We start from the raw sequence: 72,089 nt of genomic DNA, 5'->3' as shown, positions 1-72,089 counted from the left end.
TGGTATTTTTTTTCTTACCTTTCGGTGCTATAAAACCGAATTTCATTATTAGAAGTAAATCGAAATCAAATTTAAAAAATACCTGCATTCGCTTTTTCCAGCTAGCGAACTCTCCCGAACTTTGGCAGGTATATTCTTGGTTCGGCCATCATCTTTGCTTTGATCGGCAGTTAGTCCTCCTGAAGCGTCCTGGCTCTGATACCACTTATTGGGGGCCATTGGTGGCCGGCTGTCAGAGGGGTTGAATAGCCCTACACAAATATAAAAGAGATACCCTTCTCGGACTTTTAAAATAACACTTGCATAAATAATTAAAGACTGAACTTAAAAGAAAAGAGACATCGGAGTTTACTTGGTTACAACCGGGGAGGTTGTTAATCTAAGGAAGATGATCGCACTAAATTCTCCTTCAGGTGGAGAAGCCTCTTTTACAGCAGTGTAAGCACAGAAAGAAGGAAACTAAATAAAATAGGAAAGCGCACAAGTGTTGTTACAATTGCTTGTTCAATTGAAAAGCTTCTGGACCAAGCTTGTATTTATAGCCTTGGTCGGGGCGCTTGGAGGGTTCCAGGCGCCTGCAAGGGGGATAAAGTTTTATCCCCTTCACAACAGATCGTGGTCAAACGTGATCCGGTCAAAATCAAGTTCCGGGCGTCCGGAATCGCTCCGGGCACCCGGACTAGTCCGGGCCCTCTACTCTGGTGCTGCTCGCCTCAGTCCAGGTCTTCCATTCTAGCTCTGCTCGCTTAGGTGATTTCGGCCAACCGAAATAAGGCTCACCCGAACTGAACTTCGGTCTTCTTGAGCAACCTTCCGCTCCGGCTTCTAGTCCCTCGGAAACGCCGCGCGCTTCCTTCTCATCCGCCCGTGTACTCTTCCGCAGCACCTCGTCCCTTGGACGCACCGAGCCCGTCGGCTCTCTCCCATGTCGTCCTTCTCGCTAGCGGCATCTTTTAGTCGACTTCTTGTGTTCCTAAACTCTTGGACACTTAGACACAAGATTAAAATACCACAGGACCTAACCTAACTTGGTTGATCACATCAAGACAACCTTGGGATTCCAACAGACACCTCCAAAATAATAGGTTACCAAACAGGGTAATTAGGATTAGATCTCAAAGGGACAAAAGTTTAACTTGACAAATAGTACCGGAGAAGTTTTGGATGATAGTAGGTTAGGGAAGTTCTATCTATGCATGTCTAGGAAGATATGGCTTTGACCTGGTGCATTTGGCTTAGTGGAATTAATTGAAGCTACCCCTTACTAATACTTGCTGGTTAGACCAAGATTTTGTTATTAAGTTCAGTGGATAGGACTATTTGGAAAACCTCAAATGAGTGGTTACTCTAATGATGTCCAGGTGACTCACCACAGCTTAGAAATTTATCCAAAGAATTCTTGTTTGTTGAACCCAAAGCTAAACTCAAATCTAACACAAGTTAAATCAAACCCTAAAATTTAATTTAACTCATCTCACAAAACCATAGGATCTCTTTGTCTTAACACTTAGACTTAGACTGGATGAGATGAATAAGGATTAAATTAAAATTAAATAAAGATTAAATTAAAATAAAATAAAATAAATACCAATATTAATTTAATTAAACCTTAAAATCAAAATTGAGTTAAGCATATTTTAATTAACGTATCATATATAAATTATTTTAATTTTTTTTAAAAAAAATCCTTTAAAATTTATTTAAAAAATCTTTTTAAAATTATTTAAAAAATATTTTTAAAATTATTTTAAATCAAACTTGACTTTTTTATAAAAAATTAATTAAACCTAATCTTTATTTAACTTAATCAAATTTAATTTCAATGTTAATCCAAATCTTACTTTTACTTTAATTAAATCATAATTTATCTTAATTAAAGATTGACTCAAATTGAACCTTAATTTTACTTAACTTTGTTTACTACCTTTACTCTGAATTAATTCAAACTTACAACTTAGTTAATCCTAACTCAACCTTAAATCAATAATTTGTTTAAGTTAAACTTAATCAAAACTTAAAATTACTTCAATCAATTTAAATAAATCAAAATAAAATTAAAACTAATACTTTCTGTCATGTCCCAGAGGAGTCCCTGCCCGACAAACGGACAACATATCCCCTCTAACTGTGACAATATGAAATATATATACAATATCACACGGCTACTCATAAGCTATATCAACAGCTCACACGGCTGGAACATACACAATCATGCAGTTATATATATAGCCTACTTGGCTGGAACAAAATTATCACAACCACACAGTTGTATAATAAACAGACCACGCGGCTATACTAAAAACACAGCGAAAAATGAAAGGAAAGTCCATACAAACCAAAAAGATACAATGTGTGTCGGCACAACTTAAACACAACAACAACAAAACAAATACCAAAATGATAAACTATCCACATAGCTAAACACCCAATACAATGCCAATACTATAAGGAAAACGGGTAAGAAAACAAAAGCGAAATAAAGACCTTCTTCTGATGTGATGTGGGACTGGCAGACAAGATACTTCAAGCGACTCCATAATTACTACCTGCTACCTAAGGAAACAGACAACACAGAAATGCGGTGGTGAGTGCGGGTCACTCAGCGGGTAATAGATAAGATAGTGCATGGTCAAAATAAAATATGGAGATCAAAGTATACAGTCTAATCAGGGAAATGAGAACATGATCATAAACTGACATAATAAATGTACATACCCAATCTGAATCCAACACATAATATCATGATCATAATGTCATAGTAAATGAACCTACCCAATCTGGTATTGACATATAAGGTCAAGATCGTAAATGACATAATAAATACACCTAGAGATAACTGACATAATGAATACTCATAGTCATATCCAACATAAGGAATGCACATGATCATAACTGACATAATAAATGCACATATCAAATCTGAAATCGACATATACGATACAATGATCAGTAAACTCACCGGGGATCAGCAACAGATATGTTCGTAACACTTCAGCAATATAACCGACAGCATATACATGTATAATAAATGACATGTATAAAGCGCGACAACCATATGCAGCAACCATAGCTCAAACAAGTGCAACATATCACAATCACATGTAACTAGTATCTACTAGACATGTATGCATATATATCTCCATAGATGCACCACGCATCATATGCAAATGCATATGCATGCTCCATGGTCACCCCGCCACCTCTCCAGACACCACAATCCCTGTATGGCCGAGATCCTTGGGTCTGTGACAATTGTACTACCCTCCAGATACTACAATAAAGTGGTTGAGGCAGACAATTCGCTAAGTAGCTATCTAGCTACATAGCAATCAAGGTTTCTGACTACTCACATCTCTAGCCCTCTGATTACTGTACCCTCCAGATACCACTACTCATGAGTGGTCGAGGCTGACAGATTATAACACTGAGCGGCCAAGTTATCACAATAGGACTAGCTTCACTCCTAGCTACCACTCTCCCATAGTGGTCGAATGGACAGCTATAAATGATTGGCAACCCGCTCAACCACAAGGGAGACATTTGATTGTCAGCATACAGTGCAAATGATGGACATAATATAATAATCATGATATAAACACAGTCATCATCAATTCAACACCTCAATCCATCATAAACACTTCCAGTATATGATCCATCAAACACCTATATCTATAGATAAAGGTAGATCCAACAGGTGTCTACTAAATATCAAATAATGTAAGTAGCATCACTAGACATGTACACACCATACACGTACACAACTTACAACGTAAGTATAATCAACATAATACCTCCAATATCACCAGACACATAAGATCATCAACATAGGTATTATCGACATGATTCTTTCAATAATACATATCAGACACATGTACACACAACATAGATACAATCAACATGATTCCACCAATAGCAAATATCGGACATATGTACACATACAATATGCAAATGGGCAATCAACCAAGTGGCTCCTACTACACATACCAATCATGCATAACTCAACATCAAATGCATAATCAACATATTAACTCAGTCAACAAGATATCCCCTACTATACATACTCTACATATAATTGTATAATAGAGTATGGATATCTAAAAGTTAAGACTATATTTGAATAGATCATCTTAAAGGTCAAGCACAAGTTTCAAGCAGGATAACAATACGGATAGATTTAAGGTAAAGCAACCTAATCCATCAAATAAAAACAACCATGCACTAAGTTCAAAGAACTAAAGAGACCAAGGAAAAAATACCTGCCTTTATTTATAGATCGTGTCAGAATAAACCCACGTCGAAATGTCCGTCTCAAAATCAAAGTCATGCATCAATGTATTTTATTTAGCTAAATTCATATGAATAAGACAGTTAAATAAAATTCCTAAGATCAATTAGGAAAATCCCTAACCAAATGATTAGTAATTAACTTGAATTAATGATTAACTTCAATTAATCCTCTTTTCCTTCACATAATAATTTTAACTATCTGTTAATTAATCAAATTATTTAATCGAACCCATCAAGAATCAGATGGTACATCTATTCTTAATCCATAAACAACTTCCTTTACATACTCCAATTATCCAATCCAACCCTTCAACATAGAACACCATCAAGATCCAAATTTGAATATAGGATAGTAAATAATCCTATGACATGGAGCAATTAGCTATTCACCGAAATCAAACCTCCACATCCACCAAAACTAGATCTACATTAGTATCCAATTCAAATTCATTTGAACTTACTGATTTAAATCTAAATTTCAAGTAGCAAGACCTAGATTAAAATAGAATTTAAGTAATCAATACTTACCCTGATGTCAAATCTTCTCCACCAATCCCCTACTCTTCTGGAAGCAAACTAGCTATTCCTGTAGCCACCCAAACACCTCCTCTGACTCTTCTATTCCAGCAGCAATCCAATTACCTCCTTTGAGATAATTAGTCCTCTAAACAAAATCTCAAACCCACTAATATACGTTTAATTCTACCAATAGGACCTAGATCTAATAGAACAGAAGTAATCAAATCCAAAACTCACCTAATTCCAATGCACTCCATTGTTGGCTCACGATAGGAGGTTGACTCACGCCTAACAAATGGTGGCTAGAGTTGTGGGTCGTTGATAGCTCTCACATGGCCAGTGTTTGGATCAGATGAAGAGGACTCGACATAGTCGGAGATGAGCATGGCCACAGCTGTGGATTGGTCTGTAGAAGAGATGACAAATCGATAGAGAGAATCAAGGCTCGGCATCGTTGATCACAGGGATTAGCACAGTCACGGGAGAGAAAGGCGACGACAACCTTCACCCAACCAGTGGGTGCGACGACATAGCGTTATCTAAAGCTAGGGCATAGCTCTAGATCAGGTGAATCAAGGTAGTGTCACGTTGGATCAAAAGAACAGAGAGACGGTGGCGTTAGCAGCGACGCATGAGAGAGCGGCGTAGAGACGGGTGACGCTAGCCGGCAATCAGCATCGGCAAGGAATCGGGGAACAAAATAGTGCTCTGAAGTGGGGATCGCTGAAGAAGAGGGAAGAAGATAAGGATCGGGTGCGGATAAATAAAGGAGTTAGGTTTGATTTAAATACTTAGGTTATATTTAATTAAACCCTAACTTAATTCCTCAATCAACTCCCTCTTAATGGTTATACCAAACAAACTTTCCCCATGCCCAATAGTTCTATTCCCTTAAATCCAGAAAAAATTTACATGTCATACGGACTCCGTTTAAATCCAGAAAAAATTTCAAAAAAAATCCAATAAGATTATTTCTCAAATAACCTTATTATTTAATTATTATTTAGGTGTCATATTTTACACTTTCATTAGTCAATTAACTCAATCAATTAATATGAAATGTAAGTTATTTTAATCAAATAACTATTAAATTATTGAATTGAGTCAAGTAAAAGTTAATTGATAAATCATTGATAATGGTTAACTATTATTGAATTAATAACAAATTATTTCATTTAACCTAAAACTTAATTTTAACTTAATACACCTAAATCTAAGGTTATTTTTTATTAATGATTAATCAAACTTAAGTGAATAATTATAATAAGGTGTAAATAATATATTGATGAACATTTGTATTACGAATAGTAAATTCTCTAGGCACTAAGATAGAAATCCTTATTGCTAACAAAAATAACTAGAATGTGCTAGGTTAAGGGGGAGTAAGGACTTTGAAAATATGTTCAATTTAATATCTCCAAACCCTAGTACAATTTAAGAGACAGTGTTAACTTAAGAGAGAGAAAGGGTTCAATTATTTTGAAAATATGTTGAAACATTGATGTGGAAATTTAAAAAAAAAATTATAACTTACGAAAAATTATTTGCTTTGCGAAAATTTTTAAAAAATCAAATCATTTTTTTTGAAAAATTTTCTTCCACTTTAAAAATCTTTCTTAAATATTTTCTATAAAATTACCTTGATTTTTTTTCAAACTTACATTGAAAATCTTACTTAGAACATTTTTCTTTAAAATTATTTTAAAAAAATATTTTCACTTTATTCTAAAATATATTTTGACAATATTTTTAAAATTAATTTGCTAAATTTCTTTAAAACATTGACTTTAAAAAAAAACTCTTCAAAAATTTGCCTAAAAATATATAATAATTCTTATAACATGCTTTGTTGAATCTTGTTTGAAAAATACGAAATATTTCAAAACTAATTTTATTCTCTTTGAAAATGTTTTTCAAAATTATTGCAAAGTTTCAAAATTTAAAAATCTAAAGAGACTAAACTTTTTTAAAATTACAAAATTACTTTGAAAATGGATAACTTAGAAAGTGTTTTTGAAAACTGCATTAACTTATCCTTTGAAATCCTCTTATGAAATTATGCATTTTTTTAAAAACTCTTGAAAAACATTTGCTATTCTTTGAACTTATTTGAATAAAGTTTTTTAAAAAACATTACTTCCAAAATTTTTCTTTTAAAAGATAAGCACTTTCTATTTGAAGTTCTTAGGTTTTCAAACACTAGTTTTCAGAACTATTAAAAGTACTTGAAATCATTGTTTGAAACCTTGTTTGAAAAACTAAGATTGGAAAAATCCTCTTTACTAAATCTTTATTTTTGTCCTATACATTTATCCTGTTTAATGTATGATAAAAGGGAGGATAGTGGGTTAGGTTAGAAAAAAATCCAATCAACCCATTTTTTTCATCCATTATTGCTTTATTATTTTTTCTAACTTTAACTCAGATTATTATTACATCAAAAGGCGAAAGATTGTTGGTGCAGGTTGCACTAATAATCTGGTTTTGATATATGACAGATAGGTTAAAGTTAGATGTGATGTTTGTCTAACCTTTTCTACCAATTGTGCAGGAGTTGACTGGTCTAAGGGACCTGATATCAAGCTAAAATCTAGCTAGGTTTGCATGTCTGATAGCTGGTGAAAAGTCCAGATAGGTTCGCGGGGGCCTGATATATGGCAGAAAGTCCGGTTGGATCTGCGGGACCTGGCAATCGACCGAAGTCCAGTTGGGTCAGCGAATCTGACAACTGGTAGAGAGACCTAGTGGGTCAGAGGCAAGTCAACTAACTGCAATTGGTAAGTGAAGGTAAGCAACTGGAAGAGAGATCTAGTGAGGACGCATTCTCCGTTGAGGGAACTATAGACGTCGATCCAACTTAGGTCCAATTGGGAAGCCTAAGTTGAGGTCTTGACTAAATCCTGATCTCGAGAAGACAGGATCTAATTACTACCCTATCTGTTCTGTTGTGCTAACTTTATTTTGTAGGGTAGATATAACCTTTGATTGCCAGACTAACCTTTTCTTGCAGGGAGAAGGCTACTAAAGAAAAGGACTTCGGGCGTCCGGAGCAGGCTGGCCCAGGCGGGCTGCAGGTGCCTGGACTCGGTCCAAGCGTCTGGACCTGAAAAATCATCCACAAGCTGACGTGGAGCACGTCAATTGGCCGAGCCACGTGGTCCAGGCGTCTGGAGGGGTTCTAGGCGCCCGGAATGGACCTATTTAAAGGCCTTCGACCCAGATCTTCAAAACACAAATTGTGACAAGTTTCCTTCTTACTCGATGCTCTGAAAAAGCTCCTACAACACTCTGAAGCTCCTCCGACAACTGACGACTCAGATCTTTCATATTTTCCTTGTTGTTGGTAACCTTATTTTTTTGTTCCTGTACTTATCTTGTAACACATTTTGTGAACTATTAGTGGATTGCCCAACGAAACACTCGACGGGTATAGGCCTTGGAGTAGAAGTCGTCGAAGGCTCTGAACCAAGTAAAACCAACTTGTGTTAGTGTTGTTTGTTTCTTCCATTTTTTGCTGCGTAACTTAGTTTTAATTCAATTTTTTTGAGGATCGCTATTCTTCCCCCCCCCCCCCCCCCCCCTCTAGCATTCTTTCCAATCCTACAAGGTTAGATTCCATGACTTATGCATGAGTATATATCCATGTTTATTTGTATTGTTATTGCATTTATGTTTCTCTAACTTAAACGGGTTGCCAAACATCAAAAAAGGGAATATTGTTGGAGCAATCTAGGTGTCCTAGGTTTTGATATTTAGGCAAAGGTTTAAGTTAGGTTTATTGTTGTATTTGATATGAATTGTGAGTGTGCAGAATACATGTATAAAAATGTAAGTCCAAGTATAACTTGGCAAAGGTTAAAGTCCCGGAGGCACGACCTCTTAGCAAAGGAAGACCTGAGAATAATGACAAGGCTAAAGGAAGTTTTTGAAGGTAAGACGTGAAGGATGGTGAAGCATCCGAGGGATACAAGGATGATGGAGGAGGATAGAAGGCAAGGTCAAGGTTGTACGAATAAGAACGAGTGCATGAGAGATTGTACTAAGGGTAAAATATGTTTAGGGTTTTATTGTAGCAATATTGTAGCAGTTACTATAGAAATTGACTGGTATTTTCATCAGTCGACTGGTAGCAAACAGAATACCTCTGTTCACTCAACCCTTGTGGAACAATTGACTGGTGTTTTTATCAGTCAACTAGTATTGAGTCGTTGGCCTGTAACGGTTGAATTCCACTTAGGACCAATCGATTAGTGTTTTTACCAGTCGACTGGTGGTGGGAAAATAGCTTGGTATTTTCCTCCCGAGCTCTATTTAATATAGCTCGGGATGCTTGAGCAAGGTGACGAAATTAGTGGTGGTTAATCCTAATTAGAGTCTTAAGTGCTCAAGTGATCTAGTGTTGTCTTGTGTGAGTTGTGGTAGGTTTCTCCACTCACAAGGAGCTACGCGAGCTAGCTAGAAGTTCTCCGGGGAATCATCCACTGATGGATCGGGATCATCCACCTTACAGACAGTTATGGGGTAGGATCTTTATCTCCAAACCACGTAAACGAGCGTGTCTTTGTGGTTTGCTTATCTCCATTCTTCTTGTTTTAGTTTAGATTTCTATTTGTTAGTTTATTTTGTATTCCGTTGTGCACTAACATTATAGAAAGCTAACGATTTGGGTGAGACGCTATTTATCCCCCCCTCTAGCGGACGTCAAGGTCCCAATAGGCTCTTCTTGATTCACTTGATCCTTTATTCAACTCAATGAGCTTCTCCCAAAGCTCTTTGGCGGAATTGAGTGGTCCTACTTTATTTAGTTGCTCCTTAGATAATCCACATTGTAGGGTTGTTGTGGCTTTTGCATTAGCTTGAGCCTTCTTCATTATTTCCTTTGTCTAATCCTTGATTGATAGAAGTGCTCCAAATTCATCCTTTGGTTTTTTGAATCCATCTACAACACTAAACCAATTCTCAATGTCATTCATTAAGAAATATTTTATTCTACCTTTCCAATATGCAAAATCATTTCTGTCAAAGAATGGTGGTCTAGCGGTGCTATAATCCTCTTAAAGTGTCATCTTTATGCTTCAGTTGACGATAGGTTCTTCCTAGGCCAACAAGGTTCTGATATCACTTGTTGGGACCTTTGAGTCCTACTATAGGGGGGCGAATAGATTTTCTTGATTTCTACCTACAAATTGTTAGCGGAAGCAAGAAAAATAAAAATAAAATAATGAAATATGAGAAGACAATGCTAACTCCTCAATTTACTTGGTCTCTACCTCCTTGAGGTGACTAAACCAAGGCACACACATGCACATGATCGAGCTTCACTATGATCTTCTCCTTCTCGAATCAAGAAGGAAGGTGAAGGAACATTTACACAATGATCTCTTCTTCTTACAAGATGAAAGATGAGTTTAGGAAGAAAAGATTGAGAGTTTGGAAGCTTGAAGATCACTTGGAGAGCTTAATAGTGTTTTTGCATCAGATAATAATTTCTCTCCAAGTCTCAAGCCTTTTATATTCCAAGCTGAAACCCCCTATTACCAGTCGACTGCAAAGCATCAGTCGACTAGTAGCAAGTAACGGCTACTATGCTATTCATAATTTGTGGGGATTCTGTGCGTCATCAACCCAACGGTTGTATACTAGCCGACTGATACTTGTGCCAGTCGACTGGTAGCCGACCACAACATTCTGTTTATTTTGATATCGGGTATCGATCGATTGATGGAAATATCAGTCGACTGGTATCTCTTACTATGAGAATACAGGACTTCAAACATAATCTTCCATACTTGAACCAAATCCTTAATCTAGACTTATACCTTCAAGCATCTTCCATTAGCCTCACGCCCTTAGGATGCTTCCAAGCTCATGGCTCCTCATCCTTGCGCTTTCCTTCAAGTGCTTCCTTCGGCTTCGTCATGCTAAGTCTCTTTTCGCCAAGAGGTCGCACCTCTAGAACTTCGCCCGCCAAGATTATCTTCTTGGACTTTCCTTTGTACCTACTTACTCAATATTTATGTTAGATCACCAAGCTTGCCTAATTTAAACTTATATGATCAAACATCAAAAGTAAATAATGCCTAAAGTAAGATTGCACCAACAATAACTGCATGGCTGGTAGCTTCTACAATATAAAAAAATTGATTAAATATTTGGATTTACCACTAGAGAAGATTCATTATTGTATCAATAATTGCATGATCTTTTGAAATGAAGATAGTGAACTAATGAAATGCAGAATGTGTAATAGTTGAGGGATCAATATGTAATGCATATTTGGTTAAAGAAGGAACTTCCTTCTGCTCTTATTATTTTGCTGATAATGTGAAAATCAAACATCGTAAGTGCCCTCAAAATTCTGATGATGCTCAATCAACAGACCCAGAGATGCTTTTTATTTTCAAGTTTCATGGTAAGACAATGGGTGCAACTATTTCTAGAAGGTTAAATGAACAAAAAGATCATGCTGCTAGGACATATAATCTTGAACTGTAAAGAGGTCAAACCATATATAAGGTAATAGTTCAAGTATATATATAATACAGTATTGAAGAATATTTGACATGTTATCTAATATGTACTCAAATTTTCTTTATTGACAGCTTGTATGAATAACAACTATATCTATAAAATCCATAAATAAGTGCAAGTAAGGTAAAGACTAAGTTAGAGGATGAATTTGCATATTGGTTTCAAATTTATGTAAGTTCACGATTAAATTATTTATGACACTTAACTGTATTATATATGCATCTAATTTATATAATCAATACTGTTATAGGTGAACGACTGTAGAATATCAAATGTGGGAAATGAAAGACTAAAAAATCTTGCATCGGGATGTCTCCGTAATTTAGCAGTTTACTCAGGTTATTATGTAAATGGATTTAGATTTCATGTAATTCAACGTGATTCACAAAGGCTGACGTATAATTCTGGTGTTTTTGGAAAAGGATCAACAAACAACAATGATACTCAATTTGATTATTATGGTAGACTTGAGGAAATTATCGAGGTTGAGTATCCAGCTTTATCTTTAAAAAGGTGTGTATTGTTCAGATGTTCATGGTATGATCCAACGCCAAGAATAGGTACCAAAAGACATCGTTTCTACAATTTAGTTGAGGTTAACGTAAACAAAAGATTCAACAAGTTTGAGCCTTTCATCTTTACGATACAAGCTTATCACGTATTCTATCTTGAGTACCCAACAAAGAGAAGAATACCTAGTAAATGATTAGCAGTGTGTCAAATAAAGTCTCGGTCAACCATAGAAATGAAGAACACCATAACTGCGCAAAACTATGATGCATATCAAAATGAAGAAGTCGAGATATACTCAGTTGATTCAGAAATACAATCTACATCACAATTACTTGTAGATGTTAATGCCACTTACGAGAAAATAGATGATGGAGAGATGTCTAGCAGTGAGGAGGTTGATGTACCAATGGAGTCTAGCGATGATAATTTAGTTGATTTAGAATGACATTAGGTGATTAAAAATTATTATACTATGATTTTGCATATATATTATACCAATGGATTTTCTTTTTATTTTTTCATCTCCCAAGTTAGAAGATAATATTATATCAAATGTGTATATCATATACTATGATTTTGAATATATAGTCATGCAGCCAGCACAGAGACCATGTGGTGACCAGACTATTTTGCGAGTTGTTGGTGACTGGTAAATAATACAATATTTAGTATTGTTTCAGTATTTTATCTTTTTTTTAATTATTAAACATATCTAATACGTGATATTTTTCATGCAATTTTATCCCAAATGGTCACCAGGTAGCATTATATATATCTAAAAAGTTTAAAGAACGATTGTCTCCAGCTGGTACTACATGGGGCTCGTAGACCAAGATATGAAGACTTTTTATCACTACAAGAAAACAGAGCTTCAAAAATGGATTTTTAAAACGGACTTAAAATCTGTTTTAAATTTTAGTAAATCAAAAACGAATTTAATACGGAATTACTAATTAATTATATTTAAATAAAATATAATATATATAAAAATATTTGAGACGGAATTTAAAACGAACCAAAAATGAATTTATAAAAAAAATATCTAGAAACAAAAATAAATACAGATTTAAAACAGAATTTGGATACCAAATTTTATTTGTCAATAAATCTGTTTATATATTTTTAAACAGAAATGAATTCCGTTTTTAATTTATATTCAATTATAAAATAAGTATATTAATTTTTTATTATTATTGTAAAATACAGCAACAAAATAATAATTAAAAATAGGATTATCTGACAAATAATCTTATTAAAATTTTTAGGAATTTTTAAAAAAATTTCTGAAATTAATCGGAGCTCGTACAATTTATTTAGAGAGATATAATTATGAGCTCGAGAAAAAGTCTATTAGAAATATCCGGAAGTGATAATTGATTAAAGAATTAACTTAGAGTTTAATCGTAATAAACCTACTAAACCTACGTATGAAATAAAAACCCGAACTCTAGTTTTTCCCTAAATCCCCCGCCGCACTCCCTCTTCCCCGAGCCCTCTCCCTCTCTCACAATTTTCTCTCTATTCCATCGACGATCTCCCTTCTCCGTCGAGCCATGGCAGCCGGCTCTCCTCCTCGCGTGAGCACCGCGGCGCCGCCTCCTCTACCCTTACCGAACCTCTTCTCCCTCACGCGAGCAACCGCCGACGATCTTCTCCCTCACACGAGCACCAGTCAGAAATCTCTCCCTCACGCGAGTACCAGCCGACGAATAATGAAGGGGTGGCCTTAGTGCGTGGGTGTTGTTTGATTTTAGTTGTAGTTATCCTCTATGAGAATAATGGGTAAAGGTAACATGAGAAGGTAATACTGTTTTAGTTCATGCCATGCTCTGCTCGTGAGAAGGGTTGGGCTAGCAATACTATGCTATAGATGCCATGCTCGAGCTTCTCTAGATTTAGCTTTGAACAACTTTAACCAAATTTGAACTCATGATACCTCAGTAATGGTTTTCTTCCAATATGTACTTGAGTTATTTGAATTGAATACGCATGACTTGCAATTCCAATAGGATCACTTGAGTTATCGGTTTGGAAATTTTGGTACAGATTTGGAAGTAAGGGGAATTGGTGTGATTTGATAGTTCTTCTTTTGTTTTCTCTAGCTATGCATGATCAGATTGAACAAAATAAATGACAAAAAAAATATAGTTGGGTAAGTATGTGATGATAACTCATTTTCCGCAAAGGTTTAACTAATTATCATACATGTATGTGAGTCCCTTGCTGTGCTTTTATCGTTGAGGTTGCTTTACCATGTTAGTTTGGTATTTCTATGTTAGATTTTGGTGGCATGCAACCTAGTTGTTGCTCCTTCTTGGTTCTCCAGGGCTATGCAGAATTTTAATATTTGAATGAAAAAAAAAATCTATTAGGTTGCTGTATCAGTTTGTGTTCTTATGGGTTCTTTATGAAGGATAGTATAAGACTATGTATGTTTACGGGTAAACTATGATATGCATTGAGTCATGTGTGATTTATATTTAATCCTTCATAATAATTGGATGCTTAGGGGTATGTGTGTGGTAACAATACGGGATAGGTGCCCCGGGATGAGCTCCGGGGAGGGCTCCTCCATATAGATATGATAATGAAGAATATGATGGCTTAAACCATAAGAATACAAGTCTCCTAAGAGGTACCTCTAGAGTTCGATAATGGACTGATTAAACAGGCTCAAATGACGGTTACCACTAATTTCCCTAAGCACATGTTTAATAAGTTATATCGATAATGTTATTTGCTTCTATATATATTGTTATTATCATGCTCAATGCTACCCAGCTTCTCTTCTCTTAAGCTAACTTTATGTTTCATTCATGTATAACATATATCGATTTTATGCTTCATATGTTAAGCTTCAAATTTGTTATTTATGTTATATACCTACTAGTTGATTATACTTGCTGGGTCGGTGGACTCATTATATATGATTGCAGGTGAGGAAGATACCACCCAGAATGGGACGGTGGATTCGGAGGCGGAGTAGCCGAGGAGGTGAGGTCGGATGCATCACACTGTCTAGGGGCTCTAGGTGTCAGTTATTAGTCATTTCCTATGATTGTTATGGTAGTATGGGATGAAGACTACTTGTTAGCTTGCTTCGGTAGGAGGTCACAAATGTTTCTTTAAAGATGTGCGTTTTTTTTCCTTTGACGTTTTATATGATTGCAGAAAAAAAAATAATCTGGACAAATGTGTGATGCAATGATGTTTCCTTTAAATGTGAAGTTTATGTTTTAGTTCTTAGCAAATCACATGCCGGAGTATTTTTGTTTTTTTTTTTTGGTGGTTGTATGGTTCAGTCATGCCTAAGTAGTAATTTGTGATAGATTTAAAACAAAATAATAAACGAATTTTATATACGGATTTATAAATAAGATTGTAAATAGATTATAAACAGATTAAAATTATATGTGTTATATAATTTGAAACAAACTAATAACGGATTTAAAACAAAATTAGAGACGAAATTTATTTTCAAAAATAATTTCAGTTGGTCAAATTAAAAACAAATATATAAACAATTTTTCAATTTGTTTATGAAATTAGAGACAGAATAGTTCCGCCTCAAAATTAGCTACGGGGCTTTCAATAACGGAATGTTGAGACGGAATATTCTGTTTCAAATATTGTTTAGAGACAGAAAAATGACCTTCAGAAACGAAATTTTTCGTCTCTAAAGCCTTGTTTTCTTGTAGTGTATTACGGTGAATTTTTGGTAAGTATTTTGAATAGAAACATATTTGTAGTTAACATGATATTAATTATCAAAATATATTGTTGTAGAAAAGATATGTTTGGGAGGAGGGTCCGGAGGAAATGTTTAAGAAAATTTGGAACACCTACTGCTCTAAACTATACAGGGACATGTTGTATAAGTGGAGACAGTGGAGCACCAGACCATCTAAGGTCCCTGGAACAATTTGACAATCTTGGAGAGCCATTTGGGTTGTCCAGCATTGGCAGGACAATTCAACAATTGCACGAAGCAATCGCAATTCAGAGCATGTTGGGCTGAGCACCAGATCCACAAAGCATACTACTAGATCCTGTTCTATTATGGAGCATACCTCTGACTTGATAAGTTTAAAATTAAATTATATAAATATTTCTTATATATGTTTTGTTATTAGTTTTAATGTATTTGCATTTTCTATATACAGACTACTGAATTACAAAGAGATGTTACTTATTAGGAGATATTTAACAAAACTCATAAAAAAAAATAAGTCATTTGTTGATCGACATTCCTCAGCAATTAATGTAAGAATATTAAATTTCATGAATTTATTTGTAGACTTTATGTGAAGGTTAATAAAATCATTATTTTGACATAGGAAGCAATGTCCACCAAAGTTGTTGAGGCCTCTCAACCTGGTGCAGAGGGAGAGGCATCACAGCCTCTTTCCACCGATGCGATTAATGATATTTATTATGATATCGTCGGTGGAAAGAAGAAACCCGCTCTCTCTAGGCTTGGCTCTCAGGTCAAAGTTATATAAGTGGGTGATGGCTCTAGGGATCAGGGGTCATCCTAGTTCCTCCTCCTCATCTAGTGAGGTACGAGAATTGCGGGAGGAAAATCAGGACTTGTAGACTCGACTATCATCATTAGAGGAAACGACGGTTGGGAGGGACGTAGAGATACGACATATGCGGCAGCGACAAGCTGAGACTGATGCTATAATTCATCATATGCAAGCAATTGCAACAACATTTTTTCGGATTCTTAGATGTACCACCTGCACCGTTTGGAGTCCCAAGAGACCCAGGATCCCGACCATTCCCCTGTCGAGTAGATCATTTTGAGGTATGTTATCGTTTATCTTAACTTTTAATTTCAGTCAAAAATAATGTTATTTTTTTAATAATTATATGAATCTCTGATTGTATTATACACTTTCATGATCATTTTCAGATTTTATTTATTTTTATCCCAGGGACACAAGTATGTATTTTTAAAAATGTTTGCTAACATTTGTTTATCAGTTTGAGGAGTTATATCTTTTATAGTTTAACATCGCATTTTCTATTCAAAACTAATCTCAATCAAATTTCATAGAGGACCAGAGATGATTTTGATCATTTGATCATTTTGATTATGATGTATTGTATTTGATTACTTTGGCATGTTCCTTATTTTGCTTATGATGACATAAACTTTATGTTGTATTAGATGATCTATTATGGTTTTTTGTTTATTAGATTTGGACTTGTGTTTGTATTTAGTATTTTATGTATCCATTGTGCACTTTAATTCATGCGTATTGTGGGAATGTAATTTGTGATGGGTAGTGAGTTTGTTATGTTATAATTTGTAATGTGTAATGTGTTTGTTATGAGTTTTGTTGTGATCTATTCTGAGTTTATTGTGAAAATCATCGATTGTGATGGTGGTAGTAGATTAGATTTAAATATAAATAGGGAAAATAGAACTAATAAAAGGCCGCGGTTGTTGTGGTGTGTTTATTAGCGATGAATTCTTAAAATATCCGTCGCAAACAGCAACAAATATTTAAAAAATCCGTCGCAAAGTGTACGCAATCGACACTTCCCATATGCTTTCCTGCTCTACAATTAGCGATAGTTTTATAATAACCGTCACTAATAGTGATGGATGTTTTAAAAAAATCGTCGCTATAGTTCAATGGAAATTCAATTCCGTTCAACTATCAACAATGGAAATGAAAATATCTGTCGTTACATGTAGCAACGAATATTAAATATCCATCGCTAAACATTACGACGAATATTTAATATCTGTCGCCTAATTATCAGTGAATAATATCTAAACGACGATATTTATTCCGTTGTTAAACCGTCGCAATTCGTCTTTAGCGACGGAATAACGATAGATATTTGTCGTCACTATTTATTGCAATTTTTGTAGTGACGTGATCGAGGGTTTGGCTTCTGATAAAAATAAGAGCTTTCTAGTGATGCAAATCAACATGGCGATGTGCAAACCGCAAAGTTGCGACAATCTGCTCCACAAGGGTACAAATGATTATTTGATGAAGCCAAAGGATGACGATTGTGTTGGAGCAAAAAGCACCAAACGATTGAACCTAAGTTTGGTTATGGCAAAAGGTTCAAAGTTAAATTGTCTTGTGATCTAACAAGCTAAACTAAGCGTGCAGGAAAGTCCTAGTTGCGGCTAGACAACGAAGTCCTAGTCCGAAGGACTAGGCGAAGTCTTAGTAGGACAAGGACATCAGACGAAATCCTAGGATCACAGATTCTAGGTGGAAGTCCTGGGGGTTGTGACACTAGGCGGAAGATTGGACTGGTCAGGGATCGGAAGTCCAGCGGAAAAGACTTGAAACCTCGAATGTTGAGCATAAGTCCAGACAGTCTGGAGAACCGATCTAGCAAAAGGTAACCTCTCCTGATAGGAGTAGGTGAAAACACGTTCCCCGAACAGGGAACAATAGGCGTCGGTTCGACCTAGAGTTTGAAGGCAACTCAAAGTCAGAACCAGACAGTCAGAGACTGTCAAATTCATATTATATTATTTCTTTCCTGGACTAACTTTCATTTGCAGAAAATGAAGATGCTGGAAAAAGCTAGTCTAGGCGCCTAGAGGGGATTCGGGTGCCCGGAGCTGGTCCGGGTGCCGGAAACGCAGAATTTTATGTCGTCACCAAGATAGAGTACGTTGATTGTATGAGCCTATGTCACATCCAGCGCCCGGAAGGGATCCAGGCCCCAGGAACAGCCTATAAAAGCAGCATTTGACTAGCACCTGAAAAATAACATTCCAAGCAACTTTCGCTTCTTCGTACTGCTGTGAAAACACTTCCTCGACGCTCAAAAGCTATCCCGACAACCACCACGTTGAAGATTTAAATTTTCGAGTCATTGGTATTCTTTAAATTTTTTTTAATTACTTGTACTCATTTAAAATTGTACTTGTACTCTTTACTATTGATTAGTGATTGCCCAACGAAAACACTCTCACGTATGGGTCTTGGAATAAGAGTCTCTACAAGCTCCGAACCAAGTAAATCCCCAAAAAGGGCTCACGTGTCGGCACGGTTAGCTAGTGTTTGCGATTGTTTTTTGTGTCTTCATTTCCGCTGCCTTCACTCTCTCCGATTGTTTTTAAATGAACGTGAAAGCCATAAGTTACTATTCAAACCCCCCCTAGCGCAATGATCCTATAATTGGTATCAAAGCGAGGTCGCTTCGAATTGGTGAAACCACCATTCAAGCAAGTTTTTCGTGGTTTAGTCATTAAATTTTCGGAGTCGATCGGAATCGGTATAATTGCCCATTCCAATCATCTTTCTTGCAGTTGATTCTTTTTTCTCAAAGTTGGGCAATACCACTCGAGTTCATTAGTTGTTTTTATCTCCCGCACTACTAATCAAAGACTAAGTCTTGGAACAAGTCTTTTTTTTGTGTGCAAGATTTTTTCAATGGCCCACTAAGAAGGTTGCAGAACCACACGCCCTCCACTGTTCTCCGGCAAGGATTTCGACTACTGGAAGAGCCGAATAGAGTACCACCTCAAGACCCAAGTGGAAATGTGGATCATAATCCAAATCGGATTCGTATTTTCCACCAAAGATGGAGTACTCGTCCCCTGCGACAAATGGGGCGCACAGACCTATAAGAAGATCGAAGTTGATGCAAAGGCAACCCAAACCTCTGGTGTGGCTTAACCAAAGAAGAATTGAACCAGGTCGGTCCCTTTAACAGCGCAAAGGAGTTATGGGAAAAATTGATCGAGCTTCACAAGGGCACTTCCGACACTGAGGTAAGCAAACGAGATTTAATTTTGAATAAATTATACAATATTAAAATGCAGGATGGTGAATCGACGAGTCAACTACACACTTGGATCCAAGACCTATCTCAACGGTCTCCACGCAATCAGTCAGAAGGTAGAAAATTGTGATATTATAAGGTATGCCCTCAATGTTTTTTCAAGGAACACTTTGTGAGCATCCATAGTAGATGCTTACAAAGTTTCCAAGGATCTCTCTCAAATTAGGTTAGATGAATTATTTTCATAATTTGAATTGCACAAATAGACTAATGCGCTTCCAGCCAAGAAAGGTATTGCATTGGTTGCAGGTATAAGCAAGACAAAGGAGACTAAGAAAAAGTACCCAATCGAACCCGAGTCCGAAGACGAATCGGACTCAGAAAAAGACGATGAAATTACCGCTGAACTATGAGCCTAATCTAGAAGCTATGCAAGAAAAAGAAGGGGTTCACCAAAAGAGAGATCAAGAAGGTGATCCAGTCAAAGCGACACAACCAAGTCCAAAAGACAAGTCCAAAGTCATCTGCAACGACTGCAACAAAAAGGTACATATCAAGGCAAACTGTCCAAACCAGAAGGAAACAAAGAAACAGAGGAAAAAGAAGGCGCTACAAGCAATGTGGGATAAGTCATCTTCAGAAGACTCCGACGAAGATCTCGGACAGACAAGCCTCCTCACACTTCCGGCCTGGGAACAAGTCGTCGAGTCCGATTCTGAGACAGAATCGGAAGCTGAGTCCGAGTCCGAGCGAAGCCACGAATCCACATCCGGTTCAAAAGGTTCCCAATCCACTGTAAGAATTTCCTTAAGTCCAACCTCCGGGTCAAGTCACTCCAAGAGGAGGTCAAAGCCCTTAAGGAAGTAATTAACCCAAGCTCCTTGACTGAAGTGGTTCAAGCTGGAACTTCAACTCAAGTCCAACAACTTGAGGAAGAAAATTTCAACTTGAAAAGTCAAGTCAAGGAACTTAGGGACTCGTTGGAAAGGTTCACTTTGGATTCCAAGGACCTTGACCTAATTCTTGAGAAACAAATGGTCGTATACAACCGATTCGGACTTGGATATAAGGTCAAGCGTAAATTTAAATCCTACCTGTCTCTTGTTAATCGAACAAATAGTAAAACGGTCCAAGCATGGGTCCCTAAGTCTAACTTAGTTAACCAAGTTGGACTTGATCAATGTTGGATCCCCAAAGATCAAATCCACTACCTTGATAGGCCTTATCGAGGATATAATCCAAGGGGAGCCAACAAAAAAAATCATCTTTATTATTAAGTAACTTGTTTGATGAATGATTTACTACTTACCTTATATATGCTTAGATTAGGATAGATAAGGACTTAGGTTTGATCGACACTTAATTAGTTGACCAAGGATATCAGAAAGAAAATTAAATATTTAATTTCTTTAAAAGACTTTATCTAGAAGTGGTTGTTGTTCCAATTAGGGGTGTAAACAAATCGAATCGAGCCGAATATGCAGAAAAATTTAAGGCACGAATTCGGCTCGAAATAGGTATATTCGAGTTCGAGCTCGATTCGAAACTTGAAAAATTCAAAATGTTTGGTTCGAGTTCGGTTCGAATTAGGGCTCGAGTTCGAGTTCGGCTCTAAATATTCGAACATGTTCGCGAACTATTCGAATTATTACTCGAAAATAGATTCAAAAGATTCGAAATTTATTTATTTAATATATATTTAACTTATATTAATAAATATTAAGGCTCGCGAGCGGCTCGGACAATATAATTTAGGTCCGAGTTCGGCTAAAAAAAAAATGCTCGAACATGTTCAAGTTCGGCTCGAATTCGATAAATTCGAATACGAATCGAATATTTTTCGAGTCGGCTCGAAAAGCTCGCGAGCAGGCTCTATTCGTTTGCAGCCCTAGTTCCAATATTCAAGAAGGTCTAGTGCCTTGTCACAGCCTTAAAACTAATTATTGAAATGAATATTTAATTGACTAACTGTTAAATCTTAATATAACTCAAATATAAATCAATCCTAAGATGAATCTAAATTGAAGATTAAAATTAATCATCTTACAAAACTCATAAAATTCCCTAATTGATAATTTAGAAAAGAGTAAGATGAATTTAGATTAACTAAAAATTAGCAAAATCAAAATTAAAACCAAATGAAATCTAACCTAAACCAAATTAAAACTAACCTAAATTAAACTTAAACTAAATCTAACCAAAACTAACTTAAATCAAAATTGAAACCAAATGAAATCTAACCTAAACCAAATTAAATCTAATCTTAATTAAACTTAAGTTAAAATTAATCATCTCACAATCACTCATAGGGATAATATGATTAACAATTTAGACTGGGTGAGATGGAAAATTAAGAGGTTGAACTCAATCAATATATTTTATAATCCGTCAAAATTGGATCCAAATCAAATACTTTATGTGTAAAAACATAATAATTTGGACCAATGAATGTTGGATAGTAGATGCTCCAGACACATGACTAGAGACCGATTGAAGTTCACCAACCTAAAACTCAAGAACTTAGGGTCGATTGCATTTAGCAACAACAGAAAATTAAAGTAATCAGGACAGGTAATATCGAACTAAGTTCCAACTTCATTATTCGAAAAGTCTTATTAGTTGAGAAATTTAAGTTCAATTTACTTAGTATAAGTTAAATATGTAACGTTGGCTACATAGTAATATTTTCTGACTCTGATTGTTTAATTAAAAATATTGAAAACCCTGAAATTACACTTAAGGAAATTAGGAAAAATAATATTTATACAATTGATATCAAAGCGAATTTTGTCAAACTAATGGATAAAGTCACGAATTCTCATATCCAAGAACCTCCAACAAAAGGGTCTAGTAGAATGAAAAAATAAAACATTACAAGAAGCCGCTAGAATAATGTTAAACGAATATAACCTAAGTAATCAATTTTGAGCTGAAACAATAAATATAACATGTTATATTCAAAATAGAATACTAATCAATAATTTTCACAATAAAACCCCCTATGAAATTTATTACAATAAAATACTCAATCTAAATTATCTAAAAGTTTTTTAATGTAAAGTGCATATATTAAACACTAAGAATTATTTAGGCAAGTTAACACCAAAATCTTCAACGGACATCTTTTTAGGCTACTCCACAACTAGTAGGGCTTATAGAATCTTTAACAAAAATACTCTAAAAGTTGAAGAAACAACAAATGTGATTTTTGATGAGGAAAATAATGTACCAAATTTAATCAATGAAGATAGTAATCAAAATACAAAAAATATAGAAGATGATGAGAATAAATTAAACCTAAACACAGTAAATCAAAAGAGCCAATTGTTGACCCTAACATAATATCATTTAGGGTTAGATCCAACCACCCAACTGATCAAATTTTGGGTGACCCAGCCCTAGGAGTTTGAACTCGATCATCTTATAGAAACCTAAGTCAAATAACTCTTCTTTCCAAAATTGAACCTAAAACTATAGAAGAAACCCTACCTGACCAAGATTGGATAATTGCGATGCAAGAAGAACTAGCTCAATTTGAAAGAAACCAAGTATGGGAACTAGCACCTAAACCTACAAATAAATCTATAATTGATACTAAGTGGGTATTTATAAATAAACTAAACAATAAAGGTGAAATAGTTAGAAATAAAGCTAGACTAGTGACAAAGAGGCTCAGCCAAGTAAAAGGATTAGATTATGATGAAACTTATGCACTTGTAGCCAGACTTGAATCCATCAGGATGCTGCTAACCTATGAAGCACATAAAAGATTAAAGTTATACCAAATAGACGTAAAGTCCGCGTTCCTAAATGGGTTCATCAAAAAAGAAGTTTTATGTAAAGCAACCCCCATGATTTAAAGACTTAAACCACCCAAACTATGTCCTTGGGTTAAAGAAAGTCTTATATGGACTAAAACAAGCACATAGAGCCTGGTATGAACGATTATCAATATACCTAATATCTAAGGGGTTTAACCAAAGTCAAATAGATCAAACTTTATTTGTTAAAACCTTAGAAAAAGATATTTTTATAACTCAAATTTATGTAGATGATATAATTTTTTGTTCAACCAATACTAAATTTTTAAAAGAATTTACTAAATTAATGGAAAATGGATTTGAAATGAGTCTAGTAGGATAACCTAATTTTTTTTCTTAAGTTTACAAATAAAACAAACAAAAGAAGGAATTTATGTTTTTCAAATAAAATATGCTAAAGAATTAATTAAAAATTTTAGAATGAAAAATTCCAAAAATATAAATACTCCTATAGCAACCAATATTAAAATTGACTCTGATTTAGAAAAAAAATCAGTAAACTTAAAATATTATAGAAGTACAATAGGAAGTCTACTATACCTAACTGCAAGTTGACTTGATATTTTATTTGCAGTAGGTATGTATGCTAGGTAACAATCGTGTGCAAAAGAATCACACCTAACTAATGTAAGAAATACTTAGATATATTAAAGGAACCCTAAACGTAGAGCTCTGGTACCCTAGAACTAGCACATTTGACTTAGTTAGATACTCTGACTCAGACTACACTGGGTGCAAACTAGATAGAAAGAGTACAAGTCGAAACTGTCAATTTCTATGTCGGTGCCCAGTAAGCTAGTCCAGTAGAAAGTAATACTGTGTTGTTTTATCCACCACTGAAGCAGAGTATATAGCCATGGGAGAATGTGTATCTCAACTATTATGGATGATACATACTTTAAAAGATTATCAATTAGAATATAAAAATATAAAAATATCAATTGATAGCATAAGTTCCATCAATTTAACTAAAAATCCAATCTACCACTTAAGGACTAAGCATATATAGGTAAAGCATCACTTTGTAAGGAATCATGTAGCTAGGCATGATATTATACTTGACTATATTGAGTCCAAGTCAAACCTAGTAGACATTTTCACAAAACCCTTACTTGAACTCGAGTCCAGTACACTCAGAAGATAGTTAGACATGTGCTTAATAGAATAGATTTAAAATAAGATATTTTTTAAAATCATTTCTTTGTTGTTTCTTTAAAAGTCATGTTTTTTTAAAGGTATTTCAGTTTGATTTTAAAATTTAGGATAAATCATTTTTTTTCCAAAATTTTCAATTTTACTATTATTTTCAAAGGTTGGACTTAGCCTAGATCTTTCTCTCTTGAAATCATGTACACATAGGTATCAGCAGAGCATCTCATAAGCACACTATGAATACCTTACTTGTGTATGAAAAACATTTAGAATTGTATAAGATACATAGAGTATTGTCTGGACTTCATAATACTTATGTCTGTGCATCAACATAAACCTGGGATATAAATATCAACTCAAATTAATCAAGTTGAGTCATCCTTCTTAGTCAAAACTAACTGGATCACACACTTAACTAACCAAGCAAACACTACTACCTTATGGTAAACAGCTAGTAGCTAAGGATTAGACATTTACTTTGAGGAAAGTAAATGAATATTTTAAAGTTTTTTTTTTTTACCTTTACATGCTTGGACTCTAGGATAAGAATTAGGGATTTCCCCCTCAAATTTAAAAACATTCACTTATATCTTTTTAAGAGAGAGATTAAATTTTTCTCTAAAATTCTTTTTGATATATGGCAAAAGGAGAGTAATAGCCTTAAGTAGCTAAGTATTTGAGTTTTTAAGTTTTTTATCAAAATCTTTTTAAAACTAAGTACTTGACTAAAAATTGTTTATTAAAATTCTTTTTAAACTAAGTACTTAACTAAAAGTTATTTATCAAAACTCTTTTTAAAACTAAATACTTAACTAAAAGTTTTTTATCAAAATTTTTTAAAAAGTTAGCTAAGTACTTTATCTTTTAAAAACTAGTTAAGTACTTCCTCATAATCCTTTTTAAGCTAATTAAGCACTTGATCAAAATTTTTTTAAAATTAACTACTCAAGTCTTTATCAGAATTTTTAAATTTTTCGGTACTTAACTAAAGTTTTTTTCTTAACTAAGCTTGTATAAGAAATCCTTTCAGTACTTATCAAAGGTTCCTCATATATATGTAAGTAGCTAAAGGGAAAAAGATAAGAAAATATTATGTTTCACGAGGAGTTTTGAACTCTTTAAAAAATTATTTCTTAGTTCCTTTTTAAAATCTTAGACACTTAGGTTTTTTACTTAACGTTTCTTGTTATCTATACGGTTTTCTACATATTTTGAACTTAACTTTGAATTATGTTGCCATAATCAAAAAGAGAGAATTACTGGTGCAGAAAGCACCAGACGATCGAACCTAAGTTTTGGTTATGGCAAAGGATTCAAAGTTAGGTAGTTAACCAAAGGATTCAAAGTTAAGTAGTCTTGTGATCTAATAAGCTAAACTAAGTGTGCAAGAAAGTCCTAAGTGATCTTGGGTAAAGGAAAATCCTAGCTACGGTTAGGCAACAAAGTCCTAGTCCGAAGGACTAGGCGAAGTCTTAGCAGAACAAGGACATTAAGCGAAATCCTAGAATCGTAAATTCTAAGTGGAAGTCCTGGGGGTTGCGGACATCAGACGAAAGACTAGACGGGTCGGGAATCGAGCGTCCGGCGGAAAAGACCTAAAGCCACAAATGCTAAGCAGAAGTCCAGACGATCCGGAGGACCGATCTGGCAAAAGGTAATCTCTCTTGAGAGGAGTAGGTGAGGATGCATTGCCCAAAGAGGGAACAGTAAACGTCGGTCCGACCTAGAGTTTCGATGAAACTCAAAGTCAAGACCAGACAATCAGAAGCTATCAAATTCATATTATATATTGTTTATTACCTAGACTAATTTTATTTGTAGAAAATGAAGAGGCTGGAAAAAGCTGATCCAGGTGCCCGGAGTTGGTTCGGGCGCCCAGAACGTCGAATTTTATCTTGTCGCCAAGGTAGAGCACGCTAATTGGACAGGCCTACGTCACGGTCCAAGCGCCCGGAAGGGATCCAGACGCCCGGAACAACCTATAAAAGCAGCATTCGACCAACACCTGAAAAATAACATTCCAAACAACTTTCGCTTCTTCATGTTGCTGTGAAAACGCTTCCTCGAGTCTCAAAAGCTACCCTAACAACCACCGCATTAAAGATTTAAATTTCCGAGTCATTGGTATTCTTTAATTTTTTTTAATTATTTGTACTCATTTAAAATTATACTTGTACTCTTTACGATTGATAAATGATTGCCCAAGGAAAACACTCTCACATACGGGCCATGGAATAGAAATTATCACAAGTTCCAAACCAAGTAAATCTTAGTATTTACGATTTTTTTTTTGTCTTCATTTCTGTTGCCTCTATACTCGACTAAAAGATAGGTCCATTTGATTGACAACTTTTTGATCACGTCTTTTTTTTTTTTCTTTCCCCGTTTATAATAATGTTTAATGATAACTATCAAATTTTTGGTATCTTAGTAAATGCACGATGAACTTTAAATTTTAATAAATCTACACACATTTTAATTAACAAATAAAAAAACATTATCGATTAAACACATTACATAATACTTTTATATATATATATATATATATACTTGACAGGAAATAATGTTATGTTCAGCATGCTTATTGATATAATGATAAAACTTCATTGATCCGAGTAGAATTTTATGAACATAACTAATCCAATCTATGCATGGAACATGTGGCATGGAACGTGAACTAATAACACATGGTTATTGATATAATGACTAGAGCTCATCTTAAGAACACACCTAATCCAGTCTACCCATGGAATACTAACCATAAATGACTAGTATATGATGATCTAACACGGCTGCCTTTTGAATCCAACTATGAAAGTTTGAGACGCGGAGGATAGTGAATCAAAATAAAACATAGAAATCAACATACTAAACTTTGATAGAGTACAGGCATTCAGGATATGAACATGCATTCAGAAATCACACTAGGTTTTATTTGTGATATAAGGCACCAAACCAGGAGGAAACATGAGTTTGATCGAAAGGTGAGGGTCATCTTCAAATGCTGCTGTACACAATCTTTTTTTAACTTGTGAGATCATAAAATGGTGACAGATCTTCAGAAGACCAATGAAGGCCGTTCATCAACAAGTAGTAGATAGAAATTGCGCTGCACAATGGATCTCATTCAATAGCATGGCTTTCATTGCGAGCAAGAAAATCTGTAACCCATCTTAAGCTGACGATGCAACCTCCAAATGGGGACTCCTGAAACAATAACATTAACTTTCACGAAGAAAATGTGGGTTATCCTTTCCTCAGCTCTGGCTGTGTAAGTTGGCAACAACTGCCATATCCAATCTCCATCTGTACCACTCATATCGTCATATATAGCTAGTCCATCAAAATGTGACTGCAAGAATCGTAGCCACTAGGAAAGATCGAGTCAGTCACAGCAACAACAAAACCATGTCTCAGCACAGCCACTTTAGCTGGGTGCAAAGAATGTAACCCATCACTCTCTAGAAACCACTGAAGCTCAGCCATTGTAGTGTGGTTTCAGGTTTGCTGAGCTCTGATTTTGCTGCGGAGGCGGCTGTGGTGTTTGAGTTTGAACATTGTAATGAGGGAAAGGCTGTGAATATAGTGGATTTAGAAGGCCCTAGAAAAAGGGTAAAAAATTGCGGTTAGAGTTTCAATCAGCAACAGCAAATATAAAAAAAACTCAAATGTTCAACTTATAAATTCTTAATTGAACCTGCGATTGAAGGGAACCAGGTCCAGCTATTCCAAAATGGCTCTGAGAAGATTCATCTTGTGAGGGATCATTAAATCCTGCTTGAGTAAACAGACCTTGTGATCCATGAGGCATATACTCCTGTTAAATTTGACACTAATTTAGTCAGCATATGAGAAGCAATTTACACACAGCCACGGGAACAGGAGCTAACAGAATATATGCGCACATAATTAGAAGGTCAAGTTATAAATCAACCTGGAAAACATAATCATGACCAGTTCCCAAATGTGAATACCCTGGTTGAGTATTCTGGTTCATGTAGCTTCCGGGATATCCAGCCTGAGGTCCTTGAGTGGCATAATCAAGGGCGTATCCACTCCGAGAAGCCTATTAAGAGGGGGGGAAAATCTATTCAAGATACACCAGCAACAATGGAACAAATTATAACAACAGCAATATCGACAAAATCTACTGCGCATGAGAATGCATTGCCAATACAATAAGAACGCCATCAAGCATATACAAGAATGCAAAATGGATGTAAAAGGCACATGAGAAGGAATTGTCAGTGCATGATTAGGCTACAAATAAAAGAAGCCATTATGAAACTAATACCTAGTTAAAATATCAAATATAAACTGTCATGCTTGCCAAAAGAGGTAAGTGATAAAAAAAACCTGTGTAGAAAAATCAGCCATGTTATAAGCGATGTTCGATCCTTGGCTTTTGAAGTCATCACCAAGAAATTCCTGCAACTCATGAATGCTCAAGATTAACAATAAATAACCAGAAACAAACAAACAATTCATAAGCATCAAGTACCTGAGACATGCTGCCAATAGAAAGTCCATCACGAAATGTTTGGCTGAGCCCTTGAACTGGCATCTGATAACGATAAATATAGAACATTGAGAACAGCAACCAATGAATGGAAGATATATACAAATAATAGAAAAACCTAACCTGTGTCATTAATCCAGTTTGTGATGCTGGAGCCCCAATAGAGGGCTGACTGCTAGGGTTGTCCAATGGAGGGAAGTTAAAAACAGAGCCAATACCAGTCAAGGGCTGGGAACTTTGTTGATGAGGTAGGTGACCCCCAATAGGACCACCAGCATTACCACGACCAGCCCCAAAACCCCTATTGCCAGGCTGTGGGACCTGTGGAATAGCCCCTACAGGTCCATGAACAGCACCACGAGTTGGAATAGCATATGGCTGAGAATGAGAATGAGGACCTCCTGGAAATGGTGGTACAGGAACACGAGGCAATGGATAGCCAGCTGGGTGCATGCCAGGTTTAGGATTACCATTTGGTGGACCAAATGGAACATAAGAATGTCCTGGTTTGGAGCATCTAAAAATAAGTACTCATGAAGAAAATGGTAGCTCAAATCAAAAGCACATTATATCTGATTGTAGACACTGCTACTAGTTAACTATGCTAAAGCACAAAAAAATTGATAGATATACTCAGTGAATATCACGTGTTTTAGTGTTGTCAGTGTCATAATTTTTTAAAAATATTTTGTTCTGGCCATAACCTCAAAATAATACCTTTACTACGTCCACCTCTCTTGTCAAGTGGGACTGACGAACCAACATAACCAATGTTATCACTGTGAACAATCCCAGGGCCACCCCCATAATAGAGTCTACTACCATAAATCTGTACATCATTACCAAACACACAAACACATTACACAGAGTATAAAGAAAAGGCATTCCAATTATTTGTGCGTAAATTCAATAAACCTTTTTTGGCTTTTGAAATTGCACCATACTCTGCTTCAAGTTGTTCAGTGGTCCTTCTACAAGGCATTCATGCTCCTAGACATGAAGCAAGAAATAAAGAAGAATCAGTTAGCCCCTAGGCAATAAAAAAGGGTCCATCAAACATGCGTATTATCCCAAAAATGATCCATTCTTCAATCCTTTAACTATCCAATCCTGATACTAATTTTGATAACTACAATCTAAACAAGCACCATTTGAATTTGAATGATGAAAATATGCTAAAGTACATCGAATTACTCTATTAGAATAGAAGAAAGCATGATTAACCACATGAAAAATATTCAATCCCGTGTATTAGTTAAATTACCACAAGGCAAGAAGAACTGAAGGATGAAACTAGTGGCTAGAGTGAAACCAAATGAAGAGTGAGAGAAGTGCACACAGATGGACAGAGTAAATAATTTGTTTAAAGAAAAGCATGATCTCAGAAGGTTCAATTGGAGAAGAAGACAAATCCTCCAAGAGAAGAGAACCTAGTTCTACATATGACAGAAAGAAGAGCAATAATTGAATTTAAACTCACATATCTATCAATTGCATCAATGAACATAATAGATGAGCACATGAGTCCTCTGGAGTGAATATAAAATATTACCTTCCTCTTTGTAACTTTACAAATCATGAACAAGTGTGTCAGTTCTCATATACAAATTAACAGTAATACAGATACAGCACTTCTTAGCATTCACACATGTCATATTGAAGCGCACACAACTGAATTAATAACTGTTTATGCACCATACACAAAAATGTGATGTGAGCATAGCAGGGAGAATGTGTGCAATAACCATTTCATGTGAAAGAAATCTTTAGCTACAACAAAAATACAAAAATGACAGAAAGAGGCTGAGCTGATTTTGGATCACTTTTCCGTTTTCCTTTTCAAAGAAAGACATCTATTTCTTGAAAATTGCTATCAAACACGTTTTCAGAAACAATTTTCCTTTTCTTTAAAACAAGGAAATGGAAAACTGGTAAAAGGTATTTCAAAGCAAACACATCATAACACACTTAAACAATTAACCACTAAAATGCATTCTTTCTGATGGCCAAGAATGAACAGAAAGATAATAGCTCACGTCAGAACTTGAAAAATAAATAACTAGTTAAAAGAAAAGAATATTAAGCAATATTAATCACACAATTATAATAGCCAGTGTGACAATACAAAATGATAAATAAAACAGAAAAACATACCTTGTAATGAGTCAACAAACCATTCCAAAGAGGTTGTTTGCTTAGAACCTTGGGATTCCCAAGGATGACAATGCCATAACGAGCCCGAGTTAACGCAACATTTAACCTACGTGGATCATTAAGAAATCCAATACCCTATAAATACAAGTAAAAAGTAAGTTCCAAATCCTGAAAAATTTTCTACAAAAAAAAAAAGATATCATACTTAAAATAATTTTTACAATTTTATGGTGTCATCGTATTGCAAACATAGCAGCAGCTTTCAGTAAATCACAATAAATTCCTTAGCTTCCATGGTGGTTTCTCTTCAGTTCACTTCTCTATTAGTTTCCATGGTGGTTTCTCTTTAGTTCCTCCTCTACTACTTTCTCTTTGTGTACATCATGTGTTTTCTTTTTTAAAAAAAAAAATTATTAAATGTCATATCGCAATCTCTTGCATCTTATCATTGACACACTTTTTCTTTACTTGCTCCTCTCAACTTATTTTTTTCCTTGCCCTAACTAATTTCATTTGAAACAGAAACTCCCCCAACTTCTGCTGCCCCTTCCCAATGTTACCCTTTTTTATGATCTCCACAGTGAATAACTCTGATAAAACATTTCTCTTTTACTTATAGAGCCTTCCCATCTCAATCTTAAAGTCAAAGTTGAATCAAGGAAATGTACCAAACAAATAAGTGTCACAACCTTGGTTAACTTCCAATCCTTTTTCACAACTTATTTTGTCTTCATTAATTGGTACTTGAATTATGATGATACAGAATCAAATCCCTGCACAACTTCCTATGCCTATGAAAAAAAACAACATATAGGGTAAGCTTCACTGTCTTTCAACAGACATACTGTTAAAGAGACATCATCATTATTATCAAACCATGCAAGTCGAAGTAGGCTAGTTAAAGAGGCATAATTTGCTTATAACAATCAACTTACTCTTGAACTTCTACCATTATCCATACATAGTTTGATGGATTCATACATAACATTTGTCATTGTTTGATGCCGACTGGCAACCTAATGCAACAATCCACCTTGTTTAGGCCATGGCGGAATTTATTCGCCATGGGCAGAATTATTTCATTGTAAAAGAAAGAAACCCTTAAATGGTAAATGCAAAAATCTTGCCTCTGACTATGATGGTGGGATCTCAAGAAAAAAAGACTTCGTTGCCTTAAAATGCCAACTGCTTGAAATCCAGGAACATGCAAGATGGATGTCTACCACATATGGTTGATTATTGGGACAAGATACGGCTTATCCTTCTATAAAGTAAAAGAGGACCATTTGCAATTAATATTGTCATTGAAGACAACAGCAGCTACAATGGAAAATCCAGTATTCTCTTTAAAAAGGTCAATCTATATCAATATCCTTTATAATACATAATCTGAAGGGAATTTATCAACTGTCTCAATAAAGCATGTTATAATACTGAGAGAGTCCATTTGTGAAAAGCAGAAAAAGACATGCCTGATGCTCATTGCTTCTCACACAAGACAAAATAATGTAATCCTTCTCTCTGCCTTGAAAGGAATCAACACTAGCAACCTGAAAGACTTAAATTTGACACCAAAACAATAAAAAATACAACATCCTATTTGATTAACTAAGATTGACACTAACCTCAATTTCCTTGTAAAGCTGTTGTCTAAGGGCACCATTCCTGGACATATAATTCACAATATATGCCCGTTGCCCCTCATATGGTGTGATAACTCCTATCTACATCATTCAGCCAAAGATCAGAGAACAGATAAGACTATTTTTCTAAAGTAATAAATATAATACCTGACTAGGTATGACACCACTTCTAAGGAAGGTAGTGACTATTTTCTCTACATTTGCAGCCTCAGTTCTATTGAGATAAGATGTTCCACTGGCACTAATTTCTTCTTGTCCCATCTAAAAAAAGAAGAAAAAACAGAGAGAAGATCTTAGCATATAGACAAAGATAACAGAATTGGTTTCCTCACAGACAAAATCAAACAAGAGATAAAATTAAACAAGAAATATTACATATATAATACTCATAAAATCAGGATTGTATAACAGTATAAGTTAGGCAGGTCATTCACACACATACACACACACACACACACACACTCACACAGGAAATCTTAGCATACAAATAAAGATAACAGACACTATTGATTTTTCAGAATATCCAAAATCAAATAAGAAAAAGTTTTAACTGAATGGATGAACCAAAGTAGATAACTACAGATGAATGATACCTGCACATAGAAGAACATGGGGCGGTTGGGAACAGGCCAAGGAAAATCGATCCCAGTTGATTGCCTCTCATTGATTGTCACTCCATTCTGAAGTGTGCCTTCATAGAAGCTGTTAGAAGGGAATTCAGAGAGGCAAGGGTGCATTCTGTATTGGACCTGCAATTTAATAATAACAATGCAATCACAGGACAAATTTCAAATGACATTTGGTATGAAAAAACATTACTTTTCAAACAATGACCCTAAATCCCATTTTTATTTTTTATTAGTGCTAGATGTAATTTGTAGATTCTCCTAATCTTCAGAAGATAACTCATACATGTCAAAGATCACAAAAGGAAAATCTGTTGGATATAGATGATGTCATTTCGAAATTATTTTCTTTCAAATCACACAAAAGGTAATCTAGCCAAAAAATTACAAATGAAGGGAAATAAAGTTATGCCACGATTTAACTCAAGCAACAAAAAACTTGAAGAAAATTTGATTTCTATGCCATAGAAAACTTCGTGAGAATATCAATTCCCACCAATGCAAGCTTCAGTATATATTAAATACATTTACATAAGTTTTTTGTCTAATCTCCAAGTTGTGTTGTCAAAAGTAATATATAAAACAACCAGGACAGCAAAATTCAATGATTAAATTCACCTACCACTAACACTTCAACTTTCATTTATGAGAATAAAATTTGAACAACCATCAATAGGCATAGTTTGTAAACTACAAGTTCATGGCAAGAAATTTAATTCAAGAAGACCATGAAAATAGCTTTTGATAAAACATCCCCATACAAAAAACACATTGAATAAAGCAAGCAAAACAATTTTCAGCGACAAACAAGAATAGTAGTTCTAAAGCTCCTCAACCAACATAACTTTTAAGTTACTACCCTCGGGTGAATAATGATAAATGAAAAAGGTGCAAATCACCTGTAACCTAAATGGTTTATGTCCAAGAAGAACAAGCCGCTCAAAGAGTGATTGTGCTAACCCAGCACGGGCTGCCTTCTTACACATGATAACTGGACCAAGCTGGCAATGATCTCCAACAAGAATAACCTGTTGTAGTGAGAGAGCAGTTCCTCAGCAAATAAATCACATAAACATCAAGGCATACTAACCAAAGCCTCCAAATTCAGCTACCTGTTTGACGCCTAAAACTAATGGAATAAGACACTCAGGCTCCGTTGCCTGTGTAGATTCATCAATAAGAACCTGAAACGATGTAATAAAACAAGTTAAAATAAGGATGAAGAAACATGTATGGGACATAGAAATGAAAGAATGCCAACAACTGAAGGTTACATCATGATGATAGCGTCAAGTAGGAACACTGGTGTTTTAATATAGATCTAAATTCTAGCACATTAAAAAAAAAATTACCTGGCGGAATCTGAAATTGTCAAGGCGGGGATCTCCAGCTCCAACACATGTACAACAGATAACATCAGCACTTTGCAATATCTCCCTTTCAGTAGCCCGTTTTAGTGCCTTAAATTTTTTTTCATCACTGCTTGATAATTCACCTGTAATATTACAGAAACACACAATCTCAAGTAAGACACATTGGAAGCATGTAAATAATAATCAGTCTTGCCAAGCAACCCTAGCAAACAGAAATCTAGAAGACTAAATTGAGTGAAGAATGAAAAAATTACATCTACCAACCAATAATGCCAAAATTCCTTCAATAAGAAGATTAAACTTCAAAATGAGGAAGCTCTAGAGAAATAAGAGAGAAGAAATTTATAAATTAATATATCCAAGTGATTTGGTGGTTATGTAGAGAAATTACAATCTGGAATGGCAAAATTTCTCTCTCATGAAACATAGCACATTCCAGAAGAGCGACTTTTAAGACAATCTTTCTTGGACAATGAATATGTAAGAGTTCAATAGAGAAAATTGCAAAGAAGGTGATGAAGGAAATATTAAAATTAAAAATTCATCACCATAAGAAATTCCATGTTAATGAAATTACTATGTTGTACATGCCTTGTTCATCCTTTAGCAACTGCAGCTTATGAAGTTCACTTTTTTCAGATGTATCAAGGTGTCGGACCTAAGACATTATATTCTACCCATGTTAAGATCTAAAGAATCTATGGTGAAATGAGAAACAAAGAGAATTACACTTCTCAACATACCTGGTAGTGAAGTGTCAGATGCTCAACAGGAGACATGACTGCTTCTCTTGATTTAGCACAAAGCCTGACAACCTAAGTATTTCCAGGAGTATTGATATGATAGATAAATCCCATAACAAAGTTCCTTAATAAACTTACAATTTACATAGAACATGCAAAACACAGGTATCTAACTAGTTTAATTGCGCTACAAATAAAAGATGCAGTGCTCAAGTTTTAATTTCTTTTAAAAAAAAAAACTTCATCTTTTCCTTCCAAGTAGTAGCACTCTTATGTGACATCCAATATATGTAAATTTGATATTAGAAGCACTTGGTTTTTATAAACGTCTGAAATGTTCGACCAATGCTAATTACTAGTACTCTGTGTTCGAAAAAACGCCCTAAGCGGCCGCCTAGGCACTGTGCGGTGGCAGGCCGCGCCGAAAACCCAATAGGCGGGTGACCTAGGCGGCCCAGCTGCCTAGACGGTCCTCGGCGGCCCACCTCCGCGCTACAGACTTTAAGTTTTAATATGTTTGTAAATCTAATGTAGTTGCCTAATTCGCTCGTTTGCGTAATTGTGTTTGCGTGAAGAGGCTCTTCATCTTCTCTCATCGTCGCGGTCGTCGCTTCCGGTAAGTTTTTTCTTCTTTTTTTTGTTTCTGTTAATTTTTTTTGTTTTTCTTGATCAATCGTCACCGCCACGCGTCCACAGCCACCGGAAGCTTCTGGGCCGCCAGAACCATCGCAGGACACTTCCAGCGGCATCTTGCGATGCTTCCCGCGGCGCCAGAAGCTTGTCGCGACGCTTCCAACGCCGCTGGAAGCAACGCTAGACTTCGTCGAACGCGTCTGACGACGCTTCCAGCGACATCGGACACCTCCCGCGAGGCATCCAGTGGCGGCGGTGCGTCGAGTGATTTGTAGGTACGGTGCATAATTTGTTTTAGAATTTAATAAAACAAAACAACTCCCAACTAGGATATAATTTCAATAATAGGGTTTCATAAAGTCTAATTAATTATCCCAATCAAATATATTTAAAATATACTTTTTTCAATAAATATTATTAATTTATATATAACAGATTTAAAAATATAAAAATTATATTTAAAATTCTAATGAACATAATTACTTTATATAATCAGATTTAAATATATAAATTTTTAAAATTTATTTTTTAATAAATATTATTAATTTATATAACAGATTTAAAAATTATATTTAATATTTAGGTGTCTATTTCGCTTGACGAAGAAGGTCCTAAAATTGAAGGGATAGATGGAATTAAAAAATCTCTTCTACTTGGCACCATGGATAGATATGCATCGACAATTGCTCCAGAAAATGCAAGCTCTAGTGGGAGTAAAGTGCTTCGACGAAAAAATATAAATGAGGTCTTTTCAAAGAGAGAATTCAACAAGTTTAACAATATGTTGGGAGATGAGTTTATGAAAATGAAATCTCATTCAATGTTGTTGATAATGATAGCTTTAAGCAACTAATGGAGGCAATGGATCAATTTGGACCGGAATTTAAGCCTCCAACTCAATATCAACTTAGGGAACCACTGTTGAAAGCCGAAGTTGAAAGAACAAAGCAATTGCTAAAGAAATATGAAGAAGAATGGGCAAAGAATGGGTGCTCGATCATAACAGATGCATGGAGTGATAGAAAGCATCTTAAATATATGTGTTAATTGCAAGCTAGGTACTACATTTTTAGAGTCTAAGGAGTCTTCATATAAGGCACATACAGCTGAACTTGTTTGAGTATGTTGACAAGTGTGTTGAACAAGTAGGAGCTCAGAATATTGTTCAGATTGTAACAGACAATGTCACCAATAATATGGCTGCAGCGAAATTGATGAGAGAAAAGCGACCTGGAATCTTTTGGAGTTCATGTGCAACTCACACCGTGAATCTCATGCTTGAAAGTATTGACAAGCTTCCACGATATAAAAAGGTTATTAAGCAAGCCAAGTCTTTTACCATTTCCATCTATGCTCACCATAAAATTTTGTCATTGATGAGAAGTTTCACGAAGAAGACTCTATAGTGATGAGCATGAGTTTTTGGAATGATGTGACACTTTGTTTGAAAATATTTACTCTTATAGTAAGAGTTCTTCGATTGGTAGATGGAGATAGAAAGTCATCAATGGGGTTTCTATATAGAGAGCTTCTTCAAACTAAAGAAGATATCAAGGTGGCCTTGAACAACGTGAAATCAAATTATCAGCCTATCATAGTCATTATTAAATCAAAAATGAAGGACAGACTTGATACATTATTGCATACCACTGTCTTTTTGTTGAATCCCTATTTTTACTATGAAGATAGTTTTATTGCTCTTCATGAGGAGGTCACGACAGGGATTTTTAAATGCATGGAAATTTTGTATGCCAATGAGTTAGATCTACAAAATACAATTATTAATAAGGAATTTGCAAAATATAGAGATAAGACTGGGTTATTTGGAAAAGCATTGGCAGCAAAAGCATGTGAAAAAAATGATGATACATTTGATCCATGTGCATGGTGGAGTGCATACAGTGCTCATACACCGAACTTGCTAAAGGTGGCATTGAGGATACTTTCATTAACTACAAGTTCATCTGAGTGTGAAAGAAATTGGAGTACATTTGAAGGAGTAAGTTTTAAACTTTCAGTCTTTAATTAAAGTAGCAATAATTTTTAAAGTTTATATTCATGTACTAACTATAATATTTACTTTTTTTTAGATTCATACAAAGAAAAGAAATAGGTTGGATGTCAACAGGTTGAATAATCTAGTATTTGTCCAATTTAATACTAGATTGTTGAACAAACAAAAAAAAGAGAGAAAGAAAGGAATGTCGATGTCCTTCTTGCAAAAGATGCTTTAAATGCACAAGGTTGGATTGTGGATGGTGGGGAAGATGGTGAAATTGAACTAGATTCCGGGCTCACTTGGCAAATGATTGATGAAGCAAGTGGAGCAGATAAAAATCTACAACCCGAAGAAGCTCTAGAGAGAGAACTTTATGAAGATGATTTTGCATCTGAAGAAAAAGAGGAGGATCACAATAATGATATTGAGTTTGTGTCTGATGAAGAACAAGTTATTGAAAATTATGGAGAAGTAGAATAAATATAAGTCCATGAGATATTATTAATTGTGTAATTTTGAACTCATTTTGTTAAGCCGTGACTTATGTTATTCAACAATTATATTTTGCTTAGTGGTTCATAATGATGTAATCTTGAATTGAACTCTTGCTACTATTTTCTAATGTTTTCCACCACCAAAGTTGTTTTAGCTTATAGCAAGGTTTTAAAATTCGAGTTGGATAAATGTTCTACTGTTTGCTACATGATTATGACTTACTGCATGTTCTACTGTTCAACTGTTTCTTTTGCTTGTATTTACTGAGTCCATTATATTTCCTTTGCACAAAACGGTTAGTTTTCTTTTCTAGTTTTTTTATTTTTTGGTATTAGAAAGTATGCATTTATTTTAGCATACATAGTTAGATCTCCATTGCTATGAAATTATTTAAGACAACATTCAGATTTACATATGACATTGTCCACAATCCACATAAATCAAGGGATACCGAGGAATCCGTCTAGCAGCGCCTAGTCCCCGCCTAGACGCTAGGCGCTGGTCTACCACCCGACTAGCGCCTAACAAATTTTAAAACCTTGCTAGTTTAATTAAGTCCAAGAGAGATCAGTCAAGTAGCAAATTAACTATTAAACGAGGCTCTGCACGAGGGCCTGCCAAATGACGATGACAGAACATATGACCATGAAAAATATGGGAAGAGACAAGTTAATGTATCGCACACTATGTTTTACAATATCTCACATATTATCTTTCTTTCGCATTGTCAAATAGGCAAAGTGGTTAGATTGTGATTACTTATTAACGTTAATAAGATAATCTACAAAATAAAATACTTCTAGTAAACAATTGTATAAATCTCACCCATATTCTTTCCATATACTATGTTGCACAGAAATAGAGCAATAATCTTCTAATGAAAAACACATGCATCTTCATAATCATGTTTAGCACCAGAATTTGTGATGGGCTTTATGTTTAGAAGATATGTTCTATCTTGTCCCCACATGACCCACCCCACCCCATGAGCTACTGTTTCTGGGAGAAGCCCTCAGTGATCTATATGCATGTATCTAACTGGGGGGTCGATGATACTGGCCTCTTAGGGTGAGCATTATCACCTTTTGCCACAGATGTTTAGCTCCGCACATACTATGGTCAAGATGCAGACAACAACAACAACAACCAAACATTTTCCCACTAGGTGGGGTCGGCTGTATGAATTATTTTACGGCATTGAGCTCTATCTCCTATTATATCATCATCTATATTTAAATAAATTTTATCTTGTTTTATTGTTGCTAACAAAGTCTTTTTTGGTCTTCCTCTTCCTCGTTTGATATGCATGTTTATCATAGTTTCACATCACCTAACTGGAGCATTTATTGGTCGTCTAAGTACATGTCCGTAACATTTTAAACGTATCTCTCGGAGTTTTTCCTCAATAGATGCAACTCCGACTTTCTCTCTAATGCTCTCATTTCTTATTTTGTCCATCCTCGTATATCCACACATCCACCTTAACATCTTCATCTCTGCAACTCTCATCTTCTGTTCATGTGCTCGAGTCATAGTCTAACATTCAGCTCCATATAACATAGCAGGTTTAACTGTGGTTTTATAGAACTTACCTTTAAGTTTAAAAGATATTTTATGGTCACATAAAACACTCGACGCTCCCTCCATTTCATTCATCCTGCTTATATTCTAGGTAAGACATCTCTCTCAATCCCTCCATTGTTTTGCAAAAATGATCCTAAATATTTAAATCTCTCGGTTCCGAGCAACTCGTCATCTCCTATCTTAACGATTGTTTCATTATTTCTAATATTGCTAAACTTAAATTCCATATATTCTGTTTTTAATCTACTAAGATTAAAACTTTTCCCTTCTAGTGTTTCTCTCCAAGATTCTAGTTTAACATTTACTCCTTCACGTATTTCATCTACCAAAATAATATCATCTGCAAACAACATGCACCGGTACTGTGTCTTGAATGTGCGCGGTGAGTTCGTCCATAATTAGTGTAAAAAGATAGGGACTTAGAGCCGATCTTTGATGTAACCCTATCTTTATTGGAAATGCTTTAGTTACTCTGCCTGAAGTCTTTACTCTGGTCGTTAATTAATTCAATATATGTTACGCTAACACCTCTCTTTTCTAAAATTCTCCATATAATTTCTCGTGGGACTCTATCATAAGCTTTTTCTAAATCGATGAATACCATGTGTAGATCTTGTTTTTGCTCCCGATATTTTTCAATTAATTATCTAAGAAGAAGTATAACTTCTATTGTCGACCTTCCAGGCATTACCCAAATTGATTTTTTGTCACTGTGATCTCTTTCCTTAATCTTTTTTCTATTAATTTTTCCCAAAGTTTCATAGTATGACTCATTAGTTTAATACCTCTATAGTTTGCACAATTTTGTACATCTCCCTTGTTCTTATATAAGGGAACTAGAGTACTTATTCTCCATTGATCAGACATTTTTTTCGTTTTCAATATCATGTTAAATAATTTTGTAAGTCATTCAATACCTTGTTTCCCTAAGCACTTCCATACCTCTATCGGAATATCATCTGGTCCAACACATTTTCCATTATGCATCTCATTTAAAGTTTGTTTTACTTCTGAAATTTGAATTCTACGATAAAAATTAAAATTTCTATGGTCACCTAAACTTTCATTAAAAAGTTGATGAAAATACCTCTTCCACCGCTCTTTTATTTCTCCATCGTTTACTAATACCCTATTACATTCATCTTTCATCCATTTGATTTGGCTAAGATCTCTTGTTTTTCTTTCTCTCACTTTAGCTATTATATAAATGTCTTTTTCCCCTTCTTTTGTATCCAATTTTTGATATAATCGTTCAAAAGTTTCATTTTTTGATTCACTCATTACTTTCTTAGCTTCTTTCTTGGCTATTGTATATTTTTTAAGTTTTCCTCGTTCTTACAAATATATAATTCCTTATAAGTTATTCGTTTTTCTTTCACTTTCTCTTGTACTTTCTCATTCCACCACCAAGATTCTTTACTTAGTGGTGCATGTCCCTTTGACTCACCAAGTACCCTCTTGGTTACTATTTTCAACTTTGATATCATCTTATCGCATGTTGTATTAGACTTATCGTATATTTCACCTAATGCTTGTACTTCTACCTTCTCCTTAAATATATTTTGTTTCCCATCCTTTAACTTCCACCACTTAATTTTAGGAATTGTATATATTTTCTTTCTACTGATACTATGTTTGAGGCGTATATCCAACACTACTAACCTATGTTGGGTAGTTACGCTTTCACCAGGGATGACTTTGCAATCTTTACAAATCTTTCTTTCTTCCTAACCATAAGAAAGTCAATTTGCGATTTATTACTCCCACTTTTGAATATAACTAAATGTTCTCTTTTCTTAAAAAAAATGTATTAACTAATATAAGGTCATATGCTATTGCAAAATCTAATATAATTTTCTCTTCCTCATTCCTCGTTCCAAACCCATAACTCCCATGTACTCTCTCATATTCCTCATTTTTCACTCCGACATGCCCATTTAGATCACCTTCTATTAAAATCATTTCATTTGGTGAAATATTTTATAATATTTCATCTAAATCCTCCCAAAACCTTGATTTGGTAGCTTCATCAAATCCTACCTATGGTGCATATACGCTAATTATGTTCATAGTTTCTTTCGCCACTATTATCTTAAGGGTTACAATTCTATCCCCTTTTATAACTACTCCTACAACTTCATTCTTTAACAAAATATCTACAATAATACCCACTCCATTTCTTGCTTTACTCTTTCCAATATACCATAACTTAAAACCCGAGTTCTCTATCATCTTTGTTTTCTCGCCTGTCCATTTTGTCTCTTGTACACACAAAATACTAATTCTTCTCCTAATCATCATATCTACTACCTCCATTGATTTACCAATGAGAGTTTCTATGTTCCATGTTCTAAATCTTAGATTATTAGTTTTCCTATCATATTTATTCTTATCCAACCTATGGTGTGAGAACTCTTACATATTTAACACTACACTCAAGTTCTCATGGAGATGTAGCGGTCCTTGCTGAGACGTTACAGTCGAACCTGTAACGCGAACTCTTAAATATTTAGCACTATACCCGAGTTCTGGAGAACCACAAAAAATTCTAATTGCAAAGCATGGAACCTACAATATCGCCCTTGAGGCCTAGAGGTAAAGAACCAATATTAGAGATGGGAAGCAAGATACATAGACAGCACAGCAGAAATTTAAACGCCTATCTATTGTAAAAAATGTAATGAAAATTAAACTAGATTTTCCTGAAAACAATGTATGTCAAGATATGGTGTGAAGAAGAATGAATTTTCATACCTTCAAACCCGTGGAACTTATCTTATCTGCCAGTTGGTCAACAGCCACATTACTTGGAGCACATACTAAGACCTAAAACAAAATGAATTCTAAATTTGCTCCTAGCATAAACAACACGTTAAACATATTCATTTACCTGTCCTTGTCCTTGTTTAGCCATATGATATACAATTGCTGCAGAAGTAACAGTCTTTCCTGTACCAGGTGGGCCCTGTATCAAACTTATTGGTTTCTGAAGGACACTCTTAACGGCAAAAACCTGTCCAAGGAAGCATTTAAACAAAATGTGACAAGAAACAAGGGAAAATTGCAACATCGATAAACAGCAACAACCAAGCCTTATCCACTGGGTGGGATCAGCTAATCTCAACATAGATCATAATGCAAAATGAAGATATCAAATCCTATAACTGAAAAAAAAAAATCAATAGGCAAGTGTGGTACTGTACAACAAACTCCAGAACTAAGTTACAAATGTGTTCCATGGTAGAAAGGCATTTACATTTCACAGTTCCCTACAGTTAAGGGAAAAAGTGTAGCATTATCATAAAAGCTACCAGAATGCTTATGGGTCATTTCAGGATCACCAAATAGGACTGAAATGCTTATGGCTAATACACCAACATAAGTATTTCATGCCTCCAAGTGTCACAGCAATCTCAGAAGTTTCCCTTGTCAAATAATTTGATTAACTTTCTAATGGCCATCAGAAATCGTCAAACAAAACAAAAAATGCCATCTGTAAACTAAACCAATAAAGAAAACACCATATTTTTTAATGGTACAAGTATTTATTGAACTGAGAAATATACTTATTTCTAAATGCAGTACATAGTACGGAGAATTTTGCCACAAGAGCTTCCTAAGAACTGCTTACTTCTATAAACCAACACATTAACCAGAAACTGCTCATATCCCTATTGTCACTGTTGCGTAAGAGAAAACAGTATCCTCCCATGTTCAAAACAAATCTACTACTTACTAACATTTCTAGCTAGTTGCTTTAACCTGAAAAATCAGCAAATATTACATTTCATCTTACAATTTGTGGAATGATGACCGCCCATGATGACCGGTCATGGCCGGTCCCAAGCTCGGATAAAGGAGGAGGGTTGCGTTAGGTTGCCAGCCAGCGTCAAACTATGGCAAATATTTCATGAATGAATCCATTACAATTTGTGGAATGACTCAATTGACCCCTCTAGCAGTATAAGGATTAAAATCTTATTCCTTGCCGGTAGGTCAGTTGCTAACCAAAACGAGATGGTATCAGAGCCAACTGACATAATGTGTGTCATCATGAAGTAGCCCTTGTTGGCATAAGCCAAGTGGAGGGGGGCGAGGTGGAAGAAAGAAAAAAGAGGACCCAAAGGGAGACCAGTAAGTATTCAATGATTAATTTATCATTCTTTCTCTCTCCTTTGAGTTGAAATTTCATTGGATGAATAAATAAAGAAAATGGTAGTTTAATTTACCTGGGATGCATTTAATTCAGGAAGCCCAGGAGCACCAAACCGTCGAGGTAGAGTATTTCGAACTATTTGTTGTTCAACTTCATGACCCAAAAGGTGATGATATATGTATCTGCATAAGAAGGAAATAGATACTTTTAATTGCATTGCCCATTAATAAGGCTGTGACTCACTCAAATAGATATCATATATATAGAATCAAGAAAAAGGTTTGGAGATAGTTCTTCAAACAGGAATTGTATCTAAGCATTATATCTTATTTAGGGGATGATATATGTATCTGTACAACAAGGTAATGATAAAAGTTCAGACACAAAAAACAAAGGGAGAAAAGGTCAAAAATAGCTTTGCAAAACAAAAATAGCATGTAAGCATTACATCTTCTCTAACACTGTGAATAAGTGGGTACTTTTACAGGTAATTCATGAACTATTTGTACATTACCGAGGAACAATATTCCAACATTATTAAAATGAGATGAATAAAGTAAATTGTAACATACACTAAAATAAAACTTACCCACTGACACTTGTCTCATCCACTGCAAAAGTCTTCATAGCTCCTTGCATTCGGTCAAAGCTAGTACTTTTCCAGACAAAGTCCACACTAAAGCCATGACTCAAATCAACAGGGACTCCCTGGAAAAAATAAAGATGGTATTAGCATGTTTCTCCCAGCAAAAGAGAATCTAATAAAAGAAGTAATTTGTTTAAACCTGGCTCGCACGAAGTTCAAGTGCAACCTCTTCTTGGGCAGTTAGCTTAATCTGCATACAACAACAACAAACTGTTATAGTCCCAAACCATTTGGGGTAGCTTAATCAACATAGAAAACATAAAAAACTGAACAATTTTGAATGACCCAGTAATAGTGATAGAAATGTGTTCATTTGAGTCAATGAATTTGACCGCAAATAGTAAAAAACTTGAACTCATGCATATCATCTATTTCATAATTCATGTATATAAATTACTAGCATACCACATGTCCAACAGATTGCCACGCAGGATGAGCTGTGTCACCAGAGTACCGCAGACGTAACTCATCTCCAGGAACAAGCCTGAGTTCATTATCTTCCTATGATAACATTATAATAAATTCAGTTAAGGATTGGCAATAGAGAAAAACACAGTAAATGACATTAAAACAATTTGTCAATTAACAGTGAAATATAAATAACTTGAGACAACCTTAGGAAAGACAAAGTAGGCTACACGCTTCTTATTAAGGCCAACATCCCAGCGTACGCTAACATTGTCTTTGCTTTGTGATTCTTTCATCATCTACACAAATACAAATATTGCAAGTCATTAACATAATCAAGCAAAAAGTGAGCATATTTATTAGAGCACCCACATTGGTGCTAATATATGAGTGTTATGACATCTAAATAGTGTTACAAACCAATATGGATGAATGTTATAACACTCACACATTAACAATGTTCAATTCTTTGAACGTGGTTAATGAGCGGATTTTATATAAAAAAAATAAGAAAATAAATTTTGGATATAAAAAATAAAAATGAATAAATGGATAGTGGGACCCACAAATAAACAATGTTAATGTTAAAATGAATGTGTGTGTTAATAAAAGGAAGGTGTTCATATAATAGGTACGTGACATGTTATTTGAAGATGTGGCATATATTAACGTTCAAACCAATGCGGATGCCCTAAGAGATTGGAGAAACAATTAAAACTTGGGACTAACATAGCTTGAAGACAACCATCAGAAACAACTAAAGTTGCATGAATTAGTTAGAAATATCTTATTAGTGTGAATGCCTATGTGCATAGCCACAGATATATTAACCAGAAGATCTTCAAACATTAAGTCAAATTGGTCAGAATATTCATGCTATCAAATAAGAGTGGTAAGAAGGAATAAAAACACCTAATTATAATTACTTAGCATATATGTCAGTTGGAAGAAGATCAATTTCATCTAATTTAATAAAACTGTTTAAACTGTAAAATTAAAGCAAGTTCACATACCTTATCATAGTCAGCTTCAAGCTTTATCAGTGGAGCAAATACATTTTGGTACTGGCAAACCAGGGAAAAAAATAAAATAAAATAAGTACACTAAATCGACCCTACAGATTAGAAGCCCCAATACAGATTAAGCTAAAGAAACCCAGCAAACAATTACCCTCCGGACAGAAGCTAACCTGGTATGCATCTTCATACTTCAATGAAACAGGCTGCGGCTCATCATCAACTCCAGGTTTCTCAAGATCTTCTAAAGAAGCATCAGGGTTTGTCTTCCATAGCTCTTCAAGTTTGTTAATTTGTTGAGCACTTATTTGGCGTGCTCTCAGTTGTTCCTGTTCTGAAGGCACCTGGTAAAAATAACCAGAGTAAGTGACATGGACATGAAGAACCACTACAGAATGTAAGTGAAAGTAGCAAACCTTAACGAGCCATGGTAGAAAACATCTATCATCTATAAGGGGACACCACTGACTAAGATCCCAATTCATGTCCTTTAATGCATTGACATTCAAACATGGTTCTCTGCACAAGAGAACAACAACACTTTCCGTTGTAGCAGAAATAAATCCAAGAAGAAAAACATTCCGGCAACCACAATTATAGCATTCAAGAATAGTTTCTCCCAAGGGACTGTCCTTGTGGAGACAAACTTCCTTGTGCTTTGCTCGCACCTAAAATCAATTAATATGTAACCAGTAAATATCAATCCACATATCCAAAATGTAACTAGTATAAACAGGATCTCACTCTATAATAGTAATCTAACAAAAGAAATAATTGCAGTTTCTCAAACAACATGCTGATGCTTTATAAACAAACAAGGTACAAATAGCATATGGTTAAATGTTGCATGACAAATGTAAATACCACCTAAAAACAGTAACAACATTAATTGATCTGGAGGGGGATTGGTTTCAAGAGACTTAGCCAGCTTTGGAAGACATAAAACGCATGTAGATATAGGCAAAAAAGTTGAGGGAGGTAAAAATACAGAATAGGTAAAAGGAACTCAAAAAACAAAATTAGCATGCCACCAAGAATGAAAATTAAATGGGTGCTTTGCTCAAAATTTTTACAGTTGCCTGCCAAGGCTTACCCATAGAATGCAATACGGTACTAAATTCGACCTACAGGTCAAATCATCACATGCAACATAAAGATGATTATTCTGAGCAGTTATCAGAACTAAAATCACTTACAAAAAAGAATCGACTTTTCCCAAAACAACACCCTTCCTGTACATCTATCAAAATGCTTTTCATATTATCATCTCAGTAATCATCTATGCACACACTATGGAATTCATTTGCAAATTCTTCCACTCGAATGCCTCAATATAGTCAAAATCCTTTCATGAATGCCCACTTGAGCACCTTAATAAACCTATGGTACAAACTTCAATATGAACAAATACAAAATGACTAGCGACAACTACAGAAAACAAAAAAAAAAAAAAAAGAGAATCTACCACGTTCCCTGCCTCGCGTACCTATGGACAAAAAACTCACTTTATTTGGCCAACCAGATCCGACAAAATAAAACTTCCATGAACTGGAGAGGTTCATCCCAAAAGTGACACATAAAAGCAGCTAAGCATCTTGAATTTTTGACCTTTTTTAAAGTTTAGATTTATTGCACTAGGTAGACTAGGCAACACACTCACAAAATTCACAATAACAATTAAGTGGCATTCTAATTTTCCACAAAAATAATTAATCCGATCAATCATCAAAGTTCCTTATATGCACAGTGTGTAGTGTGTTTCAACTATGCACCATCCAATATCCAACAGTGCAGCCAAATATGGTTGGTAATAGATATATATATATATATATATATATATATATATATATATATATGGGTTTAATTTTGCAGATGAATATAACCTTGACATGCACAAGATTCATTGTCACATTGATACAGCCTTTCGCCATTGGTAATGACTACTAAATTATAAAGTAGACCTGTTCCATAAATCTTAGCTTCCTAGATACACTATTTTTTACATTTCCATGACTAAATCTATTAGCATCAGAAAATTTCTACTTTTCCAAATAAAGCAAACAACAAAGTTATTTGGAAGGGACTTAAATAAAGACCATAGAAACTCTCAAAATAAAGTCATATAACATTAGCATTGATGGGAAATTATTTGTAGCAATTATACTGCAATTATCCGGCTATGTAGTAGGGAAAGTACAGGATGTTGCAGATAAAAATTAATGAATGAATTGAAGAGAACAATTAACAATGAAAAACAAAAGAACAAAAGAAAAGGAATGCTTGTCTAAGGTGAATGAACTTAAAATTTACTGATAACAGGAGTGCATATTGCATGCCTAAAACAAAACAAAAATTATTATAGAAAGAAGGGTGAACCCCTCAAATTAGATTAATTGGATGTAGACGAACTTAACATGTAATGACGATGGGCCCTCGTGTTTCCAACAAAAAAGAAAGAAAGGCATTCTCAAATAAATGGTTAGATTACGTATCACTTGAGAGGTAATGAGGAAAATTCAAGTAAAGATTAACATGGGAAAAAAAACTCAATGAGGGAGAAAAATACAGTTGGTTTCTCCCCGCAACAGCTATCCAAAGTGTGGTCTGTTAAATAAAGAAAAGTAAAGCATTACTATCTGGGCACCAACCAGATGGTTCACGATATGAGAGCCCGAGGTGTTCCCCCTCGAGTTGCAGAACCACTTCCTGCACGTCGGAATGTTGCACCTCACGACACACGCCGGATTCTGCACCCCACAATACTTGCACGCGTGCTCCGTAAAATTCCCCTTGCCAAACTCGTAACCCTCATCTCCAGTCTCCTCGAAGTTGAGCGCGCCCATCCCAGCCGCTAGGGTATCAACCGCCGGGGCAGTCGTCTGGCCGCCAGCGGCACCCCTGCCCTTGGAGGACGAGGAAGGAGCGCTGTGGGGCGTCGAGACGGAAGGCGATAGGGCGGGCTCAGAAGCCTGCAGATCGGAGGCGGGGGACTCCGGCGCGGGCTCGGGCTGCGGGGAGGGATGCGGCCAAGCGGGTGATCGGGAAGGCTGCGAGAGCTCTTGGAACTCCGGGTACTCGTCGAAGTCGTCCTGGGTGTTGAACTCGAGGAAAGTGTAGGCGTCGCCGCCGGTGTCCGGCTGCGAAGCCGTCTCGTAGAGGTTGTTAACTGACTGCGCCGCCATGGATAGCGTCACGGACAATGGTTAGGGTTTCGAATCGCTGGTTGCTCGCCTCAGATCGGCAACCAGACAAGGAAGAGGGGGGAGGAAATCGGAAAGGGCGATGTAGTGCGAGAGAGAGAGAGAGAGAAGAGACTGGGGCGAAGTTTTTTAGTTTAGGACATTTTTAGGGATTTACGAGACGAAGATAAATAAAAACAAAACGGAAGAGGAAGTCGGAAGGACGGTTCGGTACTGGGGCTATCGATTTCGATGTAGGTGTTAATTTTATGGGCTGAATTGGGCTCCTTAAATTCTGAACCAGGCCCAATTGCGCCAGAAGGAACAAATTCTTCAAACAAAATGACCAGCTTCAAAAATTTATGGGCATAAATCAAAAGTCATTTTTTTCTTAAGTATCAAGTGCTCGTTTTTTTTTTATAATCATCAGTAACTCACTCCCGTATAATTATTAACTATTTTTAAAATATAGAATTCCCATATTATTATCTTCTATTCTCTCATTCCATTAGCTAGTTATATAAACAGTCTGATTAACCAATTGTATGGACGAGATAAATTCTGATTATAACAACTACAATTTTATAATTATTATAATTATTATAATTATTATAGCAACTACAATTTATATCTACTACCACATGAATATTATTGAACAAGATCAAATATATATTGCAACAACTATAAATTTTACCTACTATAACTAGATATGTTAATATCCTAATATAAACAAAAATTTAGATGGTAATAGTTATTAAATTATAGCTATTGTAACATTTTAAACATGTCAAATCTGTCTAACACCATATTTAATACATGTAACAAAGACTTGACACTTAATTTAATGCATGTAAGAAACATACAGAGGATAACTTTATTATTTTGCAAAGATGACAATTTTATTATTTTATAAGGGAGTTGATGGGTGGGAGACATTTTGATTTAAAAATAAAAATATATATATCTTTGATTTGAGAAAAAGGATACATTTTGATTTTTTTTTACCATTATTCATTTATCAAAAATTGATGACTTATCTAAAAACAAAAAACAATTTAGCAAATTTATATTACAATTAAATAAATCATATCATATATGATCATTGAAAAAACTTTCTAAATTCCATAGCTTTGATCCAATTAAACACATTATTTTGACCTATTTATAACTTAGTACAAAGATTGACAGCCAAGTTTACAATACAATAGCTGTTGAGAAAAAAGATCCAAGTTTACAATAGTGTCATTAGAAAATGGAAGAGATTTTTTTTCCTAGGACAATGCACTTAATGAGAATAATAATTCATTCTTCTTAACAATAAGTCCTGAGGATTTTTTGGTTGATCATGATATTGCTCTAGGTTTACAGGCAACTACATTCATTTTAGTAAAAAATTTAGTAAAAAGTACTTTAAATGCACATGGTTCCAAGCTAATACCAGATAAAAAAGATTTTGGTTATAATTTTCCTTGTGACGGGCTCAGGCATTGCAATACTTATGATATTTCTATTTGGGACGCTTTTTATTTGCCAATTTTATGGATGTTAAATATCATTGGATGGGTTACTTTGTATTGACATTGGAAACATATCACATTATGGCAAGGTAACATTTCACAATTTAATGAATCTTCTACCTATTTGATAAAGTGGTTAAGAGATTATTTATGGTTAAACTCTTCACAATTTATCAATGGATATAATCCTTTTCGTATGAATAGTCTATCTGTATGGACTTAGATGTTCTTGTTTGGACATCTTATTTGGGCTACTAAATTTATGTTCTTAATTTCTTGGTGTGGATATTGGTAGGAATTGATTGAAACTTTAGAATGGGCTCATGAATGTATACCTACGGTAATTTGATTCGATGAAGAGATAAGCCAGTGGTTCTTTCCATTATGCAAGCAAGATCGGTTGGATTAACCCATTTTTCCATAGGTTATATATTTACTTATGCGGCTTTCTTGATTGCCTCTACATCAGGAAAATTTGGTTAGTTTAGTTATTTATTATTTTTTTATGTATTGTATCATCAACTGTTGGGCGTTACAGGAGACGAAAGGCTTCGTCTCTTTCACTGCTGCAAACGACGGTTTGCTGCAAACTCTAGGGAGACGAAGGGGCGTCATTTCCCCTTCATCTTCCTCAGCCTTCCTATAAAAGGAGTGTCCAAGCACAGATCCGGTTAACGAAGAAAAATGGAGGAGAAGGTTTCAAAGGTGATCAGAGAGGGCAGAAGTGTGAGGCGACGGTAATTTGGTCGAGCAAAGGAGAATGTCCAGAGGCTGGGATTTGGCTCGTGAACCTTGAAGCGCTTTCCGGTTGCCCCGTGATTGTGCTTCCGACAGCGGCAGCCTCTTCATCGACCGGCGTCTTCGGTTGCGGTTCTTCGGGAGATCACTATGAGTGATTAAAGTTTACTTTGTTTAATTTCTTTTTCATGCTTTCAAAACCACCAACAATGGTATCAGAGCATGGTTTTTAAAGCATGAAAATCGGCACAAAAAGGCTCGCATTTTTCTTCTTCTGTCGCGAAGAAGAAGATGAACAGTGACATTGTTCGTCATTTGAATCGATTAACTAATCAATTCAAATGAATTGGATCGATTGAAATTTCGTTTCAATCAATTCAAAATTGTGCACAGTAGTTTAATCGATTCATGGATCGATTGAGAAAAAAAAACGCGAATAGTTTTTTTTTGACGAAGCAAATTCTTTAATCGATTCAAGAATCAATTGAAGAGAAACAAAAACGCGAACAGTGCCGTTTTTGACGAAGCACAGTGAAAGCTCACTGAATCGATTAAAGACATGAACAGTAGTTTTTGACGAAGCACAGTGAACCATGCAGAAAAAAATATATATATCATGTTCGTTGCATGCATGAAGCATTGTTTAAAGATTTAATTGAATATTATTAATATTCTGATAAATAAACAGTGCATGAATAAAATTTTAATTAAATATATTTATTAATTAATTAAATACATAAGTAAATGTACTATTAATTAATAAATAAATATTTAATTAATTTATGGTTCAATTTACTGAAAATGGAACCCTACCAACTTATCCAATGAAACTCAGGTCTAGTTTAAATTATTAGTTGATTTAAACAAACCAATTTGATTCAATGATACCTAAAGCTGGTTCAAATTATTTGTTAGTTTAACCAGTTCGGTTCATTATTGAATTAATTAGAGTGATCTTGATTACAGAAGTTGGATTGATCAAATATGACCAAATTAGTTTTGTTGTGTCAGATTTGATCAATAAAATTAGATTTGTTCTAATGGGTCAGACTTAATCCAATGGGCATTGGATGAATCAAACGGACCTAAGTTTGATCAATAAGTCTGAGATTGACTCAAATGAGCTTAAACAATAACAGAACATTGGTCCAATTAGATTAGTTCTAATGAGGGCAATAGATTAAGCTTATGATCTAGATTCTTGATCGACCGATCCAATATGTCAGTCACATGAGACTCCCCAAAATAAGGAAATTTGTTTTTCTTAATTGCTTGTGCATTCTGTATATTTTGTTCTATATGTGGGAATTGAATTAGACAAGTTTTTGTTACTGGTCTGTCGGTTTTGTGCTGACATCATGATTTTCAATTCTAGAAACAAAGAACTATATACACAATGACTAGTCGCTATGAACGACAACATGAGCTATGGGAGGAGATCAAGAAGCTGGAATATGACCCGGATCACGGAGTCGGTAGGCTTATTGGTCGGCTTGACTGGTTGTTCTGGAATCTTGAGCAAGAAGGGTATCCAGTCCAGGAAACAGAAAGAAGATGGTCTCTGGTTTATTCATTATCGGAACATTTAAGGCAGATAGCATTCCAACTTTGGGATGATTCTGATGGGCACATCTCATACTCAGAGATGTGTAGACAGTTACTTCATTTGTAATGGGGTCTTGATGAATCTACAGAGAATCCAGATCCCGAATATATGGATCTCGAAGAATCTGAGGAGGATCCAGAAATGGATTCTGAAGATTTAAAAGAGGATCCAAATCCCGCAGAATCTGAGGATGATCCAGAAATGAACCTCGAAGAATTTGAAGAGAATCCAGAAATGGATCCTGAAGATTTTGAGGAGGATCCAGAGATGGATCCCGAGAAAGATCTAGAGATGGATTCTGAAGAATCAGAGGAGGATCCTCAAGAGTGTGTATAAGATCCAGAAATGGATCTGATGGATACATCTGAGGTTGAACCACCCATCATAGAATCCGGGACAAACGGGATGCAATTACCCAAGCATTTATCCTAGTGGGAGTAGTGCTAGCTTATCTATGTTACTAGTATTCGGTTTACTGTCGTTATGCATGAACAGTGTTAGCTCATCTAATTTTTTGAGCCATGTAATAATTTTTGTTGTTATGTACGAACAGAATTATGGAATGAAAAGTTTTGTTATATGTTAACAAACTTGGAAATAATTAGTTCATTTCATGACATAATTAGTTCATGTGAATATGATTAGTTCATATGAGAAATGATTAGTTCATTTCATGACATGATTAGTTCATGTGAATATGATTCGTTCATATATCCATATGATTAGTTCATATGAAAAATGATTAGTTCATTTTAATAATGATTTATTCATTAGATGGGATATGTGTAATATGATTGATCAATGTTGATTAGATTAGAACATACAAATGATGAGTGAAAACAATGTTATCACTTGATTTTGTAAACTAACTCTAATTTACACTAAGTCATTAAATAATTGCACATATATGAATTACACTGAAATAATAAATAATTTGTTTATTTATGTAGATCATGACAACTAAAAACATCATAGTTGAACTCAATAAGGGTGAGAAATTATATGAGGATAACTACAAAATCTGGCACCTCAAGATACAATACATTCTTAAGGAACAAGAAGTTCTGGAGGCTGTGAATCAATTCATGGAGGAACCGGTTGATGGTTCCACAGCACAGTACAGACGTGACCTTGATGCCTATAAGGCATGGAAAAGGAAGGACTCCATTGCTAAGGGTATATTGATTAGTTCAATGATGGATGACCTGGTATTTGAGTATGAGCCATTACCATCTGTTTATGCTGTCTGGGTAGCCCTTAGAGAGAAGTACAGCGGAGTCAGTCTGAGTAAGCTCCGTCAGCTAACTATCAAGTTTGATAGCTGTAAAAAGCGCTCGAATGTTACCATGGCCCAACATCTCAGGGAGATGGGTAACATAATTCGAGAGCTTAAGACTACTAGTTATGCATTGACCGATGAACAACAGGTCCAGGCAGTTATCCGTTCCCTTCCTGATTCTTGGGAAACGATGAAACAGAATCTGACCCACAATGAAAGTATCAAGATTTTCACCGATGTCTTACGCCATGTTGAACTTGAGGCGGAGAGGATTGAATCCGCAAGGATTTATGGTCAAGCTTTTGTAGCTGAAGGTTCTGGTTCCAAAAATAAGAAAAGATGGTTTAAGAAAGGAAAGGGAAAAGGAAAGGAGGCTAATGTTGTTGCTACGAAAAACCAAATCAAGAAGAAAGGAAAGAAATATGGACAGAAACCTAGGAGCAAGTTGACTTGCTTCAACTGTGGCAAGAAGGGTCATTTTGCTCGGGAGTGTGCTGAGCCTAAAATGGTAGATCCATTTTTGTCTTTTTTTCCACGAGCAATATGTTACAAGTACAGTGTTATTAGCTGATTCGTATCCTTTGTAGATTGTAGGTTCAGGAGCAATGAACCACGTAGCTCATGATCAAGCTACATATGTGGAGTACCGTCGGGTACCAGCTGACAACAAATGGATATATGTAGGAAACAATGCAAGAATTAAAGTTAAAGGAATTGGCACTTGCAAGCTCAACCTACGTGGCAGAGGCACCTTGTTTCTACATGATATCCTGTACGCTCCTGAGATTCGACGGAATCTGGTATCCGTTATTTGTATTATTGATTTAGGTTATAATGTAAATTTTTATAGCCGTTGTATGGAACTTCGAATTAACTCTGTGTTAATTGGGCATGGTTTTGTAACAAATGGTTTTATTGTTCTTGATGTAGAACCAAATAATAATAATGATTGTTTTTCAAACATTGCTCTTATTAGTAATGTTGATGTTAATGATGAAATTTGGCATGCTAGATTGGGACATATAGGACAAGAATGAATGAATAGATTAGCTAAGGAAGGCCTTTTAGGTACTCATGCTAAGATTAACTTGTCTATATGTGAGCATTATCTTGTGGGAAAGACGATTAGGAAACCATTTGGTAAGGCTATTAGGGTTGAATCACCATTGCAATTAATTCATTAAGATATTTATCGTCCAATGAATATGAAGGCTAGAAATGGGAGTTCTTATTTCATTACATTTATCGATGACTTCACGCGCTTTGGTCATGTGTATTTGATTTCTTACAAATCTGAAGCATTGGATTATTTTATTCGTTACTTGAACGAAGTTGAGAATCAATTGGAACGTAAGGTTAAAACCTTGCGCACTGATCGTGGAGGAGAATATTTGTCTGATCAGTTCAAGACAATGTGTAATAAGAAAAAGATTATTAGATAGTTGACTATCCCTGGAACTCCACAATAAAATGGGATTGCTGAAAGAAGAAATAGGACTCTTCTTGAAACGGTTAGGTCTATGATGGCGCAGGCTAATTTGTCAATCTCCTATTAAGGAGATGCATTATTAGTTGCGACCTATATACTTAACAAAGTGCATTCAAAGCCAGTTCCATCTACCCCACATGAATGTTGGATAGGCAAAAAGTCGGATTTAAGTAATCTGAGACCTTGGGGGGCAGCTGCCTACATTCATGATAAGACTCATGAACATGGGAAATTAGAACCCAGAGGTAAGAAATGTATCTTTATAAAGTACTCTGAGACTTCTAAGGGTTATGTTTTTATTGGTGAGTGACGAGATGGAACCATCTCTGAAATAGAGTCAAGAGATGCTACTTTTCTTGAAACTGAGTTCCCAACACGAGGTGAAGTTGATAAGACAATTCCTCTATATGAGATAGAGGAGGAGGATAATGCTCCTTTATCAACAAATCAGGAGTTGCCTGAATCTAGTCAACTGAGTGGAAGTAATTTGCCACTGAATGAGTCATTTTGATATTCAGTTTGAATATTTAAATATCTCGGTTAGACCTTGTGTTATTAGTTCCTCAAATGCAGATTTCTTTTGGTTAAGCTTAAATACAGATTTATGTTGAGCTTGATTTCAGAATATTGGTTAAGTTAGTATGCAGAAATTATGTGGCATAGAATGCCGAATCTTGATTAGTATAGTATGCAGATTTAGTTTTCAGTTTGTGATTTTGGATTAGTATTCCAGTTTAGATCATGTTGTAACATGCTTAAAGATCTCTATTGCTCTATAAAAGTATAAGCTTTACATAGGTATCAAGCTTTAACAGATTTTTAGTGTGGAACAGCTATGTGTAGCATTACAAATTTTGATTTGGTTAGCATTGCAGATTTTGAATTGTTTAGCATTGCAGTTTTGATGGTTTAGCATTGGAAGATCCAATTAGATCTCTAGTAGCTTAATTAGATTTGCAGATGTTATTAAGCTTACAAGTGTAGATTTTATTAAGTTTACAAGTGCAGAATTTTATTAAGCTTGCAAATGCAGAATTTTGTTAGTATGCAGAATTTTGATTAGCATAGTATGCAGATTTTTGTTTAAACATTTCAGTTTTTAAAGAAGCATTCTTTTATTAGAGGTATTAACAAGTATAAGAAAGATAAAGAAAAGAAAGAAAAAGGCCAAGGCCTTAAGTAGATCCCAAAATCAAGACTTTAGGGATTTTGACACACAAGGTGCTTATTAAAATGCCAAGGCATTATATATTAGAAGTAATAAAAGATAACAAGTATTTTACTTTTTTTGAGAGGCTAGTACCCGACTTCCGAGGTTGTCGTTAAACAAATTCAGGTGACCAATTCCGAGGTCTTGGCCCTGGTAAGACCGAGGTCTTTACCCTCGTAGGACTGGTGGGTCGCTACCCCAGTTTCTATTAGGGAGCGCGCTTTGGTACTATGCATGGGCCCAAGAAGAAAGTTTATTATTATTTTGAAGTATTAAAGTATAAGTTTTTAAACAAGTAAAACAAGCTTCACTTAGGTTTAAAATTCAGTAAGTTAGTTTCTTTTAATTCGAAGCATGCAGTGTTAATTTTATTTGTTTCCTGATTAGTTTATTGAGCATGATTAGCCTTGTCTTCCAGCATGCAGTTTTATTCTTGTATATCATGGGTATGCAAATTTTAGTGCTTTGTTGTTAGATGAGCTTGAGTAGTATTTTCTTTTAAGTATTCAACTTTCAGTTTTCTTCCAGTTTACATGCATATTCGAGTTTTGTGAGTTAGATAGCACTTACTAAGAAATTTTACTTATAGTTGCATTTTCCTCTTACTGCAGATAAAGGAAAGGAAAAGCTATAGCAAAGGAAGGCGACAAGGAGGTGCGGATGGATGTGTGATGCCCGGACTATAGAAGCCTTGGGATTTAGTTTAAGATTTTATTGAGATATTTTGCATTTAGACTATTGGGATTGTTTATTCATGTAGATAATTTAATTCATAAGATGACTTTATGTACTTAGAATTTTCTCATTAGAATTGTTATGCATATAGTCTCACTATTTGAGTTGTACTAATGTTGCATGCATGTTTAGATTAATACATATATTTCAGCATGATTAGATTGATATGTAGGTTTTAGATATGAACATGTACTTGGGTAGTATGTGTAGATTAGTCATTTAATTTTCCGCTGCTAGTTAATTGCATGATTAGAGAGTTTATGTATTGATCTTTACATGTGAACAACCCTAGTTAAGAAAAATTAGTAGTCCAGTAGCGCTCCGCCCTCACAGTCTAGTAGTGAGGAGGGTGGGGTGTTACAAGTTGGTATCAGAGCAGTTCCTATTCTCCAGCATCACACATCTGCACCAGCCTTGCCGTCTTCAAGTAAGAAAGTATTTAAAATTCTTTTATTTAGTATGTTTTTCCTTATTATTTGTAGTATAGAGAAATTCTTAGAAATATTTGTTTATATGTGCTTAAGCTAGATAAAAGTTCTTGTTTGTCTTTCTATGTTTTTTTATTATGTCTAGAGAGTATAGAGACAATTTCAGATTTTCTCTCTTTACATAATTAGATGTTAAGAAAAAAGACGGATCTATGCGGATGTGCATAGATTTTAGAGCGCTGAACAAAGTAACAGTTAAGGACAAATACTCTCTTCCCAGAATAGATGATCTATTTGATCAGCTAAAGGGGGACAACAGCGTTCTCTAAAATAGACCTGCGCTCTGGGTACCATCAGTTGGAAGTGAAAAGAAGTGATACACCCAGAATAGTTTCCAAGACCAGATATGGACACTACAAATTTGTAGTCATGTCATTTGGTGTGACTAATGCACCTGCGGTCTCTAGGGACTTTATAACAGGTCTTTCAAGGACCACTAATGGGTACGATGCGATATGAGTGATAGTGGACCGAGAAGTTAAGAAGACTAAGGGACAAAGAAGCACCACTAGTAAAAGTCATCTGGTAGAACCAGAAGCACGAGGAAATTACTTGGGAGCGTGAGGACAGCATGAGCCAGAAATATCCAGAATTATTCTAAGTTCGAGGACGAACTTTTTTATAAGGTATGGGGGATTGTAACGACCCAAATTTCCTCATTCCGAGTCATAATAGTACTTAAAAATATTTAGAAATGCTTTAGAAATATTCTAGAGATTTTTAGAAATTTTTAGAGTATTTTTATGTAATTTTTGGAGTTCGTTTGGTATTTTTACCATAAGAAACAAGTTGCAAAAAATAAAGAAATTAAGTCGAGGTTCGAACCGGAGACCTCCGGTCAAGCAAAGCCTTAAGTTGTCTCGGCTGACCAAGTGCCCAAGCAAGCGATGCTAATCAAATAAGGCACGAAATTTATTTAAGCAGTAGTTAGAAAACAGAAAATAAATAGGAATAAAAGGGATGCAGCCGAGATTCGAACCCACGACCTCCGGTCGTGAATCCGGCTGACCAAGTGCCCAAGCGGGCGATGCTAATCAAATAAGGGATGGAATTTATTTAAGTAGTAGTTAGAAAACAGAGAATAAATAGAAATAAAAAGGGATGCAGCCGAGATTCGAACCCACGACCTCCGACCCGACCCGAACCTTAAGCGAATCCGGCTAACCAAGTGCCCAAGCGGGCTGTGCTGTTTACAAAGGATAGCGAAATTTATTTAAGAAGTTAATAGAATATGTGAGTTATAAAGAGAGGAACTTAGGGTTTGATTTCTGTCGTGACCTAAATCCTTTCTCCTTCTTCCTCTCGCGTCCGCGGCGTTTTCCTCTCGGGTGGAATTGAAGAACGAAGCTAGGGCTTCGTCTCGGTGGTCGGCCAAGGGTTCAATCCGAGAAGTTCTTCCCGTCTTCACGATTCCCTCGTCGAGGAGAGCACGGAGGTGCAAGGAGGTGCCACAATTTGAGCTGTCCAAAACCCTAGAGGCTGATTTTGGGTGTAGGTCCAAGAACACCAAGGTAAGTGCTCTCACCTGCAGTAAGAGTAGTTCCGAGATTGTTTCTTTTCTTTTCCTTGCTGTTGCCAAGGTTACGGTAGCCATGAAACCCTAGTTTTCAGTTTTAAATCATTGGTATTTCGGCTTAAATCTTGTTGTGTGATTCAAGCCTGAGATTTTGGGCGTTTATGTGCAATTCGGATCTTTCTTTTATGCTGTGAAAGGACACGAGTAGTTTTCCCTTGAGTTGTTGTGCAATCCGGTCATTCTTGGCTATTAGGCAATGAATATGAGATAGTGTAAATTGGTTGTTTAAGCATGTAGGTATGGTCTTTGTAGATTAGTGCAGAATGGATATGCTTTGGATAGACACACACAATTAGATACATCGAAATATATATTCGTATATGAGATGTTTCTACGGATAGTTAGTGTTTCATATAGTTATATTCCATTTGTAGGAATAAAATATAAATGAACTATGGGAGAGATGGCTGAGTGGTTGATAACTCTGGTCTTGAAAATTGATATAGTTTGAACAAAAAACTATCGTGGTTCGAATCCCTCTCTCTCCTTTTGCTTACTGAAAAAATTGTTCTTTATTCATTTGGCCCTGCCCTTTTTTCATAAAAGGGAAAGGGAATGACTTGACAATTCCAATTAGCCGAGCTAGAATATAAAAAAAAAAAAGAATATATAGAAAAATACAAATAAGAAAATATCAATGAAGAGGGGTCATGGAAAGAACAGGTTCCAAATCAAGATCAATTCCTTTTTCAAATCATGTTGCAGTTTCACGAGACCTCTTGCATGCCACAAATGCTCCACAAAAAGAATAATCCTAGAACAAAATGAGAAGTTACATTTAATGTATTGCCCCTGGATCGGGGAATAGCTCCATGAACTAAATGTCCTATCCAAGCCAAATAACTTACTCTAAAAAATCCTAACAAATGATGATTTAGACGAGATTCTATATTTTTGAACCATGAAATACTTCATTTCCATTTCGGTTGTAGGTGTAACCAACCCGCTATCAAGGATATAACACAAAAATAAAAATAAAAATAAAAATAAAAAAGAGCTCTAATATAAAGATCTTCATTAATGCTTAATCCGATTGTATACCATTGATAAACATCGGAATAAGCTGTTAGGGCCAAGGGGAGCTAGAGAGGGGTGAATAACTCGTTTGCTTCATTGATGATGATTTGTAGCAAATAATTGAAGTGAATAACTCTTCGATACTAATACAAGGATTTACTTGGTATCCACCTCAATGAGCTGATTAATCCAAAGATCCACACTCCTCACTCATAGTACACTATGAAATCCTCCTTCTAGGAGGTAAAGAAGCCTCGTACAAACTCCAACACGAGAATAAATGAGAAATACAACAAAAGATATAGCAAGAACAAAGAAATGAATACTATAATGAGAAATATTTTCTCTTTATCTCTTGTTGCTATGGATCGCCTCTTGATGCTTGAAATGCCGCAGCACTTTGTTCCAAGAACCTTCAAGAACTGCAGAGAGAGTCGGAGAAGAAGAGATCTAATTTGAACTCGACGAAACCCTTTATACCTTGCGATTTAGAATTTATAATTGATTGGTCTTATCTTTAATCGATTGTCACGCCAGATCTGATCAAATTCAGCCGTCCAAACCTCTCAACGACTCTTTTATTCTTCTCTCAATCAATTACTCAATTGATCACTTGATCAATTAAGAAGCCCACTATTTGTCGTGAGTTTCTCCTCTCAATCATTACCTAATCGATTGGGAAACTCATTGTTTGTCACGAAGAAATGCTCTTAATTGATCACCTGATCGATTGACAGCTTCAATTGATCACCTAATCGATTCCGAAGCTAATTGTTCACTGACAAACTCTCCCAAATGATTGGGGAAGATATTGATCTATTACTCAATCGATCAAGATACTTTCTGCACTATTTTTCATCACCAATTGATTACCTGATCAATTGAGCCCTCCAATCGATTGCCTAATCGATTGGTAAGTAGTAAAATATGTAGAGCTCTAAATGAACTTTGTTTCACATCTAAGATCACCTCATTCCGATATCCGAGTCAAAAGTTATGACCTTTTAAATTTTGCTATGCCAGAACTATTGGAGCAATCTGGGTACCCTAAGTTTTAATGTTTGGGCAAAGGTTTAAGTTAGGTTTATTGTTGTATTTGATATGTATTATGAGTGTGCAAGATACAGATAGAACAAGGAAAGTCCAAGTGTGATCTTGGCAAAGGAGGAAAGTCAAAGGATGAGTCTTGGCGGTGTAAGTCCAAGCATGTAGTCTTGGCAACGTAAGTCCAAGTGTGACTTGGCAATGGATGAAGTCCCGGAGGTGCGACCTCTTGGCAAAGAAAGACCCGACAATAATGACAAGGCCGATGGAAGCTCCAGAAAGCAAGAGGTGAAGGATGGGGAGACATCCGAGGGACGCAAGGTTGATGGAGGAGGCTAGAAGACTAGGCCTAGGTTGGTCGGGCGAGGACGAGTGCTGAGTGAATGTACTCGGGGGTTAAATCCTAGGATTAGGGTTTACTATAGCAGTACTATAGTGTTTCTGTAGCAGTCGAATGATGGTTTCATCAGTCGATTGATGCAGTCGACTGGGAGCGAACAGAGGGCTGGTATCGAGCCGTTGGGCTGTAACGATCGAATTTCCACAGAGGGTAGTCGATTGATGATTTTGGTAGTCGACTGGTAGGTGAAATTTTCCAACCCGTGGCCTATATAACCAAGACTCAGAGCTTGGTTGAGGTTGACGAAATACAGATGGTTAACCCCTATTAGTAGTCTACCTGTGCCCTAGCATCTCAAGTATTCTTGTGAGAGTTGTGGTGAGTTTCTCCACCCAAAAGGAGCTATGTGAGTTAGCCGGAGTTTGCCGGGGAGTCATCCATCGATGTATCGAGATCGTTCACCTTACGGACAACTGTGGAGTAGGAGCCCTAATCTTCGAACCACGTTAAATGATCGTGTAGCTTGGTTTGCATTTCTTGTCTTGTATTTAGATTAGCTTTCTACGTGTTTGTTTGTATTTCCGCTGCATAACTAACAAGTGTAGGAAGAAGCGATCGATTTGGGTGAGACGCTATTCACCCCCCCTCTAGCGGACGTCAAGGTTCCAGTAGGAACTTTCTCGTTTCATGCTAACTCCCTGTTGGATTTATGACTGCCAAGTGGTCGGTCAATCTTTGTCCCACTTGGACTTTCTCTTTGTAAACTTCCCGTTAGACTTTCTATTATCAAATGTGGTTCTCCTTGACCCACTTAGATATTCCTCTTGCCTAACCATAATTAGGATTTTACCTTACCAACATGGGGTCCTCCATGATCCACTTGGACTTTCAAACACCAGGTGTCTGATCAACCTTTGACCCACCTAGATTTTCCAATGTTTGGCTTCACCCACAAGGACTTTTCATCACCTAGCTTCACTCACTAGGATTTTTCAATGTCTGTCTTCACTCACAAGGACTTTTCATCACATATCTTCACTCACCAGAATTTTCTCACCTGACATCACTTACTAGGGTTTTCACCACCTAGCTTTTACTCACTAAGATTTTCTTACTGCCTAGCTTCGCTCACTAGGGCTTCCTAATTACCTAGCTTCACTCACCAAGACTTCACTACCTGACTTCACTCACTAGGACTTCCCACACCAAGTATCGGGTCAACATTGATCCACTTGGTTTTTCTTCTTATGTCGCCATCCCATTGGACTTACCCTTGTCTAACCTCAGTTAAGACTTTTCCAATCAAGTATCCAATCAACCTTGACTTACTTTACTTCTGGTCAACTTTCGACCATCAATCTCCCAGATGGATAATTGCACAAGTAATCTCCATATATTGTCAAACATTAAAACTTAAACATCAAGACTCAAGCTTAAGCCAACTCAAGTTTAGTTAACTTGGTCAACTTTAACCTAGGAAAAATTACCCTAATGTAAATGATATTCACTTCCTTGAGTAAAAGCTTCCATAGCCGATTGACTAAAATAAGGATCCCAAATTGTATGACTAGGGTTGTAAATGAGCCAAGCCGAGCCGAGATTTAAGGTGTTCAAGTTTGTTTGATAAGGTAACTGAGTTGAGCTGAGCCGAGCCTAAAATGAACCAAACTTTTAAAATGATCGTTTAAGCTTGGTTTGATTTATTTTTTATGAGCTTGAGCTTATTTGAAGCTTGGCTTGAGCTTGGTTCGTTTACGTGTTATCGAGCTCTCAAGTCAAGCTTGGCTTAAGCTTGGTTTGAGCTTGACTTGAGTTTTGTTCAAGCATAGTTCGTTTAGATGTTATCGAGCTCAATTCAAGATTGTTTGATTGTTTGAAACTTTTAGTTATTGATTGGTTATTGAGCTTGATAATTTAAACTTATTTATTTATTTTAGTTTATTTTATTATTTATTTAGCATATTGAAATTTTTTTATTAATGAATATGGTTCATGAACATTGTTCACGAATATTGTTTACAAATATTGTTCACGAACGTTGTTCACAAACATTAACGAGCTGAACACATATGTGTTCAACCTTGTTTGTTTAGTTTAACGAGTTATTCAAGCTTGCTTGTTTAATTGATCTTGTGTATATTGAACAAACATAAACAAGCTCTTACCAAGCCGAACACCAAGCTTGTTCACGAACGACATTTACAACCCTATGCATGAGCAGTGGGTCTTACATGTAAAGGGTCATGTATCTATAACTCAAAATTTCCTTGCCAAGCTACATGAAAGAGATTTCTGGACGTCCATAGAAAAATTATTGCTAACTGACCAAAGTGAGAAGTAAAAATATTCTGATAAAGACATTCCTCGATAATATCATCATGACTCTTAAAGTCATGTGCGGTAGCAATGCCAAACCAAATATGACGAGTGGTGGGGTGATGAGCTAAACCGTTGAAATCTTAATGTCATAATGCCTTTCAAATCCTCCTAGCCATTATCCTATTGCAATAATTCTTGCTAAGAAGAATGCCCAAGTTGTGGCAATTCGGTAATGAGTTACTCCTGCAACACATCCTTATATACTGCTATTGTTAGTTAGTCCTAGGAAAATCGTACCGGTTCCACTGCACAAAAATTTTATACAAGTGTCGAACCTTTCCTTAAATAACCTATTGTGTTCTTTAGAAGTTAAATTAGGAATCGCAGACGGAACTTAACATCGCTGATTCCAAATTTAACTTATCTATTCTTAATGGTTTAGATTTGGATCCCAAGCGGAACTTAACACTATTGATCCAAATCCACCTATGTTATTAATTTTATTAAATATTAATTTCCAAAATTGGCTTCCAAGACTACATGGCGAAGCACATAGCCTTCTTGAATATGGGAGCAACTACCACCACCTAGACAAAGCCTTTTAAGGAAAGCTAATATTTAATTTTCTTAAATAACTTTAGGTTTAACCAAAAAGAACAATCGAATCACAAATTCGAAAAATAAAACAAAAGAAACACACATTCGAAACAAATCCGAAAACTCTAGAATCATATGCCTCTTGTGTTTGGTATTTCCAAAAATAACTATACAAAGAAAACTAGTATGATGCGGAAAACAATTACTAGTTATACCTTTCTTTGTAAGCAAATAACCTCTTGATCTTCTACCGTATTCCTCTTCTTATCCCGGACGTTGTGTGGGCAACGATCTACCAAGATGAGAATCCACCTAAGCCACCTTCTTCTCCAAACAAGATTCAACCATCATAATTCTCCAAGAGAAGTAGAGGTCCGACCACCACCACCAAGCTCCAAGGGATGCAAGAAACAAAATCTCCTTTCTCTCCTTCTTCTCCTAGCTGTTGGAGTGTATACTGAAAGCCTAAGCATTGTAAACATTCATTATGAATAAAGAATCATATTTGGTCAAATTGTCTACATTTGTTTGTAGTTGTTCATTTAATTTATATTGTAGATAACATAGTATGTGGTGTCACATGCAGAAGATGATGTTATCAGTACCTTATAAATTATAAACAGTAGCTCACGATCAAAATGGAAAGGAACAAACCATTAGAAGGTCGTAGTGTAATTAGGTATTAGTTTATCTTGACTATATAATTACACTAGTACACTCAGAGTGTATTGAGTAGGACCATTTGAGGTCGTTTCTTTTATACTGACTTTATAAAGGAACAAAGACCTCGGTTATTATGGAAGTGTGTGCTCTTAATCCCAATATAATAACAAGCACATATATTTGATATTTATTTCTTTAATTTATCAATGGGTGAGATTTAGTTCGATAAATCAATAAGCCCGATAAGTTGGGAAATAGTATCACTTATAGTGTGTGTTGTTGATTATAGAAGGAAACTATGTCCTAGAGATACTAGGTTGATAATGTCCTCAAGAGGAGCTCATAAGGATTGTCATGTTAAACCCTGCAGGTGGACCTAGTCCGACATGACAATAAGGTTGAGTGGTACTACTCTTGGACTTAGATATTAATTAAATGAGTTGTCAGTAACTCACTTAATTAGTGGACATTTGATATCTTAAACACAGGGAGACTAACACACTCATAATAAGAAGGAGCCCAAAAATGTAATTTGGGATTGGTGCGGTAGTTCAATAATAGTTCTCTAGTGGAATGAATTATTATTGATAAAATTAAGTTGTGTGTTCGGGGCGAACACGGGATGCTTAATTTTATCGGGAGACCAAAACCAATTCCTCCTCTCGGTCCCTATCATAGCCTCTTATTTATAGAGTACTATACCCACCTATACCCACCTTCTATACCCACCAATAGGGGGCCGGCCAAGCTAGCTTGGGAACCAAGCTAGGGCCGGCCTAGGTATAAATTGGGGTGGCCGGCCCTAGCTTGAACCCAAGCTAGTGGGGGCCGGCCAAATTAAATTAAAAAGGAATTTTAATTTTAATTTTTATTATGTGGAAGAAATAATTTATTAAAGAGAATTAAAATTAAAATATCTCTCTTGTAAAAGATCTACAAAAGATTAAAGAAAGAGATTAGATCTCTTTCCTTATTTGTAGATTGGTGAGATATTTTATTTTCTCTTTAAAATTATCCACATGTTGATAAAATTAAAATTATAGAAATTTCTTTTTATCAACCATGAAGAGATTTTTAAAGAGAAATTTTAATTTTAAAATTTCCGGAAACAAATTAGGAAGTTTTAATTGTTGATTAAAACTTGTCTAATTTATCTCTTTTGATGTGGCCGGCCATTAGAGATTAATTGGGGAAATTTTATTTTATTTTTCTCAATTAAATCATGTCAAGGGAATTAAGGAAATTTTATTGTAATTAAATTTCCTAATTTGCCTAGGCCAAGGAATATAAAAGAAGGGGTGAGGGTGCCTTCATGAAATACAACCTCTATTATTTCTCTCCCTCTTTTATTCCTTGGAGTGGCCGGCCATCCTCTTCCTCTCTTCCTCTTTGTGGTGGCCGAATCTCTCAAAGGCTTGGAGCTCTTGTGGCGGCCGGATACTACTTGGAGAAGAAGAAGAAGAAGAAGAAGAAGAAGAAGGAGAGAAAGCTAGCATCTCTTGGAGCTTGGTTGGTGTTTTATTCTTCATCCTTGGTTAAGCTTTTTGTGGCCGAACCTAGCTAGGAGGAGAAGAAGGTGGTTGGTGGTTTCTCATCTCGGAATATTGTTGCCCACACAACGTCCGAGGTTAGAAGAGGAATACGGTAGAAGATCAAGAGGTTTTTCTACAAGGTATAACTAGTAATTTTTCTTTCCGCGTCATACTAGTTATTTATGGGAATAATACCAAATACAAGAGGCTTACGATTCTAGTATTTCGAATATGTTTTTCGATGTTGTGTTCTTTTGTTTTATTTTTCCTTGTGATTTGATTGTTCTTTTCGGTTAACCTAAAGTTATTTTAGGAAATTAAATATTAGCTTTCCATAAGAGGTTTTGTCTAGTAGGTGGTGGTTGCTCCTATATCCAAGAAGGCCATGTGCCTCGCCACTTCAGTACTGGAAACCAATTATGGAAATTAATATTTAATGGAATTAATAACTTAAGGTGACTTGGGTCGAACGTGTTAAGTTCCGCAGGAGATCCAAGTCAAAACCTAAAAGAACAAATAGATTAAGTTTTGGATCAAACGTGTTAAGTTCCGCAGGCGATCCAAAATTTAATTTAAAAGAACACATGGTAGCTAGGAAAAGGTTCAGACCTTTGTACAAAATTTTGTACAGTGGAACATCTAGGTTTTCCGAGTAGCAACCAACACTAGCTAGAACCGGCCACCATCAAGAGCTCCAAGAGGGGATAAAACCGGCCACTAAAGAAGAAGAGAAGAGGAGAGGGAGAACCTCTAGGGCCGGCCACACCAAGGAGAAAAAGAGAGGAAGAAAAGAATAGAGTTGTTAGCCATGAAGGCACCTCTACCCCCTCTTTTATAATCCTTGGTCTTGGCAAATAAGGAAATTTTAATAAAAACTTCCTTAATTCTTTTGCCATGAAAAGGAAAATTTATTTTAATTAAAAAATAATTTTATTCTCATTAAACATCATGGCCGACCACTTTAATCTCCAAAACAATGAGAGTTTTAATTAACACAAGAATTAAAACTTCCTAATTTGTCTCCGGAAATTTATAAAAAATTTCTCCAATAATTTTTCCCTTCATGGTGGTTTGTAAAAAGGAAATTTTATAAATTAAAATCTTTCTTTTAAACATGTGGATGATTTCCAAAAAGGAAAGTTATCTCTAAAAATTAAAATCTCCTTTCAATCCACAAATAAGGAAAGACTTCAAATCTTTTTTTAATCTTTTGTAGAAACTTATAAAAGAAATATTTAATTTTTTAAACTCTCTTTTAAATCATGAACATGGATAAAAAATGAAAGTTTTCTCAAAATTAAAATCTACCTTTCAATCTACAAATAAGGAAAGATTTCAAATCTTTTCTTAATCCTTTGTAGAATGCTATAAAAGGAAAGATTTAAATTTTAAACTCTCTTTTAAAACCATGATATCCACATTAAGAAAAAAAAAATTTAAATAAAAATAAAATCCTTTTTAATATGATGTGGCCTGCCACACCAAGTTTGGGTTCAAGCTAGGGCCGGCCACACCAACTCAACTCATCCTATTTACTTGGCCGACCCAAGCTTAGGTTCCAAGCTTGCTTGGCCGGCCCCAATAGGATGGGTATAAAGGTGGGTAAGAAGTGGGTATGTGGTGGGTATAAATCTCTATATACAAGAGGCTACGATAGGGACCGAAAGGAGGAATTGGTTTTGATCTCCCGATGAAATTAAGCTTTCTGTGTTCGCCCCAAACACACAACTTAACTTCATCAATAATAATTCATACCACTAAAGAATTATTATTGATCTGCCGTACCAATCCCAAATTACATTTTGAGCTCCTTCTTATTATAAGTGTGTTAGTCTCCCTGTGTTTAAGATGTCGAATGTCCACTAATTAAATGAGTTACTAACAACTCACTTAATTAATATCTTAGTCCAAGAGTAGTACCACTCAACCTCATCATCATGTCGGACTAAGTCCACCTGCAGGGTTTAACATGACAATCCTTATGAGCTCCTCTTGGGGTCATTCTCAACCTAGATTACTAGGACACAGTTTCCTTCTATAATCAACAATACACACTATAAGTAATATCATTTCCCAACTTATCGGGCTTATTGATTTATCGAGCTAAATCTCACCCATTGATAAGTCAAATAAATAAATACTAAATATATATGCTTGTTATTATATTAGGATTAAGAGCATACACTTCCATAATAACTAAGATCTAGTTCTTTTATCAAGTCAGTATAAAAAGAACTTACCTAAAATGGTCCTACTCAATACACTTAGAGTGTACTAGTGTAATTTATTAGTCAAGACAAACTAATACCTAATTACACTACGACTATTCCAATGGTTTGTTCCTTTCCATCTTAGTCGTGAGCTACTGTTTATAATTTATAAAGAACTGATAACACGATCTCCTGTGTATGACATCACACACCGTGTTATCTATAATATAAATTAATTGAACGTCTACACTTAGTATATATAAATGTAGATACTTGACCAATATGATTCTTATTTCTAAATAAATGTTTATACAAAAAAACTAGGCTTTTAGTATATACTCTAACAATGCTCAAGACTCTAAGTTAAGTAGTAGGAGCAACTTTTAATTTGTTATGAACCCAAACGATAAATTCAATGAATTATTGCCAAAAACCATGGTCGGTCGCTGAATAGAAACATTAAATTAAAAGCCCGTACAAAATGAGCATCCAAGAAACAAAACCATATGTAGATAATGAAGAACCATAAGATTGAATTACCTGAGATGCTCGTGCCCATAAGAAATCTCAGAGCCACCCATTAATAGTAATGGAACTATACGCAAAGTTTCCTACTATAATATGACTACTCCTTGATCACTTATAGTACCCCAAACAACTGAATGCATTTTTCAACTGAAATGGAAAATAACTACCGAAATGAAATTGTGCATATAGAATAGACCTAAGAAGACATGATCCCAGGCGGATACTTGGCATGCCCCCCTCTTCCAGGTCCATCACAAGGGAAATGAAAATCAAGATACACTTTATCAGGGATCAAATAGGAACTACGAGCAAATAGAACATCTTTCAACAGGATCAATATAGTTACGTGGATCGTAAATGCATGAATATGATGGACCAAAAAGTCCACGGTTCCTAATGGAATAGGTAACAAAGTAATTTTGCCACCTAATGCTACCAACTCATCATCTCCCCAAGTTAAGCTTGTACTTGTTGTTGCACTAAGGATGTGTTTGGTTCAAGTCATCGTCTATAACCTTGGTTTTGTGATTACCTGGTAATCACATAACCAAGGTTATGGGAAATACAACATAACTTAATGTTATTTGGTTCAATCATAGATAACGTAATAAAAACTTGTTTGGTTGGAGGTTTTGATGTATAACCTAATTTAATATTTACTTTATTACCCCTGATTAGATATTTTTACCGCTACATTTTCACACACCTGGTTTTGTTCTTTCCTCCTTAGCAATCGATGGACCAGCTTCCAGAAGATGACTCCTGAAGAACTAGTTTGTTCCCCTCCAAATGAATCAACTCTACCAGCTTCCATGCCACCACTGGAACAGATGAAGCTTTACCCTACTGATGCATCTCCTTATGAATTGTGATACTTTACCCTGCTGTATCTATTTTGTTTACTTGTACTGCTCAATGAAAATCTAAAAGATCTGGTAATCACATAACCAAGGTTATGAGAAATACAACATAACTTAATGTTATTTGGTTCAATTATAGATAATGTAATAAAAACTTGTTTGGTTGGAGGTTTTGATGTATAACCTAATTTAATATTTACTTTATTACCCCTGATTAGATATTTTTACCGCTACATTTTCACACACCTGGTTTTGTTCTTTCCTCCTTACCAATCGATGGACCAGCTTCCAGAAGTACGACTCCTGAAGAACTAGTTTGTTCCCCTCCAAATGAATCAACTCTACCAGCTTCTATGCCACCACCGGAACAGATGAAGCTTTACCCTGCTGATGCATCTCCTTGTGAATTGTGATACTTTACCCTGCTGTATCTATTTTGTTTACTTGTACTGCTCAATGAAAATCTAAAAGATCTGGGGTTCAATACGCCACCTCAAAAATAAACCTTATTGCATTGTTTTTTTTATTATTGAGAAAATAATTAATGGTTTAGATCGAAATACTCCATGTT

The 72,089-nt window shown here is 35.5% G+C and overlaps 1 protein-coding gene, 1 long non-coding RNA gene and 1 pseudogene across 2 annotated transcripts; 2 read left to right on the top strand and 1 right to left on the bottom strand.

Annotated features, from left to right (window-relative positions):
* The first annotated feature begins 13,283 nt into the window (after positions 1 to 13,283).
* On the top strand, positions 13,284 to 15,101 carry LOC121984999. The gene is made up of 2 exons (XR_006113048.1): positions 13,284 to 13,579; positions 14,787 to 15,101. It is a non-coding gene; the product is annotated as an uncharacterized LOC121984999 (long non-coding RNA).
* A 12,332-nt stretch (positions 15,102 to 27,433) lies between these two features.
* Positions 27,434 to 49,951, bottom strand: LOC121984998 (regulator of nonsense transcripts 1 homolog). Its single transcript, XM_042538224.1, has 29 exons — positions 49,240 to 49,951; positions 47,008 to 47,259; positions 46,765 to 46,935; positions 46,589 to 46,639; positions 45,782 to 45,874; positions 45,573 to 45,668; positions 45,307 to 45,357; positions 45,111 to 45,229; positions 44,595 to 44,703; positions 43,256 to 43,378; positions 43,120 to 43,191; positions 35,655 to 35,726; positions 35,503 to 35,569; positions 34,891 to 35,033; positions 34,651 to 34,722; positions 34,438 to 34,566; positions 33,506 to 33,661; positions 33,060 to 33,173; positions 32,895 to 32,993; positions 32,742 to 32,819; positions 31,270 to 31,404; positions 30,031 to 30,105; positions 29,833 to 29,944; positions 29,239 to 29,618; positions 29,098 to 29,160; positions 28,953 to 29,024; positions 28,531 to 28,662; positions 28,294 to 28,413; positions 27,434 to 28,197 (listed from the first exon to the last, which is right to left on the bottom strand). The coding sequence occupies exons 1-29, from the start codon at positions 49,771 to 49,773 to the stop codon at positions 28,075 to 28,077; spliced, it is 3,813 nt and encodes a 1,270-aa protein (XP_042394158.1). The 5' UTR covers positions 49,774 to 49,951; the 3' UTR covers positions 27,434 to 28,074.
* LOC121986832 lies at positions 49,772 to 51,791 on the top strand (annotated as a pseudogene).
* Positions 51,792 to 72,089: the final 20,298 nt, after the last annotated feature.

This window comes from Zingiber officinale, chromosome 5B (genome assembly GCF_018446385.1).
Source record: "Zingiber officinale cultivar Zhangliang chromosome 5B, Zo_v1.1, whole genome shotgun sequence".
NCBI lineage: Eukaryota > Viridiplantae > Streptophyta > Magnoliopsida > Zingiberales > Zingiberaceae > Zingiber > Zingiber officinale.
Note: the sequence above shows the minus strand (reverse complement) of the source record. Positions and strands in the feature narration are given on the sequence as shown.

Excerpts from the sequence above, each read along its gene's own strand:
- LOC121984998 (XM_042538224.1), bottom strand. The coding sequence starts at position 49,773 with ATGGCGGCGCAGTCAGTTAACAACCTCTACGAGACGGCTTCGCAGCCG. Across the intron at positions 44,704-45,110 it reads GATGAGACAAGTGTCAGTGG|ATACATATATCATCACCTTT; the intron begins GTAAGTTTTATT and ends CTTCTTATGCAG. Across the intron at positions 35,727-43,119 it reads TAAGTTCCACGGGTTTGAAG|GTTGTCAGGCTTTGTGCTAA; the intron begins GTATGAAAATTC and ends GGAAATACTTAG.